Source organism: Ambystoma mexicanum, chromosome 8 (assembly GCF_040938575.1).
Source record: "Ambystoma mexicanum isolate Mex_15411 chromosome 8, UKY_AmexF1_1, whole genome shotgun sequence".
Lineage (NCBI taxonomy): Eukaryota > Metazoa > Chordata > Amphibia > Caudata > Ambystomatidae > Ambystoma > Ambystoma mexicanum.
In genome coordinates, this window is record NC_090929.1 from 1298668903 (window position 1) to 1298740991 (window position 72089).

The 72089-nt window shown below is 45.2% G+C and overlaps 1 protein-coding gene across 1 annotated transcript; it reads left to right on the forward strand.

Annotated features, from left to right (window-relative positions):
- Nucleotides 1-15547: 15547 nt before the first annotated feature.
- Nucleotides 15548-20122, forward strand: NKX6-2 (NK6 homeobox 2). Its single transcript, XM_069611411.1, has 3 exons — nt 15548-16628; nt 17737-17909; nt 19252-20122. Exons 1-3 carry the CDS (start codon nt 16193-16195, stop codon nt 19498-19500), a joined length of 858 nt encoding a protein of 285 aa, XP_069467512.1. The 5' UTR covers nt 15548-16192; the 3' UTR covers nt 19501-20122.
- Nucleotides 20123-72089: the final 51967 nt, after the last annotated feature.

Consider the following 72089-nt stretch of genomic DNA (forward strand, 5'->3'; position numbering starts at 1 on the left):
TTACCTTCACCTGTACACCCCTTCCCCTTTCCCTAATGTAACTAGCGCCTAGATACCTGAAGGTTCAGTACGGTGCTACAAGTGCAATAAATAAATAAATCATTATGATCATACGCTGCTCAACGGGGGCACATATTTAAGTTGGACTTGCTTGAAATGCAATTGCAGAATTTCAGGGATTTTGTTGTATTAAATCTTATCACTATTACTTCTCTCTTAACAACTTTTTTCTCATAGAATTTCAAAGTTTCTGTTGCTATTTATTTTTCACTTTAAATCTTATCACCTTAACTCTCTACTAAGTAAATTTTTGTTCACTGAATTTCAAGAGTTATACTATAGGTTCTTCAGGGCCCACTAGCCATTCCCTTCAGTTGTGGCCATTGAACATTTTGCACCAATAGGTTTCTTCTGGCCCACTCGCCATGGCCTTCAACCGTGGCCACTGTACATTTTGCACAAATAAGTTTCTTTGGGGCCCACTAGTCATCGACTGTGTACACTGTACACGTTACATCAATAGTTTTATTCTAATCCCACTAGCCATGGCCTTCAGCTGTGGACACTGAACATGTTGCCAAAATAGGTTTGTTCACTGCCCACTAGCCATGGCCCTTGGACAAGGCCAGTGGCCATGTTGCACAAATATTTTTCATTGAGGCCCACTGGCCATGGCCTTTGGCCTTGGCCTCTGTACATGTTACACCAATAGGTGTCTTTGGGAACCACTAGCCATGACCGTTGGCACAGAGACCCACTGCCCCCTGCCTAAATGTGATCACTGCAGGGGCAACATTACTTTTTTATTTCACTATCTACCCATTCCAGTGGGATTCCCCCGATAATGGCAATGAACTACACATACAACTGGATTGAATTTCCCATGCCTGTGGGATTCCCCCGGTATTTCCCTGATAACGCTTGAAAATTCAAAACTCTTCCCTTTCCTGAGAGGCACTCAAGAAGTCCCACCCTCCTCCTCTTTCCATGGTTTCCCCACTCTCCTCAATTGCTTTTTTCCTCCTTGTCCCTGACCCTCTCCTAGACATTGCCTCCTATCACTGTTGGTTCATGTGACGCATTTTATATTTCTAAATCTGATAACCTTAACTTTCTCTGTGAAGATGGTTTTTCACTGAATTTCAAGGGTTTTGCTGTACCTGAGTTTCCCCAGGGCCTAATAGCCATGGCCTTCTGCTGTGGCCACTGTACATGGTGTACCAGTAGTTTTCATTTGGGTCCCCTAGCCATAGCTGAACATGTTGCATAGTTTTTTGAGGTCTTACTGGCTATGCCCATTGGCCATGGCCTCTGTGCTTGTTGGACCAAAAGATTTATTTTCGGCTCACTAGCCATGGCTACTGGCCATGTCACACCTTTAATGTGGTATCAAACACCCATTGCCCCCTGCCCAATAGATGTAGGCACTGCAGATGTTACGCTTTTTGTAACTCCTTGATAATGTCATAGTAATCATTTCCAATATTAGACATTCCTGCAGAATCCAGTGATAATGGGAAATAGTGTTCAGAATTCAAAAGTCTCCCATGTCCTCACCTGTATTCAACATGTGTACGACTTCTTTTTTCTAGGTGCCCTTACTCCACTCAATTGCTTTTTCCCTCCCTAGACCTCTCCCATTATCCCTATTGCTCAACGCTCCGTGTGACACACATTTTTCTCAGGAGATTCAAGCAGTCTTCCCTTGATAAACTTACATATTTTACCCATAACTGGCTGCTCAACTGACCCCCAAATCCCTAACTTCACATGGTGTCTTCTTTCCCACTCCTGACCTCTGGCCTGATGTGATTTCTATTGTTATTGCTATTGATATTTATATAGCGCCTATGGTCAGGCCATCTAAGTGCTGTCATTCTAAACAATCAGTGACTACATACACTGAAGATTTTTGAGTCTCTTTCTGAGGTCAAGAACATTATTAGACTCTGTAGGTTTTTGGGGGAGTTCAGTCCCAAATTTGGTCCAAATCTGCCGAGCAGGTTTCACGCTATGGCTGTTAGAAAAATGCACTTTTTCTGCATGGGAAAATGAAACGGAATAGGCTGAGAACTATGTTTTTATGTTTTCTTGATAACTTTTTCATGTTTTAGTAATTGTTGTCAAAATGTTAGTTTAGTGGGTCTCTTGACAAACATTTAGTTTGGCAAATGTCATCCAAATCCATCCAGCAAGTCAAAAGTTGTTAGCCTCTCTCACCCGCTCTGCTGCAAATCACCAAGACTGATATAAATGTTTTAAGGCACAGGGGGCACACTTTTAGTTTGCACAATATCAGCCCAATCCATTGCGCAAGTCTAAAGTTATTCTTGGGTTTCCTATGGAACTTGATGCTCACCTTTAACTATAGCGTGGCCATATAGCTATGTGAATATGTATGGGTATGGCCGTAGGGAAGTGTGTGTGGGGGCAAGCGAGGCACTCCATAACAAAACAAAAACAAGGTTGAATTCATGTCAACTAAAGGATTTGACCAGACTGCAGAAATATGTTCTATGCACTCGCAAATATAATTTTCTCTTGTTAATAATGTGTTACTGGTTGGGACACATATGCCCTGTGCGATAACAAATTCTAAGACAACCTATTTTAAATATACTTGACAAAATGTCTTGTAATATTCTGGGGTTATTGTGTTGACTTCTGTTTTCTCTTTGAAAGCCCCAGCACAAGTAGGGATCTCAACTGGCTCCCAGCATTAATGCCAGAAGGACCGTTGTTTCATTACATCCACCTGCTCCTGAAATTCCTCTCAGGTAATATGGCTCTGTCTTGGGAAAGGCTTCTGCATTCATCCCCATCTGGAATACACCTTCTTAAGGAAAGTTTCCATCAGCTACATACAGCTGGAACCCTATTCCGCTTTTCACCTGTTATGCAGGCTCTCTACCTTTTCTATTTTCCCAAAATAACTCTCCTTTCTTGTATGTGCTTGGGCTTTAATACCCAGAAAACTACCAGCACGCAGCATCATTTAATGCAACAATGTTTGATTGAACAGTGCCTGCCATAGGTTTCCTTCACTTACTCACATGCATGAACAGCCTCCTCTTTGCTTTGATTGGCCAATTGAATTTTCTATTTTATAAGGGGGTATATTAGCTTTGAGGAAGCCATCCCCTTGGGAATGTAACATCAGAATTGGTCTGAAATATGTATTTCCCTTATAATTCCCAGAATAGACCAGTGCCAATAATGAGCTTGATTCAGATTCATAAGAATATTGTAAATCCAGAGACATCTGTTATACTTTTGTGACTGTTTGCATAACAGAGATATTAACATATGCACTTTTTCTAATAATTCAGCATTTCAATATATCCTTTTTATTTGTATGTTATTCTACTTTTCCCCACGAATTTGGATCTATTTTTATTTTTCAAACCTGACAAAAGGTACAAAACAAATGTATTTCCCACTTTTAACTTTCAAATTCATTTTTGGTGCACATTGTATTGTACACTACAGCTTGAATTCGGTTTCTGTTCATCCATTATTATAAGCTAAATCTATCTGCTGGGATTTTCTGTGAAACAAAGGAATCATTTGAATAGGCTGATTTAATGGTGCTGATGCATTCTGCCTGTGACCTTTTTGCTCTGCCATGGTCAGAGGTCAGTGCCCCTTCAAGGTTTCTGCTATCCACCAAACATTGAATTTGTTGGCCTTCTGAACAGCTTGAAAAAAACAGGACCTTGAAACCCTGGATTTGAATGTTTTGTTGATTTGTTTTGGTATTGTACACACAGGCCATTGTCCTGCATTCGCACAGCTGTCTCTGTAGATCACTGTGGACACTTAAATGTGCAAGGCACCACTGTAGGATGTACAATGACAGAGACAGGCGTTTTCCCAATTTTTCACCTAATCTTTACGTTGCACCCTAAGTGAATGTTTACATGATTTGGAAAATATATTTTCTAGCAACAGAATGCTATTTGTTTTATGTTAATCTAAATTTGCATCCAAACTTGCATGACAGAGTTGGCATTGTTTTAATAATAATAATCATTTATTGTGATTTAGTCCAAATATTAGAACTTTACACAAAAACATTACAATATTCCAGAGAAAGATAATAAAACAGTAAAACACATATTTCATAATTATACAGAATTACAAAAGTACAAAACTTCATGGTTCTTCACACTGTAAGAAACATAAATTACATATATAAAATTGCATATATAACAATTGAAATCTCTAATACCTCCAATACAATTACACGGGTGTACACATAGCTCAGAGCATTATCAATGCATCCCGAGTTATTCAATTTCCGACAACTGTAAAGCAAGATCCATGGCGGTGTAATCGATTCAACAAAACTAAGTTAAGTTAGTGACACTAATTTTGAGTCCACACTCTGAACAGGGCAAGTTGGGAAGATATTGTGTATGAATTGAGACCGTAGACCCAAAAGGAATTTCCAACAATACTCTCATAGCTATGGACCAGTCTTCCCAACGAATTCATATATGATGGTCCCAATTTGGGGCAAGAGGTAAGAACATGTCTGTTTCCAGGGTGCCTGGGTTCTTACAGATACAACAAGACCTATCAGTTAAAACTAAGCCCTGATGGGCACCCGTAATAGCGAGGACCTGTAGTTGGTTTGTTCGGAGCCGTAGCAAAAAATCTCTCACTGTCGGATTGGGGCATAGTAGTAGATAGGGCTGCGTTCTCCTGTATCTGTGTATTACATTAAACACAGCATCATACCCTTTCAATCTTTCAAGGTAAGAGTAGTTTTCACACCAGTCCCAGTGATTTAGTTTACAGATAAAAGATTTTTTCAAATGGATAAATGGTTGCATTTTCTTTTCTGCGTGAATCCAACCAATATCTAGGAAAAGTGATTCATTCAGTGTTTTAAAAATGATCACCCCGCAAAACCTTCTAAGCATCATAGTTGTTTCCCAATATCGCAAGCAGTTTACATTACGGTGCAGAAACAGATTTTAAGTAAAAAACTCCCCGAGCATGCAAGGCCATACCCCTCAAAGAGGTTAGACTTAGCTCAAGTCTCAGGTATTGCATAGAGCATGATGCCACAGACCTAACACTGCTCGCCAGTATTGTCCTTTTAGGATATTAAGCCAGTTTAAATCCTGTATAGCTAACGCTTCTAGGCCATAGAGTATAGCTGGGACAAAGCACTGCTGAAATAACTTTATAGTACCCGCCAAGCTAAAACCCGCATTCCCTCTAGAAAATGTGCAAGCCTGTAGTGTCAATAACCTGGCTAGTCTTTTTTGCAGGCTATTATCCTATTGTAATTAGGGGTTGTATCAAACTCCAAGCCCAAATAAGGACTTGTTTTAATGTTAAACTAGTGATTTAAAAATTGCACAAACACAATTCTCTGTTGGTTTTTCAAGTGTGGAGTTCCTGACTTTTGCCTGCAGATGGCAGTGGTTGTAAACCCCCTGCATATTCTCCTTCTTAATATAAGCATGTGTCAAAGCCAGATTCTTTCTTCTACGCACAGAATTCAATAACCGTTCTGTGACTTTTGGCTAATGGAGTTTTTATGAGACCTGGAATTTGATGGATGGATGGATGGTGGCAGGTTTCTTTAAAACTCTGTTTACCAGCTCTTCTATCTCCTTGTTCGTGCTGGCCTCAAGAACTGGTTTGGATAGACCCAAGGCCTTTATGTGGGCTCTATTTGTTTTGTATTCTGCATTCTTGAGCAAGCATTTAAGGGGGGGAATTTGTTTGTTTTCAAGTTCTCTTAGCATCCAACGGAAATATGTATTTTTGGAGTTTTAAATACACAAGGTGATTCCAAAGGAAATACATTCAATGTAGAATAAAATCGGAGTTTTGTATGATGCTTCATTTTTCTGCATGACTTTTTGCATTTTGTAATATTTTACATAATAATTCACAAGTGCATTTGTCCATTTGGAATTGCATTTCACCATTAACAAGAAAGTAGTATATCTTATATAACAGATACATTTTCTTGGCACATGGTATCTGAATTATAAGAACATGCTAAGAAATCGAATTCTATTGAAGCTTTGAATTGTGAGATGGATTGTTTTGGGAACTTGTCTGGGTTCTTATACTAATAAGATATTACAGGCGGTTGGGTCTTGTCTTGGTGTTTTTATATGAAGTAAATTCATGCTTAAATAAACTCCATTCTCAAAATGGCATCAGCATCAGTGGGGCAATAATTGAAGAAGTGTGTTGGCACTTTGATGTACTGACTTCCCATGTAATCACAGTTCTCAGAATTTCTTCAGCACTGATAAGTTAGTTTTTCAGTTAAATGCAAGAGCCTTGGAAGTGGTGACAGATTTTTACACTATTGTAGAATGTTCTAAAGTGTGTGCATGTATTCACTCTTCTCAATTTACAACAGCATTCACTTATCAGGGCAGTGAGCAAAATGCACAATCCAATAGGAAGTATACGCTTTCAGAGAGGCTTTCTGTCATCAGTTTATTTTAGGCCATCATCCTTTGCTCCAAAACTCTTCACAGCTGAGCCTGTAACAAATGTGATGAATAAGATCCTACAACACCCCAGGGTGTCCATCTCTCATAAGTGTAACTATCTTGGTAAGCTTAACTGAAGCAAAATTCACTTCTCAGTATGGGAAGAAAATATGTCTTATATTGAGATTGTATTTCAGGTTGAAATCTACTGTGTGAGATTTTCTTCCATGGGAAGGTTTACTTATATTGTGGAACATCTTCAGGGCATCTGCTGCATGTGTCTGTTCCTCTCTCATGCCATTATGTTTAACTTGTGTTCACTATGCCACTTCTTGGAATAGAAACCCCTGAAACAGAACCATAAAATGATGCTGGAAATACAAATATAAAAATTAGGTAATTCTTACAAATCATCCGCTAACCCCACATTTTCCTACAATTAAAACAGATGGAGAAAGGAAATGCTTCTTGTATGTTATGGCCCCTATTTATCATTGTAAATCGAATTATGAGCAGAGAAATAAAATCATGAACCTGTGAGGCTAGACAGCATAAAAATACATGCTACGAGTAAGGCACAGGCTGCAGAAAGGCGGGCAGCGTTTACTCATTTGCACAGCGTAGTGCAAATATGCAAGGCAGAAGTTGGCAAACACATGTGTATGCCACCTTTCGTCCTGCACATTTGCACTCTTCCATGCAAATGACAAAAATGTGGCGGCTGGGAGCCAGCTATGTTTTTGTCTAATAGTAACGGCTCCCCGCTGCCAAATAGCACACTGAGCAAAATGGGCTGCTTTGAAATTACCCCTGCTGACCGGGAAACTCCTTTTGGGAAAACTAAACTTTCAAAGGTATAAATAATTCAGTTTAACTGTAGAAACTTTTTGCAGAATGGCCAAGATCAAGGGGCCCGTCATTTCAGAAAATGTCACCATTTCCCCGTAGGCCAATCCTTCAATAGTTAGAACTAATAGACTAAGGGCCCGATTCATGATATTATTTGCATGTAAAATCGGGAAATTGTGCATCAAACTGTGTGCGAGACACTGCTCGTCAATTTATGGAACTGACTGCGTGGGACTTTTCCGGGACCTGCATGGAGTTTGCGCAGGTTTGGTGTGGCTATGCGGCGGCCGAGTGTCTTGTGCGTGACTCCATGCAGGGGGTGGGTGTGGCCTGCGTAGGGGTCAGAATGGGGGCGGAACATGCAAAATTGGGAAGAACAAGCCAGAAAGTGGTCTTTCTAAGGGACGGACCAGAGGCAGTCAATAGCATGCCCACAAATGCACACAACAAAGCGTATTCATGGATGTGACCGTGCAACCTCTCGCCTACGAAAAGCCCACACAGTGGCCTCCAAATCTCTGCCACCCGGAAGCAGGCGTGTGGACTTGTGTGGAGGAATCACAATTCTGAAGGGGAGTTTGCAAGTCGGATTTAGGAGTGTGTGCAGGCAGACGGGGTTCCGATCATACTTAGGGCTGGGTGTACGCAGAGTAGCGGCATGCAGCTACTGTTTACGGGGATTTGCATGCAGTTTGACTGGAAAAAAAATGCTTTCTGTGCAACTGTATGCATGTCCTCGGGTACTGCTTACAGTTACAGTGAACCCCTTGCAGGGCCCCCGAAATGTAGGCCTGTTTGCTAGTGACCCCACACACTGTGTGAAAGGCGCGTGTATTCGCACCTGGGGGTGCACGCAAACGTAGCTGTGATGGCTGTTTTTGCTTTGTGTGGGGGCATGCTGGGGGTGTTTTGGCCGCGACTTGCAAATACGGTTACTTTGCACAGACAGTTACATGAATACGTGGGGCGTGCATTTTTGATTCTGCACGCAGGCTTGCACAGTGTCGAACTTGGCTCAGGGCACGTGAGTGTTTTAATATGCACTTTTCCATGAACTGGGCCCTGAAGGTATTATCATGGGTAGCACAGTCACAAAGGCCAGCCAAAAGGGTAGCACACACCATGGAGTTTTAGGCTTTATTAATTAAAACTACAAATGCAACATAGGAAACTAGAAAAGCACACCACAAAGTTCACTCCAACCCACACACAGTTATCCCAAGTCCCCAAACAACCCCTCAACCCTCTGCGAGAGGTACGGGGAAATTGGAACCCTGGATCAGAACTGAGTGCTTCCTGATCACGTGCCCTGCACCTCTGGGAAGCCTCCCGGCCAGAAGCCTTCCAATATGTCCTGGTACAATCGGCTCAACCCCGGGCACCAGGGCCCACTCCCAGGGGAAGGTTCCATTCTAACAGTCCATTCTCAACTGCCAGCCAGTGCTTCTGGAACGCCCACTAAAGCTTAAATACTGGGAGGGTGGGTGGGTATAGTTCCTCCTGGCGCGGTATTCCCGGGGAATACGGGAAATCGGCCGGGTCACTCCAGAGCAGGCAGCTGACCTTCCCTTCATCAGTGGCATTTTATGCCCCCACAGCAGCCCGCCCAAATCCAGCTGAATCAAGTCCTTCCTCTGTCCCGCCCCCTCCTAATACCAACGCCCTTGCATTATCACCTGGGTGCCGAAAGTAAAGCCGACAGTTGCCGAGGGCAAGGGGGCAAAGTCTGGGGCCTTTTAAATTCTAGCAAAAGAAATGCGCGCGGGTTCTTTATCCGGCGTCTGCCGCACGTATCGGGTTGAGGAGGCTTCCCATGGCTCACCTCGCCACCAGGAGCAGATTGCGCGATACACGAACTGCGGAGGAGGGCTTGCGGCATTGTGTCCTCCATCGACGTACACCGGCCGGGGGTCCCTTCCCTACACAGCCACCTGGTTTCACATGCCAAGATAGTGGCTGCCGCGGCGGAATGCGGGCTGTGTGTGACAGGTGTCAGAGATGGCGGATATAAATCATGCCCGGCTGGGCTGAATGTGTGCGCCTGTTAATGCGGCCTGGCTGAGGCGTTCTCATGTCACTATGGGTCCCTATTTAACTTATGGTCGAATTGTAAATAGTTCCACACGAAGCACGCATAAGAAAGGGCGCAATTAGCAAAACAAGGAAGCGGCTGCGGACAATGGGCGAAGGGCCGCCATAAAACAGACCAGGGTGGTCCGCGCATTCAAGGCTCCGCAAAGGCCGTTTGGGGAATGGACGGTAGATCAAAACTGCAGTTTTGCTGAACGAAAACGAATTATATTTGCAACCGCGGGTTTATCAAATCTGCTTTGTCAAGCCGTGATGCATGATGGCAATGACGGACTATGCCGTGAGAGCTCTTTGTTGTCTTTTTACGGTGCAGCGAGCAGCGGGAGGAGCTTGAGGGAAGATTTCACTTTGGCACTTGTTGCTGATGTGACTTCGGACCCCGGCACTAGGAGAAACATTATGGCCTTTTAAAAAAAAAATCTCGGCATATATGTGTGTAGACTGATTTAGCGGCCAATGGAGGAAAACTGTAAAATGCCGGAGTCGCCTACGATTTTAAAAGACCGAATAAACCGATGGCAGAGAATGACAAAAGAATTAAAGTTCAAAATATGGCATGAGAAGATAGAGAAGGAGGAGCAAAAGAGTAACACAGAGAGAACGAGTGAATAGGAGGGGAGAGGAGAAGAGAGAGGGCGATAGAGAGCGAGAAATTAAGGGAGAACGTGCCAGGAAGAGAATAAAAGGAAGAAGGAAAGGAAGGAAGAAAGAAAGCGAGAAAGAACGCAAGAAAAAAAGAAAGAAAGAAGGGAAGAAAGAGAGAAAGAGAGAAAGAAAGAAAGAAAGAAAGAAAGAAAGAAAGAAAGAAAGAAAGAAAGAAAGAAAGAAAGAAAGAAAGAAAGAAAGAAAGAAAGAAAGTTCGAGCTCGTGATGTTCCTCGCAGCGGTCACACACAAACGAACTGAACATAAAATAAGTTTGCACAGATAGCCAGTGTTAGAAATAAGGGCTGTTTGCAGTTACTGGGGGCAGCTAGGGCCGGGCGCAACAGGCCGGCCAGGGCATCGGTAATTCACATGTAAATGCGGCTGCTAGCGCATGGGGGTGGAATGGCCGGTCACCCTTGGTAGAGTCCCATGCCCCCTTTAATATGCTTAATACAGAGCAGTCTGCGTGTGTACACAGCCATGCTAGGTGAAGGTTAACCCTGGGTTAAACATATGCAGGAGCCCATGGTCCTGCAGTGCGATATAGCAAGTGTGAAGCGGGTGATATGACGCCGCGATACTTTTTTTTAATTAATATCATTAATCGCCCTTGAATTTCACAAAGTCATCCCTGAGCATTTCCAACATACCGTACACGTGATTCGACTGCCCCTTATATAGACACACCACGTACATGCATGTGTGTGTATCACACACGCGCACATTTGCTGTTTGTGATTTAACTGGCACCCATTCCATCTCCCAATATGACGTGGCGTGACTGCTTGAATGGTCACTCTGTAAGGTGCCCTGCATGTGTTTAATGAGCCGCTTCGTGGCCCCCACTTTAACGCACAGGATTGGTGGGATGGGACGGGGCCTGGGTTACAAGGGCGTTTTACAATTGCGAATCGAATGGACACCAGGCCCCAGTGTGGAAGCATAACCTGCAACCAACAATCTGAAAAGGCGCCCAGAAAACGCCCCTTCTCGTCTGCAAGTGTCTTCTGGCGGGGGCTGGGGCGCATGTATCGTGTGGGGGCCGCTGCATCACCGTACTGCCGATAATGGAACAGGGATTGCGGGCAGAGAATGGCGGGACGTCTGCGGAGCAGTAAACGAGACTGTGACTGGAGAGCGTGCACCTCGCAGGGCCGCAGACAGCCTGCACATGCATTAAACAGGCACTAATATCGGGGAAATGCCCGCCTGCCCTGAAGGTCGCAAGTGCAGCGACCCGCATCTGTGTGGGGCGCTCGGGCATCCTTGGGGGAAATGTGGGAACGTGCCCGGGCATTGCTGCAGGTGCTTCTCCCATGATCTGGACGCCAGTGTGCTCCGAGAGGGGGGGGACGTACCCTGACCTTTATGAAATCCCCAGAAAAAGTGCAATGCATTCGAAACTGTCACTACAATGATACGGGCAACAGCCAAATGAAAACACACACATAAAAACCGGCGGCCTGATTTACAAAAGCGCATTCCAGTGGGGCAGTCCCATTGAAAAATGCGTTGCAGATGTGTATTTGCAAACAACAAAAAGTGAAAACACCATGTCAGCAAGAGGCGTCATCTCTGATCCGGCGAGTGGTGCTGGCGGGCAGTGTGTTCAGGTGGGCAGCAGTGTCCGTGCAATACATGCCCATGCCAGCGTCCAGTGAATCCTTAAATGTCACCTGTTAAGTGTGTCTGGGTCGGTAGAAGGCGCTTTCTGTGAGCGGACGGTGTAGGGCATGCTGGGGGGCGGGGGCATGGGGACAGCGTGGTTAGGGGGGTGCCCTATTCCGTATACATGAATACGCTATAGGGGCAGTGTGATTAGGGGGTGCTGGGATACATATAAGTAGACTCGTATATCCCTGGGGTTGGCACTGCGCGGCGGGCAGTGTGATTAGTAGAGTGGTAGTGTACGTATGAGTAGACTCGTATATCCCTGAGGTTGGCACTGCGCGGCGGGCAGTGTGATTAGTAGAGTGGTAGTGTACGTATGAGTAGACTCGTATATCCCTGAGGTTGGCACTGCGCGGCGGGCAGTGTGATTAGTAGAGTGGTAGTGTACGTATGAGTAGACTCGTATATCCCTGAGGCTGGCACTGCCCGGCGGTCAGTGTGATTAGGAGAGTGCTAGTGTACGTATGAGCAGACTCGTATATCCCTGAGGTTGGCACTGTGCGGCGGGCAGTGTGATAAGGAGAGTGCCCGTCTCCGTATAAGTAGAATACGCCGTTCCTAAGGCCGGCACGGTCCGGTCTGCCCAGTGGGCCGTGCATTGATGACAAAAGCTGTGTCCGAATAATTAAAAGCGATGCCCGTTAGGTGGGACGGCAGTGCCCAGTCTGCCCCAGGAGGCTCAGGAGGGCCGAGTGAATGTACTCAGAGATGCGCACATCTTCGGTCTGCGGGCGGTTTGTTCCTCGGCCTATTGCTTTCACTATGTCTAGAGAAGGATTTCTGGGGCGGGCAGTGCCCACTATTCCCCGGTAGCCAACGGGTTCGGGGTATGTGCACACGGCGATATATCTGGGGTTGGGCAGTGCCCCGCAAGCGGCCTGTTGCGGAAGTCAGTACGGGCACTACAGGATCGCCCCATGGTGTCATCGGGTCACGAGAGGGATGCCCGCGGCGCTCCCATGAGACATCGTGTGGAATAAGAGCGGGCAGGTCAGAGAGGAACACACGGCCGATCATGTGTCATCCCGGCCCCCGAGTCCCGGGAGTCGGCAGCAGTGACACGGCCACTCACACTGCAAGAGCTCCAAGCAGCGGAGCCCGCGATGCCAGCGCATAAAGGCCCGATTCAAAGTGACCTTGTCCTGCTGCAAAGTGACCTTGTCCTGCTGCAAAGTGACTTTGCACAGCCTCCACACACCCTGATTCATGGAACTGTGCGAAGTGTATTTTTGCCGTGTAAAATCCGCGGAAAGTCATTTTATACTACTGTAAAAAAAATAACTGTGCACTGGGTTTGCACGGCAAAAATACACTTTGTACAGGTGCATGAATCAGGGTTTTTGCCGGCAGTGTAAAGTCACTTTTGAGCAGTGCAAAGTCACTTTTGAGCAGGGCAGAAGTGTCAGCACTGGCTGCAAGCATCCCGCCCATGTGCCTAGCCCCTTCCTTGGGGACTTCTGGAACCTTCTGGCACAGTGTCAACCAGCCTCTTCTGTGGCATTGGTGCGCAGGCCGCGGTGTCTCCAGGAAGAGCGGCAGCCAAACATGCGCAAATGAAATCCCGCTAATTGGAGAAATGCAAGAACCGCGCATCCAAGCGCATGTGCCGCAGGAAAGCGGTCATGCCAGCCCCCAAAGCAATCCTTTTAAACATTCCCTTTTAATGTTAAACCTAAAAAGGCCGAGCCCTCTATATACTGGGAAAATGGAAGCTGGAAAATACGAATCCGCACTTCGCATACTCATGGCCTTTTGAAAGTACAAAATATGAAATAATTATTCCACGTGAAACCCTTAAAATTCAGTGTATGAATAAAGTGCGCCGAAAAAAGAAACAACTCGCGATGCTGACTATGCCTTCGGGGCGTACCTTAGAGGCGACTGCGAGAGGTCCCCCGAAGCGTCCGTCGGGGCTGCGCCTCCTGCCCTGGAGCCCGCATCTCTTGGAACGCCTCAGAGACCAGTTGCTCATCTGCACGAATGGCACCCCCACGAGCCATGCCAATGGCACCTCCATCGCTGGCCGAGAGCGGGGCTGGCACGAACAGATGCCCAGGCAGGCCCCCATTGCGGCGCACCACTCCAGTTCAGTCTTGTGTTATCTGCCGCCCAAATCCGGAGGGGACGCATTGCTTCGCTTTCCCGAGGACGGTTTCGAACCCGGGACTCGCCCAGATGATATCGCTGTTTGGCCCCCCGCCCAAACACCAACGCTAGATTCTGCCTCTAAATATTGCTGTATTGTGTTTACAGTTTATTTAAGGTATGTCATAATTTGCATTAAAAACATCTGTTCTGCACAAACCTGTGAAACATTCTACCGGGTTCTACGCGTTATATCCTAGTCGCATATCTTGTTAACGCTCAGTGTTGCTGTGACAATGATGTGCCTTCGGATTTAATAAATGCACGCTTTTCATATTTAATGTCGCGATGTTGCGATGCGATGGAAGGGAAATGGGGAAAAAACGGAATATCCCTTAATGAACGAGTGACTCTGTGTTCCAATAGAGCGGGGGCTATGTCGCCGATATCAGCCCCCACATAGCCAAGGGCGGTATAGCCCTAATATAGGTTTGGCGGTAAACAACAAACACGTGATTCGATGACTCTGCAGTGACCGGCTTCCAGATCATAAAATGCAGCCTGTCAATTTACATCACATACAACAATACGTCTCGGAAAAATCCCTAGACATGGTAACCCTAGATGGTAAGTGCGATACAGTTACCGCACTCGTCTCTCACTTCATCCCTCCCTACAGGTGTCGCCACGGCCACTTAATTTATCGGGATAGTCGCCAGAAGGCCAACGCCTCCGAAACTCCGAGGTGCCTCCTATCGCCTGGCATGCGGGTGGCAATGCTCTGCACTCAAAATACCACATTTCCTGCCCCACTATGGAATGACATGTCGTCTCTGCAATATTCCAAATTAAACTTCTATGGAAGCATTGTAGGACAGGGAACTATGAATACACGTAAATCATTCCGAAGTGCAACCCGAGTGGATTGGAAAGCCATCAAGAACTTAACGCAAGTTTTATCCTAAAACACGTATTGTGCTGGTTTTGGTTTTACATGTTTCTTTTATTATTAATGTATTAAAAGAAAAAAAAGAACAATTCTTCTCTCTAGGGCACTGCTCCCCTACTCCGTACACGAGTAAAATACCAGAATCCGTGCTCCGCACTTCAAGGCTCCATCTAGGATAGCTCATTCTGTTATTCTCCAGGAAGCAGCTACCGGATTTGGCGCTAGAATAAAAAGAAAAGGATGGGCCCTTGAGGTAAAGTTAACAGACCTGTGGAGTGCTTGCCTAAGTGCCCTGTCTGATCCAATAGACTGCACTTGTGCCTCATCAGGTCGCATTCCAAGTGCTCTTTGTGTATGCGACACTTTATCCTCTGAAAGGTGGCCCCCTGTTCTTTTAGAGAGCTCCTTATCACTCTGTCGGGATGCTCTCAAAATCTGCATTTTAGATGTGATAGCAGACCTTGCTCATATTTTGTGCTGATTTCCTTTTTAAAGCCTGGGTGTGCTCACTAAACTCCCATTGAATGGGATTTATTCGGTCGCCGGGGCAGATAAATCAGCTGCGGGATTTACAGCACCTGACTGTATAATAGGAGCTTCATTGACTGTGCAGGGGCCGCCGGTGACGCCGAAGCTGAGAAGGGACAAGGGCGCTCGATCGATCGGCCAATCAGCGCGCGCGCTGCACTGCGCGCGGCCAATGGGGAGCGGCGGCTGGCGGGCGGCGGCCCGGCTTATCAAGTGCGGCGTGTGTCAGCGCGCGGAACACACGGTCCGGAAGCGCTCAGTACAGTCAGTGCCTGGGGATTGCAGCTGGGGTGGAGGAAGGACGCCGCGGGCCGTGCTGTGCTTCCGGGCAGTTGAAGTGCATCTCCTCTTCCCCGCTCTCTAAACGTGGGTCGGTGCTGACGGGGCACAGAGTGGCGCCCACGCAGCGCGAGGACAGGTGCACAGAGCAGAGACTCCTGCCTAGCTGCCCTGCACTCTGCGCGCCGCACTTGCGCGCTCCCCGGCCGCTGCGCTCTGAAGTGCCGCTGACAGCTGCTCTCTACCGGCTTATGGTGGCTGGTCCCAGGGGCTGGGCCCGTGCGGTCTCTGCTGCGCTCTGCTGCGTTTGCCGGCGGCTTCTGGGATTTGAACCATCTCTGCTGCTGGCATTGGCTGCTGCCCGATGAGAACTTTCCGTCTGCTCCCCGAAGTGTCCCCGCTCCCTGCTCCAGCTGCCTGCGCCCAGGACAGGCCCCGTTGCCGTCGGCTGCTCCCCGAAGCTCCATTGCTGCCTGCAATCTGAAGAATCCCCGCTGCTGCTCTGAGAAGTTTCTGTTGCTCATTGACTTTCTTTCGAAGAGTGAGTGCCCTGTGCAGCTCCCCGAAGCCCACCGCTGGCGCCCCAGCTCCCCGCGGCCTTCGCCCCTCCATGCGCACAGATGTTGGCGGTGGGGCAGATGGATCCTAACCCCCAGAGGCCGCAGCAGCAGGGCTCCGCCTTCGTGCTGAGCAGCGCGCCGCTGGCAGCCCTGCACAACATGGCCGAGATGAAGAACTCCCTCTTCCCCTACACCCTGCACAGCCCGTCGGGCTTCAAGGCGCCCAGCCTCTCGCAGCTCAGCTCCCAGTTCCCGGGCCTGGGCACCCCGCATGGCATCAGCGACATCCTGGGCCGGCCCCTGGGCAGCACGGGGGGGCTGCTCTCCGGCTTGCCGCGCATCAACGGACTGACCGCCTCGGCCGGCATGTACTTTAACCCCGCCGCCATGGCGCGCTACCCCAAGCCGCTGGCCGAGCTACCGGGGAGGGCACCCATCTTCTGGCCCGGCGTCATGCAGGGTGCGCCCTGGAGGGACCCCAGGCTGTCCTGTCCCGGTGAGTACTGCAATACTCTGCTCGATAGCATCATTACTGCGGGTACCGTGTAGGGAGATTGGGGAAAGTGCTTAAGAACATTCTGCTCTGATGGTTGGCACAACTGTCAGAAATCACTGTACTGGTGGAAGGCCATATGTACCTGTACTTGCATGTCATGAGTTATAAGTATGCATGCCAAGTTCTGGCAGAGCGAGCTGGTGAGTTTTGGGGTTTGGCCCCACCACATAGACGAAAATGTGCCCTGGTTCAGCTAAAGTCACCCATCTTGCAATCAAAACACGCCTTCATTGTGTGTCGATCTTGCCAAGCATTGCATATAGTACAGCGCTAGTGTATAGATCATTGTGACAGATTGTCGCAAGTGCGGTTTTCTAGCCCAGGCCGCCTTCTTTTAAAGCTGCGGGGTTCCTAGTACCCCCGGCCCACAGCATCAGACTTGCAGGAATCGTGTTGTTTTCACGCACAGAGAAACATGTTCTCTGGTCTGGGTGGGATGCAGGTTGAAGTCTGTGGTGTGCCATACGCGTGTACATTTTGCCACTTGACATTTTATTCTGCAGCCAGTGCAACCGGTTTAAAAAAACCTTGAACCGCGACATTTTGGGGGGCCCTGTCAGAGCTTCTTGCCCCACCCCCTTTCCCTACACTGCAATGTGGCGCGTTATAAAACGTCGCCAAAGTGATTGTAACATTGATAGGTGGTTCCCTTGTGACTTCGGAACACGCGCGTGGGTCTTTACTAAATCTGGCCAGAAAGCGCTCTTGGTTAATCCATGTCGCGTGCCACAGTGGGGAACACTCGATAGATGGCCTATGGAAGGTTTGCAAATGTGCCACTTCCGATTAGAACTGTACTGTATTGAACGGATTGGCCTGGTTTACACACATGTCTTCAATGGGGCTTGCCCACGCTGAATCATGTTTGTGAATCTGACCCTACATGTTTTGAGTTTTTCTGTAGTGCATAAGAAGCGAGCAAAGCAAGCGCGGGTGGGTGTGTTCACAACCCCGCAGATTGCGCCAGTGTTGGAAGTGTTGCCGAGTGCGAGTGGCTGTCATCGTTTCCCTGTGTTCTAACAAGCTATATCGGCCTGCTTCCTTTCAGCCCAGAGCGGCATGGTACTCGACAAGGACGGCAAGAAGAAGCACTCGCGCCCAACCTTCTCGGGGCAGCAGATTTTCGCCTTGGAGAAAACCTTCGAGCAAACCAAGTACCTGGCAGGCCCCGAGAGGGCCCGGCTGGCCTACTCCCTGGGCATGACCGAAAGCCAAGTCAAGGTAAGGAGGCCTTAAATGTTGGCCATTTAGCGGTGCCAGAATGGGGGTGCCAGGCACGCCTAGAAGGCGGGTGCTTGCTAGTTAAATACCATCTGATCTGGAAAATAGGGATTCGTTCAAGGTGTAAGTGGAGGAAAATGTACATTGGGGATAAGCCTGCGGCCATTATGAACGGCAGGTACAGGCGACTTCAGGCTGTTGCAACCAAAAACTGAGGTTTAAGGCCTGGATCTGCAGCAGGCACTCATTAACCAGAGGCAGAGTAAGACACACTTTCAAAAACAGCGACGGGGGTATCTTGGTTTAAAAAAAAACCTATTACGGTTGGCTTCATTTAATTATTCATGATACACCCCCCCCTCCCACACCGCACCCCCCCCCAGTCCACATATCATTCATATAAAACGCTTCTTCTTGAGGTGCTGTTATCATTCAGCGGGCCCGATTTGAACATCTGTTGTTATATTTGTGCCGAACTTTATTGAACTTGTGAAACTTTGGAACATTGTTAGATTTTTGGTGCGACTTCGCACATAAACAGTGCCCCTTTCCCCCCCAAACTCTTTCCCGTTGGATCCCTTTTAATTGTCCCTCTCCTGGAGCCTGAACTCATACTTGTGGGTTCCTAATGGTTGCGGTGCCCTCCCACGCACAGGGCTTCCGTGAACCCCCCAGAGGTTCACCCGAGAGATGAGCGGGCACGAGACCCCCGCAGCGCGCGCCTTCCCTGTGTGGTATCGCCCTGTCCTCACAAGAGCGCCGCCACGGCAACCTTAAGCCAGACCTGCGGCTAAACTATCTGCTATGAGCCCCCCCCGGCCCCCACCCCCGAGAGTGGCACCCTTCCTACACTATTCACGTGTGCACAGCGCAGCCCTGGCCAAATATCCCGACGCTCCACCCATTGTAGACACCAGCACCTGTCCGGCAGAATGTTTTATGACAGCAACTACTAATTTATTTATTTGTTTGTTCACACTTCGAATGAATGTCGAATTTTAAAAGTAACCCATTTTTAAAATAAAACATGAGGTTGCCCCGTAATTAATATGCATGGCTTCCTGTAAATTGTTGTCAATCTATTTTAAAAGGAAAAACCACCTGCTCACTTCGCTAGTTAATAACTTAATGAATTGTGTATTCTTGATTGCTATTGCTTTGCGCTGTGTGGGAATTACCATCGCATACACATCTTATTAATCGGATGGGAATAGGGGAAGGTGCAGTGTGTGTGAGCGGGTATCCGGTGATGGGGTGGGCGCTGGGACCGCATCTTCACGACCCGCGCGCTCTGCTGCGTCATCCTCTGACGGCCTCTCCCCCCTCTCGCTCTTCCCAACAGGTGTGGTTCCAGAACCGGCGGACCAAGTGGCGGAAGCGGCACGCCGCCGAGATGGCCACCGCCAAGAAGAAGCACGACTCGGAGACGGAGAAGCTGAAGGAGAGCTCGGACAACGACGACGACGACGAGTACAACAAGCCCCTGGACCCCAACTCGGACGACGAGAAAATCTGCCGGCTCTTAAAAAAGCACAAATCCACAAACTTAACGCTCCTCAGCCCGTGCAGCAACGCCTCGGACACTTTGTGATAGCACCCCGCGGGGAGAGACTTTAAGCGCCCCGAACTCTTGCCTCCCACCCCCAAGCGCTTTCAAAAAGCCGAATTAACCAGGGTATACAAATTATAAGGACGACGTGTAAGTGAATGTTTTAAACAAAGTGATGTGTTGTACAGCTTAAATTGTATCTTCAGATGTATATATTTTTTACAAAATAAGTTATGAAATTATCTGACTGTTCCTCGATGAAGAGGGCCGGTTTTCTCTTTCTTCTGTGTTTCTCTCGCCCCCCCCCTCCACCTCTCCTTCTCTTCTCCCAGTTGCCCCCTGAACCTCCTCTCGATTTGTTGCTGGCTACGGATCTCCTCCGCCCGTGGATCACATTTTGTTACTGTTTTGATAGACCTGTGATCCCGGCCCGGTTACTTTGCACGTGGAACTGCAAACGGTGTGATGTGTTGCTCCACTTTAAAGGCGCCCCCTTTTAATTCGGTGTTTTAGCCGTTTCTTTATGTCCGCGGGTTTTATGCTCAGCAGCGCCCGACCTTTCTAGGAGAGGGAACTGGCAACTGATTTTCAATTGAATTAAGAAGATTATTGTCTAGACAGCGGTTCAAAAGACTTTGTATAATCAATAAATTATTTAACAAGCCTCTTTAGACATGCATATTTTTTCAAATTAATTGTTTGTGAACTGCTGGTGCCACTGAAAAGCGACACTTTTTTTTACACTGTAATTGCGGCACCACAAAAAAGGAGGGGGTGGGGCACGATCCTTGTATGGGTATTTAGTTGGTTTGGCTGCAGCTCTTCAAGCCTAAAACAGCATTTTCAGATCTAGTTGGACCCTTTGCTTCGCACTTTACCCGTCGCTATGCCGCCTGCCCAATCAAAAAGGGTGGCAAGAGGTTGCCGGACATTTCCCCAGTAAACAGAAGGTGTGTGCCCCAAAGAAGCCGCACAAGGACATGTGTTGGCGGGAAGGAGTAGAGGCCACGCCGCCGGGCAGCAGGCCCGCTGTGGTGGGGAGATGTGGAGACGGCCAGAGCTCACTGTTATACTCCAGCTTTCCGCGCACACGCTTCTCTTTCACACGTGTGTCCACCACGCGCGCCACTCGCCCGGGAACGGCCCGCTCCACTGCCAGCTATTTAGCTCCTGCGCGATAGCGCATTATTCCAATCCCACCTTTTGCCATTTGGAAGAATCAACGTAGCGCCGAGCCGGGCTTCTAACCGCACACAACGAACGGAGCTTTGACGAAAGGAGGCCTGTGCAGTTAACACTTACGTTTCTGCAAAGCTCACGGGCCCGATTTACAAAAGCATTTTACAATGGCGCAATCCCATTGGAAACCGCGGTTGTAAATTAGGCCCCACCTGTTCTACTGAGTTTTTCACATGGGTAAAAAAAAGAAAAGAAAGGTATTTGAAGCTTGACTACAATTGAAAGCCCTTGTGGAGTTCCCGCTGCAAATGAGCAAAATTGATTACTTCTGTTTTTAATAACCAAACCAAACTATAGCACCGAGGACAATTCCATACCCCATACAACTCATATATATATATATATATATATATATACATACACGTGTATTTATATACATACACAGGGGAATAACGAGTAACGTTACTGCATGATTTGATAGGTTATTTTTAACGCGCTAATACCTAGTGGTTTCTAAGCACGGACCCGGGGATCGAACCTGTGTTGCTCAGTGTCGTCTTGCTTCCAAGGCAAGCACGCTGCTCCTGAGTTATCCTCCCGAACCTGCAAACAGGTTTTATTCTATTGAAGATGGCATTGAGCAAATGCAACACGATAATCCTAACGCCAATGCATTGATATGATAAATTCAATAACAGAGAGTGCCATCATGTCACGTGCATATGCCCCGTCCCAGCAATACTAATGTACACCGATAGGTATAATAAGTACACGCACACATACCACCGAGCAGCTCTAATACTTGATAATACAGGATGCCACTGACTGGCACCGATGCGCACACGTACCGACTCGGCGGTATAAAGCAGGCAAGCATTCACGATCGGACTAATAAAGCACGCGCTGTAGGCGGACATGTCGTTCCAGCACAGGGCGCCATTATTCCTAAGTGCGGATATGACTGGAAACGACTAGAAACTCATATCAACTCTTAAACACGCGGACGCTTTAGGATGAGGCTGCCGAGCCAGCATGCAGCCAACACACCATATTTAGGGTATTTACATATCATGCCCGTATTATCTATCACAGGGGTGCACTCGTACACACACATGACCTGTTTTGCAAACTCGTTTTCAACGGCGAATCCCATTGCAAGCCGTTTGTACACCAGCTGCATAGCACGCATTTCTGTATTTCCGACTTCTGTGTGTTTGTGATGGACGAAGTATCGCCGCCAGCCGCCTGTGCTGGCCCCAGAGAGCTCTTCACCCTGAGAGACCCGCTAATGAAATAACCCCCCGCGCATTGCCGTGAACTCTCGCTCACCTTTTCACTTGGAAGCCAGGAATTAAAAGGTTGCCGCTCTCGAACGGAGAGAGACCAGCCCCTGCCGCTGTGTGCACAATGTGTGCGTTTTTGCAAACCTCGCTAAAAGCATCCAGGCCGGAGAGCTGCGATGGTGTGTACATGTTTAGGAAGGGTGGAAGAAGTTGCTGAACCCGAGTGAACCAATTCACGCGGCCATTTGCAATCCATTGTACGCCTGTTGCATTGTCAGTGTGTTGAAATTAATCAGACAGTCCCCCCGTTTCCAGGCCATTGTATTCCAGGGAGTTAACACATGAATTGCCATTCTGACCGCATGCCATTAGAACACTGCCCTTGTCTCCCGGCCCTCCTCCCTCTGTCCTTCCGAACAAGCAGCCGCAGCATCTGCGGGGAGAAACTCAGCCCCGGGGGGCCTCCCCACCTCCCCCCTCGCCAAGGCAGCAACTGCCAGTTGCCCTGTTTGTGGACAATGTTTGCCCACGAACAATTAGCGCCCTTGTCTTTCGCCGGCCAGCGGCCACCATGCACTGCGCACTTCTGCAGGCGTCGGCTTTTATATTTATAAATCGCCTGAGACTCAAAACCTATCGGGTCTGATGATTCGCAAAATGTCCTTCAATCGGATGCTCCCATCGAAAAACGTTCTGTGAACGAGGCCCATCAAACTTCAATACGAGAACGTGCCAAAGACCCAAAGACCTAGGCCGTCGAATTCCTTTTTTTTTAGAAAGCACAAACCGTTTGGAAACACCAAAACTGAGGCAGACACAACCTTACACTGCTGACACAAATAGCTGACTCTTTGCCGCGCACGCGCTGTTGTACTTTGTGTCGTTGTGCAGAGGTAAAAGCGCGAAGTGTAACACACTTTAAAGCCACAACGCTGCACTGAGATCAGTAGTTCATTCTGGGAGCATTTCCTGAAAGCACGTGAAAACGGCGGTGTAACCTCTTCCCCAGGACGAAACGGTGTTTCTGTCAAACTATCTGCCCCGTGTGCTTGTCGCGCAGGTTGCCGTGAGAGCGCTCTAAGGGATTTCAGCTGGCCTGGTCACAAAGTCGCATCAGTAAGGTATACACGTGTCCTGCCAGTCTCGGGAAGTAGAGCTGCGGGAGGAGGTGGTGGGCCTTAGGGAGCAGGGGATGGAGGTGTGGGGGGGAGGGAGCAGGGCCGGACATAGGATTTGCAGGGCCCTGGGTGATAGAACATGTGGGCCCATCATTTGCATAAATAGTGACATTAGTGATATCACCGAATGAGTCTTTAGTGCGCAAAGGTATCATGGGAATTTACATTATGTTGCCATTTGTAAGGTGTAGACACGTCCACATATGAATTGTCAATATTAACATTTGCCAATGTGGCATCAGGAGTGGGGCATTTCTTTGAAGTAACAGACAGCAGAATACTTTCTACAGCCTTCTAATTTTGGCAGGTAAGGCATAGTGTGATACAAGTTGCGGGAGCACGCACTCTGGTTAAGTGCCGAAGGCCGGATTTGAGAGCAGTCTGCAATTCAGGAACTTGCGCACATCCCTTCCCACGTGTGATTGATACAAATACTGTTTGCAAAAGGTCTTTTGAAACTTTGGTTTAAAAACACTACCTGTGGAAGGCATTGCAAACATATGGTGAGTGTGTCTTGCTAACTGAAACCCATTGCTCTTTTTGCAGAAGTTTCACAATTCTTTTTATTTTTATTGTGTGCATATTTAGGCATAATGTGCAAATTAGCAATATGCTTCTATTTCAGAAACTACAGATAAGGATTAATCTGACTGTCAAAAAAAATAAAAGCAATAACTACATCTATCAAGGGCTGCGCACTACAAAATGAGAAAGTAGCCTCATTAATGTACCCCTGAATCTTGATTGGAGGAGGTGAGCAGACCAGAAAGGTTCGCCGGGTGTAGAATAGCAGGAGATCCTATAGCAGAACGTTGAAAAGGCAAAAGAGCAGGTTGGGCGACTGTTGCTGAGACGTTATAAGTGTAAATCATATGTCTAATTTCCTATTCCTGCGGCAGCAGCCCCTAGATGCCCAAGGGATTTGCGCGCTTTCTACCAATGTAAAAATAAATAAATAAACATGCTGTGAAATGTGGTGTTCCGACACGGGGATCTGCGCTTCACTCGGTGTGGAAACCTTTGTCCCCCTAGCGAAAATCAAAAGCTGGCACCCAAAAATATACGCGCAGTAAGTGAGCACATCTTAAAGTGAAAGATGCACATTTAGTTCACTTGACTGTTGCCCTTAGAAGAAAGTGCACCAGACAAAAGAGCACTGACCTTTCAAAAACAGTAATCACCCACAGAAAAATAACCCGAGAGAAGACATTTTTCATTAAATACGCTGGGCAAATACGCTGGTGCTCACCTTTACCAGAAATATCTAGTGAAATATTTTCTAGAAAACAGAATCCCAATACAAGCATGTGCTTTGATGATCATTTTATGAGTTTGTGTGGGCAAGTGTCTGCACTAAAAACATGACAATCTGGGGGAAATCCTGGTAGCCAAATGTTTGAGCAAGCTTGCCGACCTCAAAAACACCAAAGGGGGTTGCTTCCACTCTGTGAAAAAAAAGTTACGCTGTCCACCCACATGCATCCTTTACTTGTGCCCTGACAAGCAGTATAGGGTCACAATCAGGTAAAAAAATAACTGCACCAGTATCCAGAACTGCAACCTCTCTTGCCACATCCTGGGCAAATATTCAGGACCCGCTTGCCCTCTCATCATATCTGGCTTTCAACAATACTCTGCTTTATAAAATAAGTTGAAAAGTACACATAGCATAGTAAGTTACCCACTCAAATATATATAAATCATTACAGACATATGTTAAGCAAAATGTGTACAAATGTGGCATTATTCCCCCATCTTGACTGGTAGACTACAGCTACCAGAATGCAATTCAGCAAAATGCAAAAAATGGCCTTTGGGTTTTGAAAATGTAATGTGTGAAAAAGTGACCTCATTGTGTTTTAATGTTTGACAAATGAAGAGTTCATATACAATGCAATGAAAATATCACATTCTACCAAAAATAAACATTTTTTTTGTGTGCGTTAAATATGAACATCTGAAAATAATGCAGATAATTTATTTAAAACTGTTTTATTTCATATATTGTAATTGACCCAGAGGAGAGCGTAGATTTAGGCATCTAACTGGTGCTTTGTGTGTGCTTTTACAATGAAAATGTTGATTTGCATTTCTTAACACAGAAACGTTACAAACATCTCCAAAACAATGGTCTCTTAAATGGGCCATCATTTGTGAAGAAAGCAAGTGATTAGTCATTAAAGGGCCTGCAGCTTCTGATGGCCCACTGGGACCTGGTGTCTCTTTAGAGCAGGGGTGCACAACTGATTTTGACAGAGGGCCGAAAGTTCCTTACATGAGGGCTATAGTGGGCCGAAAAGTAAATGTGGGCGGGGCGTTAGGCGGGGCGTGGCAGGAGGCTTTTTAAACCCCCAATTTGTACTAAACACATGGAAAAAGAATGTTTTTGAGGGGTAACGATTTTTATTTGCATTTCAAACTTACATTTTGTACTACACATTTTCCATTGTTATAATTTATTTCTATTTAGTTATTGTATCTCACCTGTTTCATTAACTTATATATATTTTATTGACCCTAGATACATTATGCCCCATGGCCCTCACCCCCAACCAAACACTATGCCCCATGGCCCCCTCACCTCCAACCAAACACTATGCCCCATGTCCCTCACCCCCAACCAAACACTATGCCCCATGGCCCCCTCACCCCCAACCAAACACTATGCCCCATGTCCCTCACCCCCAACCAAACACTATGCCCCATGGCCCCCTCACCCCCAACCAAACACTATGCCCCATGTCCCTCACCCCCAACCAAACACTATGCCCCATGGCCCCCTCACCCCCAACCGGACACTATGCCCCATGTCCCCCTCACCCCCAACCAAACACTATGCCCCATGGCCTCCTCACCCCCAACCAAACACTATGCCCCATGGCCTCCTCACCCCCAACCAAACACTATGCCCCATGGCCCCCTCACCCCCAACCAAACACTATGCCCCATGTCCCCCTCACCCCCAACCAAACACTATGCCCCATGGCCCCCTCAGCCCCAACCAAACACTATGCCCCAATACAGACCCGAACCCCCACCCCCCAACTCAGCACACACACAAACATGCACCAATACAGACCCGAACCCGCACCCCCAACTCAGCACACACACAAATATGCACCCATACAGACCCGAACCCCCCACCCCAGCACACAAACATGCACCCATACAGACCCGAACCCCCCACCCCCCAACACAGCACACACACAAACATGCACCCATACAGACCCGAACCCCCACCCCCCAACTCAGCACACAAAAAACATTTAAATCAAAACATTCATACACATCCGACAACCCCCCACCCCCGCATCTCAACATACACACAAAATACATTCAAACACAAACATTCATACACATCCGACACACCCCCCCACCCCCGCATCTCAACATACACACAAAATACATTCAAACACAAACATTCATACACATCCGACACACCCCCCCACCCCCGCATCTCAACATACACACAAAATACATGCAAACACAAACATTCATACACATCCGACACCCCCCCACCCCCGCATCTCAACATACACACAAAATACATTCAAACACAAACATTCATACACATCCGACACCCCCCCACCCCCGCATCTCAACATACACACAAAATACAAACACAAGCATTCATACACATCCGACACACCCCCCACCCCTGCATCTCAACATACACACAAAATACATTCAAACACAAACATTCATACACATCCGACACACCCCCCACCCCCGCATCTCAACATACACACAAAATACATTCAAACACAAACATTCATACACATCCGAGACACCCCCCCCCACCCCCGCATCTCAACATACACATAAAATACATGCAAACACAAACATTCATACACATCCGACACACCCCCCCACCCCCGCATCTCAACATACACACAAAATACATTCAAACACAAACATTCATACACATCCGACACACACCCCCACCCCCGCATCTCAACATACACACAAAATACATTCAAACACAAACATTCATACACATCCGACACACCCCCCCACCCCCGCATCTCAACATACACACAAAATACATTCAAACACAAACATTCATACACATCCGACACACCCCCCCACCCCCGCATCTCAACATACACACAAAATACATGCAAACACAAACATTCATACACATCCGACACACCCCCCCACCCCCGCATCTCAACATACACACAAAATACATTCAAACACAAACATTCATACACATCCGACACACCCCCCCACCCCCGCATCTCAACATACACACAAAATACATTCAAACACAAACATTCATACACATCCGACACCCCCCCACCAACATACACACACAAACATTAGCCAAAACAAACCCGACACACAAACACAAACAGAGCACTTACTGGAGACGTGCTGGAAGGCAGGTAAGCTGGAACGCTGGAATCGCACTACGGCTGGCGTGGTCCAAAGCTGAAATGGACATTCCGGCATCAAGCCTTATGGACCACGCCAGCCGTAGTGCTGGCCCTCCATTGGTGCAGCACACACGCATTACGTGGCTCGTAGGAGCGACGTGATGCGTGTGTTTGCTGAGCCAATGAGCGCCAGTGTTTTCACCGGCCCGGAAGACAACAAAGACTTTCCTAATGGAGGGCGGCCGCCGGCCGCCCTCCATTAGGAAAGTCTTTGTGCCTCGCGGGCTGGTCAAAAGGGCATGGCGGGCCGCAACTGGCCCGCGGGCCGTATGTTGTGCACCCATGCTTTAGAGGTACAGGAGATTGGGAGGCACACTGTTGCCTTACGCAAGGTTTATACATGGAAGCTGCACAGCAGATGAGGCAGACACTGGTGTCTTGTCCGGCCCCTCTTACAGCAGGGCCCTGTGCCACTGCACACAGTACCCATGCCTCAGTCCGGCTCTAGGAGTAAGTACAATTTACACCGACCTACGTGTGAACATTCTACGGAACCGTTAGAACATTAGGCTGTGGGGAAACACGCAATACACGTTATTTCACCCTTTTTTCTTTGCCAAAAAATACAATACATTTTAGAACGTTATTATGACATTTTAACATGTTTTTGGGGACGGTGCATTCGCTGAACACACCAAGAAGAAACGTGCATCCTCCTGAAGCGGTTCGATTGAGTGCTATCGAATTGGGCATTCATCTCAACTATGTGCAGCCTTTATGGTATGCTGTTATTGGCTCAGCCAAACAGAAGTGCTGTAATGACGTTACTAAGGGCCGAGTTGTGGTGTGTGAAGATTGGGTGGGTTTTGAATTTTTTTGTATGTCAAATGTATTTCTACAGGCTACAACCAGTTGCGTTCTCTAATCTGTAGAAATCTTATTCTATTTTTTATGTAGGCCAGCAGTGGTCAGAAAATAAGATGACCAAAGCCCATGGTCCAAGAATACTGATGAACTGTGATAATCTCACCATTCGTGCCACACCTCACCAAAGCTCAATAAATGATTCCAGTCAAATGTATAGACCAAAAATTCGGAAATATGATCGCTTTACTGGACAGCCTTCACATGTTTCGACCCTTGAATAGGTCTTCCTCAGGGCACTTCCTCTTATTGATGTCAAAAACCACACAAATAAGTGGTCAATCGCCTATCTCATTGATTACTTCAAACTCTTGTACTTTGTACTTAAATTCAATTTATCTTCAATTCGCACGGCCCATAAATATGTGATGGTGGATACTTTCATATGGTTCAGTCTCAGCTAATTCATCCAGTAAAACCAAGCTTGTCAGGCCCAGCAACACTTTCGGTAGAAACCACAGCGCTCCGCGTGGCAATTGCCTATGGATGCAAAATCCCCCACTCTCCTTGAAAAAAAAAGGTTTTGGGGCTTGCAGGGGTGTACCCTGCATGTTCAATGTAGACTTTTTTGACAGGCGACATTTTTGCAGGGACATTATTACATGGAACCCTTTGGGGGGCTATGAGAAGAATGCCCTGGCTTTTAATTACATTTTTGGAAGTGCGCAAAAGCTTTCACATAACACACACTGATTACGTAGGGCACATTTACTTAGACCATAATCCCTTCAGTGGGGGGCTGTACCACATGGTAACAGACTGCTGCCCGAGTTAAGAGGCATACATGTTGCATGGTAGTGCCCACCACTGAAGCACATTTTGCCATTATCAATAACATGCAGGGCGCTGAAGGCGGATTTTGACAGAAAAGATAACTTGTGTGGAAAGTGCTGCAGCCATGATGGCCACTGTAGAAGCAGTCAAGGGAGCTCAGAGCAGCCCTTTCTTCATTTCATGCAGGTTGGTCGGGATCTGCGAGGGAGCGCACATGCAGAGATGGTGACCGACCCGGGTTTGAATTTTGACGGCGGGGGAAGCCAAGTGCATCAAGCGTCCTACATACAAGTATGGCTCATTATGTAAGTATTATTAACTGCCATGTTATTGCAATGCTTACAGTGCACACCACACATTTTCATGGTCTGCCAGTCCTCTGGTGGACCCCTAAAGGAAAGAGGCCTCTTGAGGGTTAGATAGTGGGCTGTAGAGGGGGAAGCAAGAAAGCTTTGTTGTGCTGCTGGTAGCTTCAGTTTGGAAAAAACGGTCACTGTATCCTCGGTTTGCTTTTAGTTGTTAAAGGTTTGCCAGTGTTTTGGTGCATGAGTGTATATGGGGTCTTTTCTTTTTCTGTAATGTGTTGGGTGTTGCAGAGTTTGTGCATTTTGTGGTGGTTTCACGTCCCTGCTCTGTTAGAAGTGTGTGTGTGTTTTGTTTGGTGGTTGAGGGTGAGTATGTAGGATACTGCAGAGTTTAGGATTAGTGATGAAATTTCTCTGTACACATCTCTGAGAGAGTTGTGTTGGTTTAGCTGGGTTCATATCTTTGTAACTTCCAGGACATTGAATTCATTTGAATAATGGATGATGATGGAGGCAGATGTTCTTGTGTGTAATTTGTCCCTTTGGGAAACTTGATTGTAGAATGAATATATGCCTTTTACAAACTGGGACATAACATATTGTAGTCCCTGTTCCTGGTTATCCAAGGATAGCACACATTCTACTATGTGGTGTCTACTAGTAGAGGCAGTGGCGGAGATGACAGCTGAAGGAGGGGGAAGGTAAATGGGTGTGGCTGAAGAGGAGATTGAGTTTAGATGGGGCGTCACAGAGGTCGTGGCTTGTAATCTGTATACAGTGTCAAGCTGGCGGCTGGCCAGGTCGGCAGAGGTTGCATTGGAAGGTAGAGAGGTTGAGTAGGTGTGAATTAGTATGACTGTCAGGAAAAGGCGTGAGAGTATGTGGGTGGGTATGGGATGTCTGGGCACAAGAAAGGGTTCTAGAGCAGAATGCCTCTGCCCAGTGTTGCCAGCGATACAGGGATTCTTGCGGAGGCCCTGCCCCACAGACAACTATAAGCATTGGGCTTGATGCCCCATGGTAGTTGACCTGGAGCATCAGGGGATGAGTGGAGAGGAGGAGGGAGAGTGGGACTGAGCCCAGGAAAGATGGGAATGGAGGGTCCAGCAGTGTATTGGGAAGAGAGTGACTGGATGTATTGGAACAGGGGGACAAGAAAGAGCATTTGGGAGATCATGGAGGAGGAAAGAGAGAATGTGTGGGTAGTGAACATGTTGAAGAAGAGGAAGTATGAACTTGGTGGCTGAGCATGAGTAGTAGGAATAACAACAGGAACATGGCAAAAGGCAGAGGGTTTGACTCGGCAATGGGCATATGCTGTTTTATCACACAGCAGGAACCTAGTGAGGACAGATAGGAGTGATTGAAGCAGGAGCAGGGACAAGGTTTACGATGGAAAGATTGACACAAATGTCAAGAGTTGAGAGTGTGCAGTTTGGGCCCCAGCCTGGGAAGGAACAACAGGGATGGCAGAAGAAAGTTTGGAATGCTGGCACGGAATTGGAAGTGGCAGCAAGGGCTGGGGAGTGGTAAGTTCTGGAGGTGCAGGGGACATTAAAGGGGAGAAAAAGAAGAAAGTAGTTATGAGGTGGTAAAGGGAGGGTCAGGATGCCTATGGTGGAAGTGGGTGTGAATACAGAGAAGCTGAGATATGTGGTGGGAAACAGTGGGGTGCGTGATTTGGGAAGAAAGCAGTGGAGAATGTAGGGGGAGTTATATTCTAAAAGGGGACATGGGGTAGCAGGCCAAAGGGTGAGCACCAGGGGAAGGTACGGAGGAAAAGTTATAATACATGTGCATTGCAAAATCACTGGGAGCTATTCTGATGCTATGTACAAAGGAGAACATATGGAAGGGTGAATTTGTGGATGTCTTTAAAATGCTGAATAGAGAAGTGAGGGCAAAGGAGGGATTTAAGGAAGACGTTGGGGGGCTGGCAAGAAGACCAATGAGCCCAGTGCCTATTGAGAATTGCAAATTAGCTTTCAATATCTATTCTGGTATTTTCCACAAGAAGTATCCAGAATGTTTTGTGGCACTTTTCAAATACATGAACTTCATATGTAATGTGTTTGTGAACTAGAGACGCATGGCATGGGTCAGGTATGATGAGGAGTTTAGGGACAGTCTGGAGTGGGTGATGGCATAGTATGGGGCGAGATAGACATGGACCTGTTGCTGCAATAGATGGTACTGATATGGCCAGCACCAGTGAGACACATGGCAATTTGTATGCCCTTTTGTGATCAGTCTTTTCTTGGATTCCACACCCAGGGAGATGTCAGGGTAGCAGGCAATGGGGTTGTTGGCCTATAACAAGAATTCTGTTTTAGGGTGGTGTTCAAGTTCAAGCATGAATGACACAGGTGTGCAGGATGGCATTAACGTCAGTCGGTGTTTTTCGATGGGGTGAAGGCGTCTCTACCTACGCATCCAGAGGATGACACATGGTGTTAGAGAAAATGGAGAATGACTGAATTTGAAGTGAGAAATATCTGAAGGGTGGCTTGCTACTTTCTAACTGTATTTTCCTTCCATTAAAGCAAAGGGTGCACCTGTGGAATGCAGGCAGACCTGCTGACCCATGGGACAGCAACCAACATATGACACAGATTCTGCCACACAGCAGAAAAGAATACAAGAAAAACTATTTTCTAAATAAAGTGAGAAATAAGACCATGGCTAATTAGCCGTCAGTTTGGGCCGCACAATCTTATACCCACTTCGGGTTAATTGTATTCTTCCAATCCTTGTGGTCAATATAGGACATTAATGTCATTCATTTCTTCATTAGTTTGAAAATATAGTATTTTAATATTGCAGAAATTCCCCCAAAAAAATGAGTCCAGCACACTGCCACTATTTGGTCAATGTGCTTTCGACTGTGCATCCTTCATCAGGGCCTAGTCTGATACCATTAGTCATCCACACATTATTATCATTCATCCAACAAACACATAATATTTTAGATAATAAATGTAAATCTATTCAGAGCATCTGGTTAATGCAATGCCCCCATTCACTTGGTTCCACCTCAAGAGAAATAATAATAATAATAATAATAATAAGAGAACAATACATTTGAACACATTAAAGTTGGTCCTCAATCACAATCATCTCAAGAGATATGACCTAAATTATTCACATGCGTGGAGCTTGGTATTTTCAGACCCATCATCAGAAGGGATATTATAGCAATATTATTGCACTTAAGATCTGAACCTGGCCTCCAATAAAATCTAGCACCTGCCAAGCCATGACAGCCTTTGCAAACAAAGGAGGCTTGTCATTCAACCCTATTAATCACTGACAGAAGGTTTTACAATGTGGCCTCTGAGAACTGCTAATATTACATTGTGCTGACAAACAGAAATGTAACAGGACGTTTGAAGTATCATTATTCATGTATTAAAGAAAACTGTGTTGGCCCTCCCTCCACAACAATATGACACAGAATTAAACAAAAGGTGTTTTGCAACCTTGAGATTCTTCTCTACAAAATGTGTTTAAACACAATAGCTGTTGATTTATTAACAAATGATAACCTTATAAATATGAATAACAAAGTCATATTTCATCACATCCATTCATGCTACAAGTCCATGTGTTCACAAGGGTCATGAGAAATCAGAAATCCATATTTCATTGATGTGTCATGTTGCGATGATGAGATATGGAAGACATTATTATGAGTCCAAAAGTGTACATTCCACACTCTGTAACATGTTCAGAAATATGATCAACCTATTCAAATTACGGGGTGTGTTCTCCTGGAGTGTCTGTCTGTTAACCAAGCCATTGATAAAACAAAGCCAATCAAACAGACCAATGTCACAATGACAGTGTAGGAATATCACACATCATATAAACAGAAGCACACAGGGAGTGAGAACGCTCTGGGGTTGGGAAGGCTGCAGTAAATGGAACACTTCTACAAATTGAGAAATGCTGAGCTTGGATATTATTCACAGGTTATTAGGCCTTATCCAGGAGGAAGTATGTACCTGAGGCAGATATGCTTTCCTACAAGAGGGAGCAAGGGATCAGAAGAAGCCTAGCTGACTGGACACTTATTAAAAAACTCTGAAGATCTATGCCTGCTCTGTACTTTAAATAATTATTCAAAAGTGATTATGAAAACACCCCAATTTAAGTAGATACAGGCTAACTAGAACAATTTCTCTGGTAAGTCCCAAGAGTGGGCGGACTGTGAAGGTAACTGTCACTGCAGGGGCGGTGTGATTATTCCAAATAGAATGCTTTAATATTTTAGTTGAAAATGCAACACTGATTTCCCGATATATTTAGCGTACTGTAGAACATATAGCATGTTTTGTGCACAGCACATAGTGACTGATAAATTATCGCCAACACAATTTCAACAGGCTAGTGTAACTTGTTAGTGTGAATTATATCCTGAGTGAGAAAGATCTTGTCAGATTTATTACAAAATTCTCAGCACATAAGAGAGAATTGTATAATATTTTAGAAGACATTGGAATGTCCTCAGACTTGACCTTACATAGAGTATTGCCTGAAGGATTAGCCTGATCTGGTACTAACTCAGGCTAAAACCATAGGGATTAAAGTGAGCCCAATCAACATGGAGTCATTGCCCAGAGAAGGTTCAGGCACATGGTTACCAAAACCTTAGGGTTTTTTCAATTGTGGGTCATATAAAATGTTTGAGTATGCTTTGAACAAAACCTCTGTAATTAAAATGTATACTAACAGAACCATCAATGTACTAGGGTTCATCACTTGTAAATCTAAGTTTGTAATATATCTTATTATTTGCATGTGCAAAAGATTCTACATAGGCAGTACCAAGAGAAAACTCAGACTGAGAATCTGCGAGCACTTATATGCAATAAGAACACAGAGCATTCACTATCCTCTCACACAAGTGGCTCAAGGATAAAAGGAATGACAATCTGAAGGACACCCATTCTGTGGGAATAAGAACACCTGAAAGAGACCTAAGATGTGACAATAGAGAGAGAGATGAGAAAAGAAGAAGCACGCCTCATCTTTGAACTGAAAGCAATCACAAATAGTCTCAATAAGTGCAATGAATTGAATATTGTTCTAACTTAATCTGTTGAGGATCACCAACTGAAACAATTGGATTTTTTTTAATAAACTCTATATCTGCAGTTTATAACATTTGCATCAGCTCAAATACTACATGAGTATATCCAATGTCTGCTTAATTCATGGTCTCACATTTAGGCGTTTTCTCCCACTGCTCAAGTGTCCCAAGTTTAGGTATTTCTCCATGTACTGTTTAAGCTCACATTTAGATGCTTCTCCATCTACTGTTGAGTCTAAAATGTAAGCATTTCCTCCCACTTCTCAGGTTTTTCAAATTTATGTGTTTCTCCATGTACCTTGAGTATCAAATTTAGGCGTTTTCTTCCACTGCTCAAGTGTCCCAAGTTTAGGTGTTTATACAGGTACTGTTGAATCTCTGCTTGAATCTGAACAGGCACCCTGTCAACAAAGTGCCACCAATGGTGGCAAGGTACATATAATACACCCATACTTTGCTGCAGGCATGGCTATCCACACACATCAGTATACAGCAAGGACTACGACAAAAATGTGGTTGTGCAGTTCTCCTAAACTCTATGCCTCAACACCTCTGACAGCAGACTGCAGTGGGGACCTATGACAAATTCCGGCACAATGAACACGTGGTGAATCTCTAGTACTGACACCACCGCCACTCCTCTCAGCACCCACACACAGGCGGCCTGTCCGCATAGGTAGCTTCTCTACCAGAGCCTGGCCAGCCCAGCCAAGCCTTTTTAGGCCAAATGCACACACGCACCATAATCATGCTCCATGGCCTCTAGCACTCTGGACTTCAGTCGTCGGAGGGCGTTCCCACTAACAGCACATTGATACTATAATAATGGAAAATAATTGGCACCATACAAATGACAGGTACAATACAATACAACATGTTAATGTTATCAAAGAGGTATTAGATATGTATTACTTTGGAACCCAGGCTGGGATCGAGCGGATGGTAGGATGGGTCGGTTGCATGCACTAGCGATCACATCCATTATAGTACAATGTTTCAACTACGAATATTGTGTTTTTATTGATTGGAAGGCAAGGAATCCTCTGAAAAACAGGTCCAAGATATACTTTGCTATGTGAGACAACATTGACTACCTTAACAAAGATGATGAAGATCAAGTCCATCTGCAGTTTTAACAAATATTTAATGGATCACGTTTAAATTCAGACTCCATAAATAATTATTTTTTGTGGTCATAGCAAGATCACACATTTTGTAGATAGTGCTCACACTAACCACATTAAATACATAGGTAAGGATAGCACACTTGTATAAACATGGTTTTTGGCGTCCAAAATTAGAAACTGCTTCCATCATAGCACAATGGCCTAACCACAAGCACCACATATTTGAATCATAAGAGGGCAAGGAATCCTCTCTAGGAATCTGCATATATGAGGTCATAACATCATAATAGATCCCTCAAATTAAGATCAACACAGAAGTCATTACTAACATATGTGGAACATGATTTTAGTCACATTAAGATGGTGCATGTATTTCACTACCAAATTAACGGCGTTGTCCTCTCAGTCCCCTCTCTCTGTCAATAGATCAGAACGCTGCCCTCTGTGTACATTTTGTTTTCAGTTGCCCGCAGAACTTTAGGGATAATAGCCAGCGGCGAGTTCTGGCTTCTCTGCTATTACGGTAAAGTTTTATAGGGAGAAGGAGTCTGGATCTTTTAAACGGAATGACTATTGCATAAATCATTAATTGGCAACTCTGACTTCATTTACTAACACAGTTTAAAAAGGAACAGATTCAATCAAACAAGGTATTTTCTAACTTTATCATTACCCACACATTAATCATTGTAGAGTGAGCCATAGTGCACTCCTCACTAAATCTGGTAGGAAGAAGTTTAAAAAGGACATCCTGGACTCCAACCCAGGCCTCCCTATCGCTGACACCTATACCAGTGCCTCCTCCAAGGAAACTTTCACCGACATCCTCTTTGTCGTTCCCCCGCCAGAACTATGGACCCTGCATATAGTCTCGGTGCTCTCTCCTCTCTCTTCCGCTCCCATTAATGGCAGCACCCGGTGGGATGCCCTCCTGGCCTCCTTCCACTCCTCTAAGGTCATCATTAATGTTTATTCAAATAGGACCGTTCTGGTCCAAGGCCCCCAGGCCAACCTTTACCTCTTTGATAGACGCTTCCTGCGCCTCATCAATTTCCTTTCTTCTCCTGCTGTCCCCTCTCCCTCTTCGATGGCCTCCTCACCTCCCACCCGCTGCCTCCTCCTTGTCTACCTTTCCCTCTCATTCACTCTCTACACCCCCCTCGGCCTCCTTCGATGCCTCAGCAGGGCGTACCTCTGATCTGTACCCCTCCCTGGAAGTCTTTCAAGGATGGCAACCTTCTCCACATTGCCACTCTTAACTCTCGCTCAGCTGTCAAACACTCCCCTGACATCTGCCGCCTTCTGGAAGAACTTGACCTCGATGCCCTCGGTCTCACCGAGACATGGTTCACATGCAGCTCTGTCATTAGCTTTGACGCGCTCCTCCCTGACGGCTACAAGTTCCTCTCCGCACCCTGGTCCAACCGCTCCGGTGGGGGTGTAACCCTGATCTTCCCTGAGTGGATTCGTGCCTCTGTCATTCCTATGCAGGCCTACTCCTCTTTTGAATGCCTCGTCTGCAGGCTCTCTCTCTCTCCCCGAGCCATACCCTCACTGCGGCTACTATCTATCAGCCACCTGGTCAGATTTCCTCCTTCCTCTCTGAGTGGACGGGCCTCTCCTCCTCACTGCTGGCCTCGACCACGCAACTCCTCCTTCCTGGAGACTTCAACCTCCACCTAAATGCCTCCTGTCCTCCCTCTGGACTCTTTCGCAACCTCTGTGACTCTCTCTCTCTCACTATTCTCCCTTCTGGCCTGACCAACTCTGCAGGGCACACTCTGGATTTTCTGATCTCCTCAGACCTTCTCCTTTCTGTCCCTCTCACCACTCCTCTCTCCAGGAGTGATCACTTTCTCCTTTCCTCCCATCCCACACTCTCTACCCCACAGGCCAAGCCACTTCCATCACTGCCACCCACCTTCTCGGTCATCCGACCCATGAAGCGCACATCAGTTGAGGCATTTGCCACAACTTTCTCACTCCCTCCTCCCCTTTGGCTGACTCTCACCCTGACACAGCCCTCTCCACGCTCCACTCTGCTATATCTTATACTCATTGCATCCATGCCCCTGTCATGAGGATCCGCCTGAAGCCCAAAGCAAAGTGCAACTCCTGGTACGACTCAGACCTCTCACCCTTAAACGCAAGTGCAGGATGGGCGAGAGGAAACGGCGTGCTTCCGGTACATCCTCTGACAAACTGGCCTGCCGCCTGCTCCAAAGGCAATACCGCCTCTCTGTCCTCACCAAGAAGAGAGCTCATATCCAAGCCTGCATCTCGGTGGCATCTAACAACTCGGCTGAACTCTTTGAAAATCTGCAAAGAACTGGTCAATCCTAATGCAGTCTCTTACTCTCCTGTCCCATGGCACTGGCTTCTCACTTTATCTCTAAAATTGAGGACATCCTGTCCTCACTCTCCTCCTCTCCCCTCCCTCCCATTACTCCCTGCTCTTCCTCTGGCCCTTCTACAGCCACCTCTCCTCCCTCCTTCTCTGCCTTTCCCCTGTTCTCCTCAGACGAGGTTTCTAGACAAGTCCGATCTATGAAAGTATTGTCAAAACAGGTTCACCCATGTTCCTCTAAAACCATCAAGTACCGCATCAACACCCTGGCTCCTGCCCTGGCTGATTTCTGCAACCACTCCTTCGCCGCTGGAGACTTCCCATCCCCTGAAACATTCCTTGTTCATCCTCTTCTTAAGAAACCCTCTGCCAATCCCTCCTGCCTGGCTAACTATCACCCAATCTCCATTACTCCCTTCATGGGAAAGCTCCTGGAGAAACTGGCCATCTCCCAGCTTAAGCTCCGGAAAGAATCTGTTGGTTGTCTTCACGACCATCAGTCTGGCTTCAGAGCTGCCACAAGCATGGAAACTGCTCTCCTGAACATCCATGAAGACCTGGTCTCCAACCTCGACTCTAACACCCCCTGTGTCCTCATCTTGCTTGATCTCTCTTCTGCCTTTCACACTGTCAACCATTCCATCCTGCTAAATTGTCTCCATGATAACCTGGGTATCACCGGTCAGGCCCTGGCGTGGCTGACTTCCTTCCTCTCTGACCGACCCTCCCAGGTCCAACTTGGGTCCTTCCTCTCTGATATCTTTTTCTCTACCTGTGGTGTACCCCAGGGGTCTAACATCCCTCCTTGGCTGTTCAACCAATACCTGGCTCTCCTTGCCCACTGCATTGCCGCTCTCTGCCCCAACTTTCAGTGCTTTGCAGACGACAATCAGCTCATTTTCAGGCTTCCCTCGGCCACCTCTTCTCCGTCCCTCATCTCTGACTGCCTTTCTGCTATCCAGGAGTGGTGTGCCGCCACCGACCTCTGCCTTAATGCCAGTAATACTGAGATTCTCCTCATCGACACTCCCACTCTTCTTTCATGTAACTCTCTGGCCGGCCTCTCTTGGCCCTCTTCCCACCTGCAAGGCCAAAAACCTTGGCGTCATCTTCGACTCCACATTCTCTTTCTCTCCTCACATCTCTGATGTCTCTAAGAAGTCACACTACCAGCTGCAGCTCCTCAGAGGTATTCTTCCTTTCCTATCCTTTCCCCAGAAGCTCACTCTCTCCAGAACTCTGGTTCCCTCTAGACTGGACTATTGCAACAGCCTCTTTCTAAATCCGCCTGCTTCTACCCTCTGCCCTCTGCAACTCATCCAGAACAGGACTGCGAGACCTGTCCTTGGCCTCAAGCCCAGGGATCCTATCTCTCCAGGACTGAAGTCTCTGCACTGGCTCCCAGTGGCTGCGAGGATTAAGTTCAAAACACTCTGCATTGTCATCAATACCTTCAACTCTCTCTTCCTAAATATCTTCCTTCTCAAGCTCTTCGCTCTTCCGCCTCCAACTCCCTCAGGGTCAGTGGCTTCTCCAAGCAACGAGTTGGTGGTAGATCTCTCTTTTCGGCTGGGGCTTCCCTCTGGAACAGCCTCCCTGAAACTTGAGGAGCACCACCTTCAGTTCCAGAAGCACCTTAAAACCTTCCTCTTTGCTTCTGCTTTCGCTCCCCCTCTCCCCTGTTGAATACCTGGCTGATTCTGAGATTGCACTGGTTACTTGGCCCCTTCTCATCTCGAGCTCTAGCTCCCCAGTTGCATGCCTGCACTGCTTCACTGGCAACCCCTGCACCTGGGGACTGTTTTCTGTATCCCTACAGTCCCCCCACCAGCACTTACTTCAGCACTCACCCTGCACTTGCCACCTGCTGGCCGCTCTTTTAGTTATCTGGTTTATTTATTATCCCATGTACTGCACTTTCCGTTCTTTTATTTATCTTGTTTATTATTATCCCATGTACTGCACTTTCCCCTCCCCCCTGCACTTTTCTTCCCCCTCCCCTGCACTTGCGCGATCTGAATGACACCTGGCCTAGTAAGATCGTTGTCTGTCTTCCCTCTGTTCCCCCCTTGCATTGTCATGCCTTGAAAAATGTGTATAGGCACGTTATAAATGCCATATAATATCATATCATAGGGGAATCGTACCATTACTGCAACTATACAATGTCGCCTTATTTGAAAAGTGCACTTTTGGCCACTTCAAAAATCATGACCCCCATTTCTGCCCCCAAACAGAGCAGGGGTTGTGGGGGTGTCCCCCGCCCCACACACATTAGTCACAGTAACGGGAGCTGAGGGTTGTGGGGGTGTCCCACGCTTAACAATTACCATAGGGGGGGGCATGAAAAATAAAAAAAATAAAAGGACCCACCGGCGTCAGCACCGCCCCACATAATGGGAGGTACTGACACGCAGTGGCACAAGGGAGTCAGCAACAAACACATAAGTGTGCCGCAGTAAAGGTAAGTGGGGTGAGGGTTGGAAGATTGCGGGCAAAGGTGACCTATATGATCACTGCACTGTGCCTTAATTGGCATCAACATTTTCATTGGCACAGTTATGGGCGGCCCAGTGAACACATAGATTCACCATAGGATATAGAAATGCCTTTCACCTTATTTCTTAAATGTGAAACTTAGAGAACATGAACACATATTTCCGCGGTTGTATACATCAACCTTTGAAAGGAATTCAATATTAGAATATTCACTATCACGTTGTTGCTTAACTGTAATTGGAGCGCCACTTGCACAATTGTAGCATAGTGTGATAGCAATTAGGAAGGACATTGCATGCCAATCCCCAGTGCGGACACATCAATAAATGCCATGCCATAGATTTACTCGGTCCCAGCACAAACTCAGTATTGTTCCTAGCTCTGGGTAGGAGTTGGTGAAATAGAGTATCTCACAGAAATGAAAGAAGACTGTCACATAATCAAGAGTCAAATGAGATGCCTAGATGAGGAGGATGTTTACATTAATATATTAACTAATTATTCTTTCCTTATCTCTTTTCTTTTATGTTTGTCTTTCATGTTATATTATATAATATGTACTTTTTCTATTGCCATACACTTAACCTTGGGACTAGGTTTGATTTATGATCATTTGTTGTTTAATTACCATTTGGTTTTATTTTAACTTGACTGTTTCAATATATGTTTCTTTAAAACTAAAAATGCTCATTGTATTTAGCACTATTCTTTACTAACAGCACAAAGTTACAATTCTGATTGCATTTCAATTTGCGAGCTCTGAGGAAGAGCCCTTTGGCTCAAAACACGTGTTGGCTAAAGCATGATTATTATTTGGAATTTAGGCTCAAGCACGATTTCCATCTGTAATTCATTTGTGACTGAAGAATAACATGTTTTTGAATTATATATAAAACAAAAACCAAACAAAACTGTGTGTGTTGATACTTGTGTACTCTAAACCAAGCACTTATTTTTCCAATTGGGGAGTGTGCTTAAGGAACCTAGGATTTCTTTTTTAATGTTTTGATTGCTGATTTGGGACCTTAGGGAAGCATCCCTTAAACTAGGTACCCCTGCAACAACTATGTTCTAAATAACTAGCAACTAGTCTGCAGGATTGATCAACTCCAGGCCTTGAGGGTCGGATCCATGTCAGGATTTCAGGATGGCCCTCAATATTCATGAGATACATTTGCCTACAATGATTCTAAATGTATGCACATTTGTCCTCATGGATATGAATGAGGGATATTCTGAATACCCATCAGGATTCCGGGCTTCTGGCCCTCAAATCCAAAATTGTACAACTTCCATAGATTCTACATCCCACATTCACTGTATTTATAGCTGAATGAAATCCCATTTCAATAAGATCAAATAGCATTGTATCTTTCTCTGTGTTGTGTTTGTACTGTAAACAAAAAAGCATTTCCAAGTGCTGAGAGTACAGTATTTTGTAAATTGTAGTCAAATAAAACAAATCCTTTGTCAACAAATAAGGCTATGCATCAATGCACACACTTCATTGCCTGAAAGAGAATGTGCACAACAAAATCTTTGAAAGCCATTGATATTTTAAAAGACAGGTTGGGAAGAAATGGACTTTAGCATTTCCATGGCCATAGAAAAGATGTCCTTCCAAATGAACAGTACCAGTTCCCCAATGTAGTTGTGCTGAAGTGAGAGAACCCCAAATTAAATACACCCACATTATCCATGGGGATTATGGGGCATAGTTAATGTCCTTTCAGAAAATCATTTTTGGGTTGCTACACAGTGTAAATAATTCCATATTCTTTGAATTTGAAATTGATTGCCCTATTTCCCAAAACTCAAGCTTGTAGATTTTGGTAAAAGCCATCATAGCTTGTATTTTATTTACAGGTTAGAAACTCACAATACCACATCTACGCATAGGGGGAATTAATTTCAAATGAGTTTCACATTAATGCTGTTTTTTTAACACAACTTTCCCCTGATACCAATACTTATTATTGATAGTGGTGAAAATAAAGTCTTTTTAAAATATGTCAATCTTAAAAAAATTAAGCTTTAAGTATATGCTGTGCTGATCGATAGTCGGCGATGTAAGTAAGCACTTATATTGTGTTGTTTAAAAATGATATGTTCCTATTAGAGTTAGATTTAGGAATATAATTAGTTGATTTGTCATGTGACTGAATTGGTGCCCCATACCTTAGTGATATTTGCACAGGCAGGCCAATTCTTAATTCTGTAAATCAGCTACCATTTTATATTATTTCACTTTGGCAATTTCCTCATTATAAAACCTGGGGATCACCTATGGTTCTCTTCTCTTTAAATACATATATTTGAGTCATAATTCCAAAATTAGCCTGTTTCTTGTCCCAGAATTGCTTTGTGGGAACGTATACCAGGGGGTGTTAAATTAGAGGATGAACGTTAGCGATATCTGTGATTGAATCCACAAAAGATACGACACAATGGAGGCTTGCCTGCGGAGCTAAGTACATGATCACTGATGTCAACACACACATGCGTTGAGTAACACAAATTGTGCCCAAGATCACAGATGTGTTTGAAGTTGCATTAGTGTGTTGAATGCTTGGCCTCTGTTGTAGGATCCCATTAGAGTAACCAGGTTGCTGTATTGTGGAACACCACAGAGATAATTGAATAATATAAGTGCTCTTGCAGTTGCAAAGTCCTGTATTGAGAAATAGTGGATTTCTTTAGTGAGATAAATTGTTCAAGTAGATTGTTTGATATAAAATTATTGATTATTGTACAGTTTGATCTAACATTTTGATCAAAAATACACTCTAGACATGTCGTCACAGGACACCACGGTTGAGATAGAGGTGGCTCTTGCCCATGCATTCACTACATATTTCCTGCGTGGGCAATGGGTGATACAGGATCTTGAGTCATGGAAAGAGAACATGAAAGAAATTATACAAAATGTATGTATAGATATTTTGGAACCAGAAGTCCTGCCTGCTAAATGAAGTATTGCAAAAATTAAACAAGTCCTCCACGGCGAGGCAGGAAAAACGGATGCCTTTGAATCTTTTTGACCATTTCTTCTTCCACCTTACGCTGGCGGGGGACAGATTGGCTGAAAACATTCAGCAGAATTAACACTCATGCAACAAGCTTGTGATCAGCGTGACCAAGAAATAAAACAGTAGAATGAAACTCTGGGCGACAAGCAAATGTTACCACAAAAACAACACAGTTTTGTAGAAGCCGTACGTGATTAATTGAAAGTTTGCATTAATGTCAAACAAAGCATTGAGAGACCATTTTAACACTAATGACATGCAAAGACAGCGTCTACAGACACCTAATAAGTTCAAAGCTAAAATACCCGATCAAGCCACTCATACCAATGCATTATTAGATGACATGATGAATATAAAAATGCAAATGAAAGTGAGTAAAGAAACACAGAGAATCTGAATTAAGAGAAATACAACAAAGAATGTGAAAGAAAAGAACACGATTAGCAAAGAAACCCCTAGTCACAAGAACCAAGAAGAACACAACAAATACTTCATCAGAGATACTAGAACCAAAAGATTTTCCTCCATATCCAAGTTATTTAGGGGTTGCATTCTGAACAGAATCAGTGACCTAGAACCCACAGAATGGGTGCTGAAGCTCCCTGTACCAAGTATTATCAGCATGTTTATTTTAATTCCTACAAACTCCTTGGATCGACCCACATGAAACTGATCCTGAGCAGAATGACTATGTGAAGACCTCCCACTGTCAAACTCATGAAATCCCAAACATCAACAAAATGAAGTCACAATTACCCACTAGCTCACACTTTCTTCACAAGTTGGATTTGAAAGATGATACGTTTTTCATGTCTATCCTAGTTCAATAACAGTGTGACTAATAGGTTGTCATAGAAACAGGGTATCAGGCGACCTTGATATCTCGAGAAGTACTTGACAATCTGAACCAAGGAAGAGAGGAAGAGTACAGTATTACCCTCAAATTCCTCCTTGTGGTACTACCTCATTTTGATGATGGAAAAGAGATCCTAGTTGATAGGGTTACTAACGCTGAAATCAAAATAGGGTGACACAAACTCACTCATCCTGTGATAGTTGTGGCTCCTCAGCGCTCACCTGTTTTATTGGGAAACAATTTACTGCAGAGGGTTTCACCTTTGATAGATTGTTTCTGTTGTCCCAAAATTACTTCCTGGTCAAATCAAAATGGAGTGCTAACTATTTCGAACCTGTCACTTGATTGGAAAACATCTACACTTAGTGAAGATTTATTTACAGAACACTCAAGTACCTGAGATAATATCAAATCTGTAGAAGAATACATGCTAGTGAAGGAACTCTCGTAGAACCTTTGAGATTATATCTTCCTCCAAATAATGAGTGGTTCTCCATTTCTGTGCAAAATACACTGACATTATATCCAGGGCAGACCACAAGTGAGGTCAAGGTCAATTCTGGAGATACAATCTGTAGTTTAGTTACTATATAAAGGCAAGAAGAACTCATATTACTCACTATTGCACTCAACCAAGGCAAGTAAACAGTTCTCCTCACAGTCTGCTTAACTCAAGAAAGAAGCTTAATCAGTGAAAAGATTGTCTAGTCTATCACAGAAGGATCAGATTATTCACACATGTACTATGATAGACAAATGAAAATCTAGACTGTATGCAATGAATTCAAAACGCCTGGTTACTAGAAGGTGCATGATAGAGATCAGAATTGGAAACAAAAAGATAATTGATAACTGCTGGTTAGAGATGTTAGTTCTGATTTTTATATAATCAATAATAAATTACATTGATTCAAAATTAGTTTGGATTTTAATAAGAAAAAACTCTGGTCCCGAATCGGCGACAACCATATGGACTTGAATGATCTTGAAAGGCATTTTGGTCTGCTTAATTGCTGCCTTATGCTTCTGAAGTCCAAATCAAAGAAGACATCAATATGTTTGGAGATACCTGATATTACACTTTGCCAATAAAGATCAGTAAATAACCAACTATGTTTAATGAAGAAACTTTTAATAATTTAAATCATATTATTCATCAACAAGACCTGTCTCTACACCCAACTGCATTAATAGACCTAAAAGATGATACTCTCTGAATCTTGGTTGACAATAATGATCCACATAGCATTATTTTATCCAAGATACCACCATTGGAATGGCTGTTGATTTTAGACACTTTCCATTGGATTAACCCAACTATATCTTTGGCACCATACCAGAAGATTGTTAGAACACTACTGATGGGATCAGGCCAGAAACTCTCTATACCCAAAAAGGGGGACGGGGGAATTTTATGGTGTAATTCCTTAATTCCTGTGCCCTTTTGGGGTGGAGGATGTTAGCTACGATATGCTAGAAGTGAGTACCTCATTGCTGGCGAATCAACCATCCAGTCAATTAGAAGATACCTCAGAAATATGTCCAGGCCCGCACAACAACACCAGCACCACCACTGATCTGAGTCACAGCACCAGCGACCTTTAGAAGATAAGAGTAAGGCACATAAGGAAGAGACACTGTGGAAAGTAAGCCGCAGAGCTACGAAGAAGGAAAAAGAGAATTTGATGTCCACCAGGTACTGGCACTGTTAACCCTGAACACAGAAGGTAATAAGAGGAACCGGAATACCGGAAGGGCAAGAGGGATTCAATGTAAAGCAAACAAAACTGGTCTCATTATTGGTGTGAAGAGAATTAGAAATGAAATAACAAACCAAAACTTTGTTAATAAAATAGAAAGAAATACAAATACTACAAAGTGGGAGGAAAGAACAGTTAGAAACTTCTCACATTGGGAAAAGAGGAAATACAACCAATATCCTGACAGTAAAAATAAGTACATAAGAGGAAAAGACAATTGTGGAATACATTCTTCTGATGGCAAGAAGATAAACCTCATACATGGGATAGCATTCTGTGAAAGGGTGAATTGGAGTTGGAATTTGAGTATTCTAAGTATACACGAGGAGAACTAGGTACAAGGGGACAGGGAACCCTACAAGAGAGAGAACAAACTTCAATCGAACCAAGATAAGTAAAGAGAAAGAGGAAAAGGAAACTACAGGGGGCTACAGAAGTTAACTAAAAAGATAATAAAAGACTATTTGCATTTGGTCTACTGAGTGGAACAGAAGAATCAAAACTGATTCCCTGTGAAAAACGCAGTAACTAGGAGAAGGGAGTCATTCTCCCGGTCTTAGTTATATTTGTGTAGGGTCAGATAGGTTAGATTTGGACAGTGGGCAGACTTGTGCTGGACATTTATACTGACTGATGAGCACCGTAGTTACTAAAATAGGTAGAGAACACCCCATAGACATAGGGAAAGATAAGCTTTATTTTACTTTAAGTAAACCTCACAGTAAAAATGTCTTTACCATGTCTGCACCCTTCTTTTGATCCGCCACTACAACCAAACATATAGGCTTTAATATGGCACTAATATTTGTAAGACAATACCACTTACCTCTAGCATCCATGGAATCCCTCACAGAGATGATCAAACATATGGAATACCTCGAGACTTTTCGACCACTAGGAATTGTGAAACCAATGGAAAATAGAGACCCTCTGTGGATCTAAGGGACTTGAATAGGAGGGTGCACATGTCATGGCGGCTTCCCACTTATATCCGTCAGGGGCTTGCACAAATCTATGGTTCTAAAGTATATTCTCGATTTGACTAATACATATTGGTCTACCTCAGTATTCCATGAACCCCAATATAAAATTGTCTTTACATTTGGGGTTTGGGGGTGCAGCAGAATCCATGGACCTGTACTCCTGCTGGGTATATTATTAGGGGGGATGAATGCATCATATTTCTACATAATGTCATACATGATCTTGTAGAAAGAGGGAATCTTGTCTATGTAGATGACCTGTTAATCAAAAGTAACACTGTGGAAAAACACCTGGTGGATATCCGCTACATGTTGACCAAACAAAGAAACTCAGGTGCAAAACTATCACTTCAAAAAACACAATGGCGCAGAACTAAAGTAAACTTTCTAGAATATGAAATCAAAACTGAAGGTCTTAATCCATAGAAAAAGAATGGCCATTTATATATTGTTTTCTATGTTTAATGATTGTGCAAACTAGTATGAAAACATTAGCGAGCCAACACGAGGCAGGTTGCATTTTCCCTCTGTAGACAACTTGCTTTTATTCATTTGTGTTACTGTCGGTGACTTCCCCACCATTGTATTTTAGGAGACCACCTTTAATTCCTTGATTTATCAGTTAAACAAATTACGTAGAATAAAACAGCATTCGTCTTGTCCCATTTTTTGGGGTGGGATTGTGGCAGCGGTGGTTTGAGATCAGTGCAATTCCTCCATCATATATTAAGCCATTAAACAGAACAATATACCTACCATAGATATGTTTAATTAGGACATGTAGCTGTTTAGCTTTTTAGTTCTGACAGGAAAAAGTAATTCTGACCCTCACTAATGGCGATAAGGTGTGGTGGCTGCTAGCTTCTGTATGACTAAACTGTATTGAGGCAAATACTGTAAAACTGGCCAGGTTTTATAAAGAGACATATCTCTTGAGATGAATACATTATCAGCTAGGATTATGTGGTTTTGACCCAAATAATCAATCCAAGGAAACAATAATGAGAGGCGTGGGTTACAGGGAAAACAGTTTGAATGCATGCAATAACATGGCCCGAATAGTAAGTAAGTTCATTGGAAATGTAAAACTGAAATCTCGACATGCCACAATGGGTTAGAGAATTTGAAGGCAAAAACCACAAGATTAACATACAATACAAAATATGAGGTGTATTATAATTCCTTCATCCCCATTGGCCCCCATATATATAAGTACCTACACACAACATACAATATTACAAGTTTAGTGGTTTGTGAAATCATAGTGACTTGGTGAGTGTACCCCCCTGCAGATGCCCCAATTGCATAATCAGCAGAAAACCTGAAACCAACCCCCTGTGGCAACAAACTTAAAAAGCCAGCCTCTCTTCCCATGGAAACTGTCCTCTTGAACCACCTCGTTCCCAGGCCTTGCAGCCCCTCAAACTGTAACATACGTTTTGCAACTATCTTAGTGTAAAATGTTGTCACCTCCGCAACAGTCATCTAGTCAAGAGCACATATCTCTTGGGAAGCAGGCGGTCTCTTGAGAAGTGCAACTACAGCACCGCTCTTGGAGAACTAATTCTTCATATTTATGTGTGTTTCTCATCTACCCTTCAATGTACCCAGCATTCCTAGACTTGATAGAGGGCAATCGGTCCACTGGCCTGATTTATTGTCATGGCATCATCTCTACACAAGGGGCCTCATTACGACCCTGGCGCTAATGGGTTAACGGCGCCGTAAAAGGCTACAGCGCCGCTAACCCATTAGCGCCTTACTGCGAGGTCCCTTTGCGGGCCCGACCTTAACGGCTGGTCTACACCAGCCGTTAAAGTAGGGACCCGCAAAGGGACCTTGGTGCTAAGTACGGTACCGCAATTTGCGGTACCGTACTTAGCGCCTTCCCCAGTCCCATTGAGCCCTATGGGGCGAAAATGGGAATGGGGAAGGGCCATGGGTCAATGGGGAATTACCGCCCCACCAACCTTGGAATGGGGTGGTAATTCCCCATTGAACCATGGCGGACCCGTTACAACACCGGCACCAACTATGGTGCTAATAGCCCCATGGTTTAGCGCTGGTGTTGTAATGATGGCCAAGGTCTTCATTCATATTGAAAACATGCCCTTTAGTAACTCTTGTGTTTGTTGGCTCTGCAACAAGGACATACATGATTACTTTGTGGAATGCTCAAATGTCCTGGGAACAGCTTCATGAGAAGGAGCAATCAGGGTCTAATTCTTGAAACAATAGTTAGTGTGTGTCCTGCCCCTCCGTCATGGGCTTTGGCATCATGTTTTCCTCTGAAGGGAAGCAGGACTGCAGTTTGATTTTAGTGAATGCCAGAAGATTCAGAAATGGGCCTAGTGTTGTGAATGGCAAAACCTATCATCCTAATATCAAAAATGACCTCTAAAGCAGCAGAGAGCAGACATTGTCATCTTAGTGTTAATCATTAGTCCTAATGTGACAGAATGATTTTCTTGGTGGTGTTAAAATGATAGTGAAATGTATGAAGGGCCTGGTTCAGTAAAATGGACTAACTTTGGTTAGCTTGTCAGAGCTCCTCATGTGGGTAGAATTCTAGGAGCCTATACGTCCTGTTACGTTTGGTGTGTTGATAGTGCATTTCCATTTCTACATTCCCCCTTTAGTTGATTTATCAACTACTCTAAACTTATCTCATATCTTATCAAAAGGATTGACTGGCATCCACACCTTTCTAACACTTCTGGGATCCCCTTCATACTCCACTGTGTTTAATGGCAAGAAAAAACATTCAAATTAACAAGGGGGGTCCTGGGAGTCCCTCTGACAGACATTAGTCCTGGTTACGAAAGAATTACCCAGAGTCTTTAGCTCACTATCTTTCACAGAGAAGAAATATCCCAAACATATCAGTCTTTGTCCTGCCCTGGGGCAGTCCAGCACCGAAATGCTAGGCAATTCTCCTCTGAACAAGAGTACCAACAGAAACCCCAGACACGTTTTTCGGTCTGGTTGGACCTCATCAGTAGGGTGGATCTGGGTAAGTCCCTCGTAACCAGGGCTAATGTCTGGCAGAGGGACTCCCAGGACCCCCCTTGTCAATTTGCATAATTAAGTAACTTTGGGTCTCACCCTAAATCACTAGGGGAATCCAGACGTGGACCCCTTGCTCACTATTCTTAGAGAGGCACAGGAGCTGTGTATTGATGAGGTCCAACCAGACCGAAACACGTGTCTGGGGATGCTGTTGGTACTCTTGTTCAGTGGAGAATTGCCTAGCATTTCGGTGCTGGACTGCCCCAGGGCAGGACAAAGACTGATATGTGTGGGATAATTATTCTCTGTGAAAGATAGTGAGCTAAAGACTCTGGGTAAATCCCTCATAACCAGGACTAATGTCTGGTAGAGGGACTCCCAGGACCCCCCCTTGTCAATTTGCATAATTAAGTAACTTTGGGTCTCACCCTAAGTTACTAGGGGAATCCAGATATGGACCCATTGCTCACTATTCTTAGAGAGGCACAGCTCCTCCCTACTGATGAGGTCCAACCAGACTGAAACACGTGTCTGGGGATGTTGTTGGTACTCTTGTTCAGAGGAGAATTGCCTAGCATTTCGGTGCTGAACTGCCCCAGGGCAGGACAAAGACTGAAATGTTTGGGATATTTCTTCTCTGTGAAAGATAGTGGGCTAAAGACTCTGGGTAAATCCCTCGTAACCAGGACTAATGTCTGGGAGAGGGACTCCCAGGACCGCCCTTGTCAATTTGCATAATTAAGTAACTTTGGGTCTCACCCTAAGTTACTAGGGGAATCCAGATGTGGACCCCTTGCTCACTATTCTTAGAGAGGCACAGCTCCTCCCTACTGATGAGGTCCAACCAGACCGAAACACGTGTCTGGGGATGCTGTTGGTACTCTTGTTCACAGGAGAATTGCCTAGCATTTTGGTGCTGGACTGCCCCAGGGCAGGACAAAGACTGATATGTTTCGGATATTTCTTCTCTGTGAAAGATAGTGAGCTAAAGACTCTGGGTAAGTCTCTCACAACCAGGACTAATGTCTGGCAGAGGGACTCTCAGGACCCCCCTTGTCAATTTGCAAGAAAAAACATTCCCCATCCCCCACAAATTCTACATGTCTCTATGTCATTCTCAATATCGTGTGGATGTTCAAAAAGTGTGCCTGTGGTCCAATTGGGAGTTCTACTCTAACCATACAACGCTTGTCAGGCCAGAACTCACCAGTACTCCCTGCTTGTGTTTCAAAATCTTTCAAGAGAGGTGTGTCTTTGATAGGTTGGAGTATAATTGGCATCATTGGCATCCACTTACCAGCCGTTTTCTTACAGCATCCTGCGATCAGCTGACAGCTGCAAAGAGCACAAGTAGCAGAACCAGCACCAGTATCATTATTTTAAAAACTGTTTTCATCCAGGAAGGTACACAAGAAAGAATTGATGACAGACAGTCATTTGTGGTGGCCCGACCCTCTCTTTCATTGGTGGTGCTTAAATTGTGTAATGCATCGATTGGTTGGGTAAGTGACTCGTTGCCTGCATCATTTGGAGCTATCAAGGTTCAACAGGATGTCCCTACCTTGGCACAGACACCTCCTCCCAAGGCAGTGAGGAGGTGCAGGACATATTCTGAAGAGTCACTATTGTAACTGCTCTGAGCACCTCCTTAATGGTTTTTAGGTCCTTTTCAGTTTTGTTAGCTGTCTTTATCAGCTCCCACCTGGTGATCTAAAGCAATTTTGCATTGGCTGCTGTTTTGTATTGCTGGTACAAAGGTTGAAGCAAAGAAAGTGTGTGCATTGCTGAATAGTCAGTACTCAGCTGGTATCTCTTCACATTGTTTGCTGGATTCTTCTGATAGGTAGTTGCCTCGGTGGTGACGCTGCAGGCCCAAGGATCGATAGTCCGGCTGATGCATCTTGTGAACCGCATTTGTCATAGGGTGCTCGCAGATAGCTGTAAGATTGACATCTGGGACCACCAGCATCAGGGATTGCAGGGTTGCCAATGATCATGCATCTCCCCAAGAAGTAACTGCACATGGGCCAGTCCCCCGCAGATACAATAGATGTCCATTAGGGCTGCAGTGCCAGTTTGGAGGTCAGGGTGGTAACGGTCTTGCCACAGTTATTATTATTCCCCAAAAATATATTGTCACTGCCCCTGAAACACATGGAGAATCAGAAAATTCCAGTACTTTAGTGGGTTTGTACTGGTCAAGCCATGTGCAACTTTTAACATTCTTATTCCAAATAAAAGGACATGTTCCATTAATGCCTGATACTATCTCTTTAGGCAGCCCTGTCATCCCTCCTGCTTTGCACCCAATCAGACTTCAACCCACTTATCTTTAAAGAAAAATGTACCTTCCATCTGTAACCTAGGTCTGTCACACTGTAGCTGGCCCCTCCCTATACTATTAGAACAATGGAAAGTGGGTGCTGCTATGAAAACGGCCTAGGTCTTCCTAGCTCCTTTCACCCCAAAGTCAGCTCCCCCCTTCCTTGAAGCTTTAGTATCATTTTGTTCTTAATAACTTCCTCAGTCAACCCCTTTATCTTCACAAACGTGTCCTCATATTTAGAAGTATCAGCTCACACACACTCTATATATTGAGTGTTTCTGGACCATACCTCGCACCCTGCATACAGCCAGGTGCACTAAACATTGTGCTTTCATTGGTGTTATTTATTGGGGTATAACAGTCTGGGCATGGATCAATGAGCAAACAAAACAGGGCTCATTTAATGTTTCCCTTCCAACCACTCTAATATGTCTATGCCACAAATTGTCATCTGCATGTCGATGCACATCACTAGATCTATCTGGTAAAATATTTGGGTTAGTGATATCCCTTGTCAGTATAGTCATAGAGAAACTGATATTTGCTGATGCCCCCACAATGTTATTGCCACTATACCCTCCCTCCAAAAGAGAGACCATATAACCTCAACCATGAAAAAAGAGAGAGAGAAGACAAAATAACAAATCAACACAGACATCTTTTCATTACATCTTGGTTTTCTCTTTTCATTACATCTTGGTCTTCTTGCTCCTGAGTTGAAGTCTTAGCCTTGTGCCGAAATGGCTGTATTCTGTTCATGAAAGTAAAAACACTAATACTCCCCTTCTATCCATTCCCCCTTAGGCCGGCTTCTGCTGATGTGGGGGGCACATAGGGGTTGCACAGGGAGCTGGTTCTTTCTGGATGTCAGTCAGGTGGCCAGCTACCTTGACAGTCATCAGTGTGGCATAGATCACTTTGTGGGTCCAATGAAGCATGTTTCTTTCCATTTCCAGATGAACTTGCATACGAACACTCAAACGCCTGGAAAAAGCTGCTGTTCCTGCTGTGATGAGTCATTCTGGGATGGAGCGCTGATAGATTTAATTAGGTCCCTAACGTACCCCCGAAACCCATCCCCCAGAACCTGCGCAGCTGTGTGGGTATGACAGGTGAATGCATCCTTCCGCCAGGAACTATCTCCTGGGGCGTTAAAAGATGGTTAGAGCCCATTTCATTTCTTAAAGAAAAGACAGCCAAGGGTAGACAATGCAGCCAACTCCTTTTCAGTTTATCACACAATGTGGCAAGTCTTTGCTTTAGTAAACCATTGATGTGTCCTACCACCCCATTTCCCTTAGGTGGTAAATGTTACACACCCTGTGCTTTATCCCTAGTAATGATACCACTTCTTTAAAAAGATTGTTGATAAAGTGGCTTCCATTATCGGATCTTATGATGTCACATATTCTTGGAAAAACTTCCAGCACCAGGAACATTTCAGCAATCTTTCAATCAGGGTGGACACATGGTCCAGCCTCTATCGATCGAGAGAATAGACAAACAACAAGAATGAGGTAACAATAATGATTGCATCTATTAACCATGTTGACATAATCTAGATTTTGGTGTTTGAAGGGTCCTTCAGGTTCCCTTAAGTATTTTGAGTATGTGGCCAGGGTTGTACGTCTTCCATGTAATGTAACTGTTGACATATACACCAATGAGTTCCTGCACGTTTGGAATAAACCAACTGGGAAGCTCTGTCTTCCCCAAGGAGCTTTGTAGAGTTCCTATGGGATTTAGACATTCTGAGAGTCAAATTAGGCTTAGGGCCTGGTAAACATGCGCAAAGATTTGATGAGGAAACAAATAAGTGAAAAGAAGGTTTAAGAAAAGTGATAAGAGAAATAAAACAGCACGGTTATGATGATAAGACTTTTAATTGCGAGAAAAGTAAACTGCAAAATGCATAGAGAAACTGGTCTCATAATCACAGATTCAAATGGAGTCTGCAAGATGGACAGATGATGTTAGAAGCTGCTAGACAAGGAAATGCAAAAAACCTTTGGTCTGTGGTGAACCAACAGGACTCAACACAGGGTTCACTACAGTCGAAATGTGGTTGAAGAGGATGCCTGGGTAAAATACTCATGTGAGGGCTTCGTAGAGCTGACTCAAAATCACCTTGAAGTTACCGGAAGGGACACGTTGGAAACTTGATTTTGATAAGGATTCCATAGAAGGATTAATAACTCGAGCCTCAAGGTCATGAGCTGCAGGCCCAAATGGTCTTATGAACATGTTCCTAAAAAAAGATATAGATCTCTGGGCAAAAATTCTTTATGGATTATTTAAAAACATTGTAAAAACACAGAGATGCCCAGCTTCTTGGAGCAAAGCGATAATTGTCCCCATCTATAAAAAGGGCGATAGGACCAATCCAGTAAATTATCGACCTAATGCTCTTTTGGATGTGAACAGTAAAATATTTGCTGGAACTGTATTAAGACAAATGGAGGAGTGGACAGAATCAAATAACATACTATTGAAACAACAAATAGGCTTCCAAAAAGGATTATCTACCACACTAAGTGGTGTCTTAATGAGTATAGTGACGGATAAAATGGGGAAGAGATAATCTAGACCCATTTATGCAGCTTGGATTGACCTATCCAAAGCGTTTGACACCATTGATAGAGGGTGGTTGTGGCAACAATTAGAAAGATGGGGAATACCAAAAAACTTGTTGGCAATAGTTATACACTTATATGAAAACACAAGTATACAGGTTAGCCTTGATATGCAGGGTGATCTGTCTTCAGAGATCCCTATTCATGGGGCTGTGAGGCAGGGGTGCATATTAGCACCTTGCCTCTTTATTCTATACCTTGCAGATCTTGCAGAATCCCTAGCACCTCTAGTTCTTGCCAGTCCTAGAATAGGATTGTGTAGGATCAATTGGATGGCCTACGTGGATGATATAGTCTTATAAGACTATACTACCATAGGCATGCAAATAATGATCACAGCCTTTGAAAAATATGCAGAGATAAATCCCATAGTAAACCCAGAATAAAAATTATTATGATCTTCCATAGCCCATTAAAGAAGATCCCAAAATGTATTTGGAAGCCGGGTAGTCTATCCCTCCCTGTGTCTAAAGAGGTCAAATATTTGGGCTTTCTTCTTATATCATCTCCCTCATTAGAAAGGCTAGAAGATCTGGAGAGTTAGATATTTCAATTGACTGGCCAAACGAAAAAAATCATGAACAAATACTGCAGATTCTCATTACTACCATTAAGTAAATTCTATAAGGGCAAGGCAATTCTGACAATCCCATATGAAATGGAGTCCAATCCTATTGCACGCAGAATAAAATGGTTACGTTTGGGGTGGCTTCTGTGGAAGAAGGTTTTGAGCCTGCCAAGGTCCCTTCCAAAAGCCCAGTTACGCTACGAGTTGAGAGTACAAACATTGCGTGTGTATTTAGACTGGGAGTTGCTTTATAGACAGGTGGTGTTATAGTAGGCGCCCTCCCTGTCTTTAGATGTGCAAAAAGAATAAATGAGAAACACCCTGAACGGGAATAAGGCTAAGAGAACCGGTTGCAAAGTTCAAAAATATCTTTATCTAAATGGCATCCAAACAGACAAATATCACAATTACATCACATTATAAAGGAGGGAATCGTCATAGATGATGCAATTAACATAGGGTATTAAGTTGGTGCAGGATTAGACAGTCCATATAGTACTGTATGGCAGTGGCATCACTGTTCCATCCGGATTGGTCGCTCCTTTGCCTGGAGGTTGGACTTCATGTGATCCCGTTGTCAGTGTCCAGGAGAGGTGAAGGTCAGGTTGCTGTGAAGCAGGGTGGCCACTAACTAAGCTAACATAATACAACTTTGTGAAGCATGCACTAAATAATGATCATTGCAACTCTTTTGAACAAATCATTGTAAACCTATAAAACTCATACATGTATTTACATTGTTAATAACAGTGGCTTATAAGGAGCAGCAGGGTAAGGTTCTTGACCATCATGATAACATTGATTGAAGCGAGGGTCTGGCTCATAAAAAACGGAGGCACGTTGGCATTTGTTAGAAGTGGGAGACAATATACTGCAACAGAGGTCTAATGTTAGTTGGGTATCGACTTGGTATGCATCATGGTGAGGTCGCATATCTGGTACATTAAGAGAATGCCTTGCATGGGCACAGGGTTACACTGGCAGTAATCTTCCAATGGTGAGGGAAAGGGGGCAAGGACAGATTTGTGGAGCTGGATGAGCTACAGCGCTTGGCTCAAGCTGGTTCACACGCAGGGCAGTAATCTCAGAGGAAGAGTGAGATGTTACATTTGTTCTTTCTTGCAATTACCTCCGGCTTCAGCGTGAGAATGGAGCTGCAGAGTTTTCCAGACATGGTGAGAGAAAAGGTGGGGCCCATGTGTGCTGTGCGCGCGGTAATGCAAAGGGGAGAGGAGCCTTTTCGTATTATCGCTGTGAGGACTAGTTTTCAAGATGGAGTCAAGGGGGTACAAAATGTATGCCCTGTGTCCTGCGCAATGGCCCCATCTACGCGAGTGCCAACCGATGCTGACATTACATAAGGGCAACGGGGGCACTCCGCACCATTGGAGGCACATGGTCCAAGTTTGTACTAGGGAAAGGAGGGACGAGGGGCCTACTTGCCTCTCTCTCCCACACATTCCCCCCTTTTGTTACATCTAAAGTAACAAACTATCAGTTCTTTTGTTCTCCATTCGATAATACTCAGCTTCAGATATGGCTTCATCCCAGGCTGGTGTACCTTTTATGGGCATCCATGCCCTACATACGCTCTTCAGGCTGTGCCCTTTCCTCGCATATTAATCAGGGGTACATGTCATATATATCCCTCCATCCCCATCCAGGTCAACCCACACTTCATTGTACCATTGCAGCTCTCTCAGTTCTTTTATGGTGGTATGATATAGATTGTCAACCCTGTCCTCATTCTGGCAGTATACTGCTGTCATGCGATATTTTGGTGGGTTAGGTTCCCCAATTTGCATCTGCGCATCTATTATGGTTGTTACTGTTGCCTGTCGGCCCATTGTTACCATAATCATAGCTGAATTAGGCATAGATTTTGCATAACATCGGATACCTAATTGGCACACACAGAAAAATAGCATTATACAGACGATGATAGGAACAAAAATTTTCATCATTGTGTTGAAACAGGACGGTATGCAGCGAACATATTGTCAAACCAGGTGGTTGGTTCTACTCCCCCTTCTTTCGACATCCTTTCCCCCAAGCTTTGTACTGCTGATATTACATGGGAAAGTGTTCCATTATCTGCATCTTCAGATGGCACAAATGTGCAACGTGCACTCCCGATTTCTCGGCAAACACTGCCGTCCATCGCCGTGAGGAGATCTAGGACGTACCGGTTTTGCATTGTCATTAAGGGCAAGGCACGAAGCTCCACTTTTATCACGTTGAATCCTTCTTCAGTGTCGTTGGTGAGTTGGATCAGCTCCCAGCGCACTATCTGCAACCACTTGGCGTTAGTTCAAGTCTGGAGTCCTGGTGCTAGGAGCAAAGCAAAGAATGTCTCTGCGGAGTAGAAGAGTTTATACTTTGGTGGGATGGCGGCAAGAAGAGCAGATGATTCAGAGTAGATGTAATTGGATGATCTCCTTTTGCGAAAGAGTTTGTTACTTCTGGTTGGGGCGCTGCCGATGCATCAGCCGATTGCCCTGCTGCCGATATGCCAGCCGATTCTCCTTTTCCACCTTGGATGTGACTTTCTGGGATTACCATCAGAGACGAATGTGGGGTGGCTAGGGCGCAAGTGCCCTTCCATGACACCGAGAGATGCAGGTATGCTTGTTTGCCACAGATCCAGTACATATCCATGAGGGCCGCCGTGCCCTTCTTCATGTTTGGAATTATGATTGTCTTATTGTATTGCTTGTTGGCACCCATGGGCACTTTCCCTTCTCTGTGAAAGCATAGTTCATGTGGTACTTCTTTTTTCATTTTGATTGGCTTTTCTAGTGCTGTGACCCACGTGAGTTTGGCAATGTGCTGGGACCAGACGGGGGTGCATGTTTCTTTTACCCATTGAAAGTTCTCTTCAGTCAGTCCTCTGAGTGCCTCAGCTTTGCAATTAATCGTTTCGTCATGCATTTATTTTCTGTGAATCTTGTTCCTTTTATGACGAAGAAGGGTTCTTTGATGCATATTACTCCTTGGCATCTGCGTGTGCATGTTCTCTCGTTCTGCAGCATCTCTATTGTAACTGTGTGTGCCTGGAAGGTGCTCCGAATCCTACACATACAAGATGAATTAAACAATGGGTGTCTGACAAGGGCACCTCTTGTGGCACCAGTATTTTGGCCGTCCCTGATGCATGCGGTATGAGAGAGCAAACATAGCAGCTCTCATTCGTGGCTTGCTTTGCTGTGGTGCTCATGTCTGAGTACCATTTGTTTGACTGGTCGGGGTGGTGGGAGTCTTCTACTTCATCTAATCCCAGGGCATGGTAGATGTCATATCTTTTTCCATCCGCCCCCCTTTTTCCTCTCCCCTTGCGATAGCTTTTAACTTTTCGATAATGTATTTTGAACACCCCAGACCATGCTGTGTCATTAACATTATTTACTGTGTGTCCAGCTAGCCGGGCTGGTGGTTCATGAGGAGCAGCAACATAAAATGAGGTAGGGCCTCTGGTTGTCTGTGCATTGATATTCGTTTTGGTTAATTCATTTGAACAAAAGTAGTCACCATCATAATCGTTTGTTTCATTGTTATTATACAGGCTTATTGCAGCAATTGGTAGGAGAGGGGCAGTTGTTGTGTCATTAAAGTGCATCATAGTGTAGGTTACATTAGCATCATTATCATTGGCAGAATAATTTTCTTTCCACATTGTTTTTACCCCTGTCCATATTAGTACCGACCCTTCTCGTATAAGTCGTGCCCTGCTCCCCCCTTTGTTCATATCATGGACAAGACATAGGAGCATATATTACCATGCCATGCAGAATAGCATCACAGACAACAAGACCACAGAATACTTTAAAACACACTCAACATTACTATACTTATTGGCTCTATTGGCAATCCTATCGCTAACTAACATTGAGCCATTGTCTGTGAGCGTGCTCCTTTCGGCCATTGTGTTACCTGAAGGGGCGATATAATATGGTTAAGTGACGAGCATATATTCATTAGGTATATTACATATTTCAATACTGTTTGTGATATTCTTCTTATTAATCACTTACATATTACTATAAATCTTTTACAATAACGTTTTTTCTACTGATTGTGCACTTTACTTGCATTGAGCTACTAACATCATTTCCGTATGTACAAACTTTATGTTTCTTTTCATTTACTTTGATAGAGAGTACGGGACATGCGAGCGAGAGATAGAAAGAAAAGATGAGAGAAAGAGAGAGAGAGAGAGAGAGAGACAGACAGAGAGACAGAGAGACAGAGAGAGAGTCATGCAAGCACATTTGTGAGCACTGTTCCTTTTGCCCTTTTTGTACTTGCGTTTCACTTGTATTCACTAATTCAGTGGCGCTTGCTTGCTCACCCTGAGGGAGTGCTATATTGTGTGCCTTCCTCACATCTGAGAGATACACCCAATAATTCAGTCCCTTCACTTTAACTGCTGTGGGTGTGCAATAGATGACCTCATAGGGTCCATGAAACCTCGGCGAGTTCGACCGCCGAACAAAACTCTTTACGTATACATCATCTCCTGGCATTAATAGGCCACTTGGGCTGTCTGGGGCTGGCGTTACCATGTCTGTCGCAGCATTCTCAATGAAGGGTGGTGCAATTTGTTGCGCTATGCTACGCACTACACGCGTCAACTGGGTAAGATATTCCTTAAATTCTTCCCCCAGCACTGTGGCAGCCCGGTGAGCATCCAATGCTTTTGTTATCAGGGAGAGTGGCGTATGGATACGCCTGCCAGTTACAATTTCATGGGGGATTAAATGGTGGTCCTTGCTTGGTTGCGTTCTGAGTTGGAAAAGTGCTAGGGGAAGGCAATACACCCAATTTGTCTTGAGTGTGTTGCCCAACTTTGACAATTTACTTTTGAGCAGGCCGTTGATCTTTTCCACCACTCCGTCAGCCATTGGATGGTAAATAGAACACAGTTTGTGCTTTACCCCTAGAAGCGACGTCACTTCCTTGAAGAGGTCATTCACAAACTGTGTGCCATTGTCTGATCTTATTACATCACAAATACTGCACCTTGAGAACACCTCCAGCACCAAAAACTTGGCAGCACACTTCGCGTCTGGGTGGGGGCATGGGCCTGCCTCCACCCACCTTGAGAAGGGGCATACCACCACAATCAAGTATCTTGCCCCATTACATCTCTCCCCCATGTCCGCATAATCAATGTGGAGCTCTCTGAAGGGCCCCACGGGACGCGGTAGAGTTCCTCGCAATGTTCTGAGGGTCATTCTGAATTGTATGTCTGGCATGTGGTGTATTCTATGTTGAATTTTGACAAATGCTCCTGCAGATTGGGAACAAACCAGTGCTCCTGTATGTCTGCTGCAATATGTTGTTTTGCTACATGGGCCAGGAAGTGCAGCTGTTGGAATGATACCTCTTATAATTCAACTGGCATCACTACCTTCCCAGTCACCTCCTGTCTCCAGATCAAATCTGTTTATGATTGCTTGCACCCTCGTTTGGCCCATAACTCTTGCTCTTCTATTGGGGCTCTCCTCTGTAACTCTATTATTTGTGTTATTGGTGTATTGCTATACCGTCTTCTAATGGTTATGCGGTGAGTGTTTTGACAATGCATTCAATCATTGGGGGTACTTTGAAATACGAGGCATCTTTCGCTGCTGCGTCTGCTGCCACGTTTCCCAATGAGATCTCATCTGTGTTATTAGTATGGGCTTGGCATTTCACCACTGCCACTACTGATGGCTCTGCTAATGCTTCTATTAATTCATTTAGTAATGTTGCATGTTGAACTGGCGACCCATCTGCCCATTGGAACCTTCTTTGTCGCCGTTGCGATAGTCCTGAATGTATGGTTGTTGTGGCATATGCTGCATCAGAATATATGGTCACTGCACATCCTTTTGCTGTATGCAGTGCTTCAATTAATGCCACCAGTTCAGCCGCTTGTGCGGAATAATGAGAAGGGAGGTGTTTTTGGACAATCGTTTCATAGTTGTCTTCTTCCAATCTTACCCATGCCATCCCCACATGTTTTTCCCCTGTTTCAGTATCTATGGATGCTGACCCGTCTATGAAGTATATTTCTCCTTCCTGTAATGCGTTCTCACTTGCTTTGGGGAAATTATCTTCCTCTCCCTCGTATGTTGCACAGTCATGCTCCTGCATGTCTTCTACTGTACATGGTTCTGTAATGAACATGGCTGGATTTACTGTTTTACATCTCACCACATGCACATTTGGGCTGGAAATTATTATCTCATAAGCTATTGCCCTCTGGGTTGTCAACGTTGATTTGGATCGCTCTTAAATTGCAAAGAGTGAATGCTCCGTGTACAAGGTTACTGAGCAGCCCATTACAATTGTGGCACTCTTTTCAATGGAGAAGGCTGCTGCAGCGAGAGCTTGTTCACATGCGAAGTGACCAAGCATTACTGCGTTGCGCTGCAGTAGGCCAATAGCTTGTGGTCTAGGGACATTTTCTGTGTTTACACTGCAGTCATCAGTTTGCCATTGCAGTGTGAGAATAGGTAAAATTCCCTGGGTGCGCGAAAACTGGGGCATGTGCGATCAGGTCTTGTAGCTTGAAATACTGTGTCAACATTTCATTTGTCCATTTTATTGGGACATTATTCTATTGGGACTCTTTCAGTGCCTGTAGCAATGGGTGCGTGTAGGCTGCGTAATCGAGTATCCAGGCGCAGCAGTAATTACAGATGCCGAGAAATTTCTGCATGTCTTTTACAGTCTTTGGTATTATCATGTGGCGTATAGCCACTGCCCTGTCGGGAAGTATTCTTTTGCCATCCTTAGATATTAGTTGTCCTACGTACAGGACCTCAGCTAGGCAGTATTGCCATTTTCCTTTATTTACCTTATATCCTTTCGTAGCTAGTAAATTCAACAGTGCTATAGAGTCTTCTCTGCACTTTTCTTCAGTTTTTCTGCAGATGAGCAGATCATCTACATATTGTATTATCATGCTCTCTACATCAATGTTTCCAAGATCTTCGTGTAAGATCTTTTTGAAAATTTTTGGGCTTTCACAATACCCCTATGGTAATCTGCAATGTTCGTACCTGTTCCCTCCTAGCGTGAACGCTGTGAGGTGCTGAGAGCTTGGATCGAGTGGTATAGAAAAGAAAGCATTTTTCAAATCTACCACCGTAAAATATGTGGCTTCTTTGGGTATGCTGCATAGTATTGATGCCTGGTTAGGGACTAATTGGAACTCTTTCTGAATGACGTCATTGAGTGGGCGGAGATCTTGTATCATTCTCCATGCCCCTCCTTTTGCTTTTTTGATCGGAAAAATTGCTGTATTACATGGGAAGTTGGATGGGACTATTATTCCTTGTTTTAACAGAGCACTTATTGTTTCTCTTCCTCTGCTTCTTTTGATAGTGGATACTGCTTAACGTTTGTGGGTATGGCACCTGGCTTCAATTTTATCTTAATGGGTGTTACTTCATGCAATATCCCTACATCATGGGGACCTGTGGTCCAGATCTCAGGCAGTACTCTCTCCATATCTTCCTCAAAAATTGTAGGTGGCACATTAACACTGGCCATGAGTGGATTGTGTATTTCCCTGTATTGAATCATGATGTTGCATGGTATACTTATTTCCATTATTATCTCCCCATCACTCTCATTGTCAGTGAAAAGCTCTTCATCAGTTAAATCGCACAACATTATGTTTGGGTCTATGCACAGTACGGTTCTCCCTTCGCACCCATGTGTGTCCAGTCCTATCACTGTGATACGTTTGCTTGAGACCTGAACCCCCTCTAGATCAATAGACAAGGTGGTTCCTGGCACTACGTCTGTATTCACAATTGGGCGGAAGATAAAATCTGCAGGCACCCTCCATTCCTTTCTTGTCATCTCTGGCACCACCCGGGCCAACACTCTGATGCCGCAATTGAACATGTTCATGTCAATGGGCACCCCTCTTACTGCAACTTCATTCGTCATAATACTGATCATTAGCATTGCTCGTACGGGGCATACTCCTGGAGTTGAACACACTATTCCCCGCTCGGTGAAGGAGATAGTCATATTTAATTTACTCAACAAATCTCTTCCCAGCAAATTGATTGGCGCGTCTTCATGATACATTAAGGGTGCACGCACTGTCCCCCCCCACTGTTATGCCAAGATATTTTGTGTAAGGAACTTTTAAACTAGCCTCAGAGAACGCCTGCATTTCCAAAGTTTTGCCGAGAGCGGAAACCGCCCTTCCATGAGACATGATTTTTCTGCTCCTGAGACTACCATAAAGATAAACTGCTTATTTCCTATCTCTGCTCCCACTAGTGGTTCCTCTTCTGAACGTAGGGTAGTGGATAGGACTGGACATGCAAGTGCTCTCTGTGGGCTGTCCTAATCTGCATAAGTCTCAGTTCCTGTCACTGAGAAAACATTATCTCCTACTACTGCTGTGCTGCGAAAAGGTGCAGGTGCACCATTAGCAGATGTGGCAAAAATGTTATTGTTTGCGTTCCCTACTGTATTTTGTCTGGCCACAGGCTGTTGTGTCCCCTCTGTTGTGACATCTGTTGCAAGGGTTGCTGTCTTGGCTGCATTTGGGCTCATTATAATATTGATCACCTTGCCCGCCCCGCAACCATAGGTAACTGGTAGGGGCTTCCTGGGTGTGGATGTCTGTATTGCTGTTCATTTCCCATAGGGGGCTGTCATTGAAAGTAACCCACAGGTCGCATTCTACAATCTCTTGAATAGTGCCCCATCTTCCACAATTCCAACATGACCCTTGTGGTCCTCCTCTCATCCCAGGCCCACCGAAACCTCTGTTTCCTATTCCTCCAAATCCCCCTCGTGGGGCCCTGTCATCCCCTTCGCTGCTTCTATCAGTTGATGTGGTTGTGTTCAGTGCTGCGACCTTCACTAACTTATTCTGTACTAATTTGCTTCATCTGCCAATCTTTTCTGCGCTATCTCTTTTTCTCTCTCTTTGATCCTCCAACAGTGGTGTACAATTATGCTTTGGATCTCAGGCCCCCTTGGCTTCTATCCTAGCTATTTTATCCAAGGCATTCTGTACCTCCTTCGAGAGCCCTTTTTTGATTATGAAATAGAACAAGGCAGTGGATTGATCCCACGCCATACCCGTTTCACTTCTCCACATGTCTTGCACCCGGAGGATGAATTGCATAGGCTCCTCCTCCTCTTCCATTGTGCACTGCATCACTAAGTGTAAGTCTGGAATGTCTGGAAACGTGCGCCGTAATGCATCCCATACTTGTGCTCTAATGTTATTAAATGGTGATCCATCATGGCGGTCGCAGCTCATTGAACCCTGCCTTCACCCACACTCTGTCTGCTTGATCACCAACAGCGGGCACCAACAAACTTTTCATGACCCCTATTGCTAATGGGACTCCTGCTGTGTTCTTCTCGAACACGTGTATCCATTTCCCCACCCCTCCCGATAGTGGGGGGAGAAGTTTCAGAAAATTGTTTTTGTCTATTTCGGCTCATGGAATGTAGTACGGCCTTCCTACCCCTTTGTGTATCAGTGGCATTTGTAATTTGTGCTTTCTCCCTATCTTACTTACCGTCCCCTCCTTTGTCTTGCTCACCAGCATGTTTCTTACCCGTTGTCTTAACCGGCCCTGCCATCTTGGTGGCGACCTTTCATCTAAGTCATCGAAATGGAATGGCAGTGGGGATCCCACCGCCGCTACCCCTTCTTCATATTCATCGAGATCACTCCACACATCTTCTACTTCTTCTTCTTGCTCCCTTTCTTCTTCTTGTCTTTCTCCGTGCTGGCTATCTGGGGTTGTTGGGCATATTCTTTTTACTGGCTTACCATTTAAATGGAACAGGAACTCTCCTGACTGCCACTCTTGCTCTTGCCCTCTTGGTATGGGTGCCGATTGTGATGGCGCTGATTGCGATGGTACTGGTGTCGCTGGCACTGATTCTCCTGCGGCACTTGATGGGGGCGTGAGCTCTGCCGCTGCCAATGGTGGCACTTCCCCTTCCCCTGGTAGCATTTGGCCCCTATCCCATAATGCGCTTAATCGTGTTATTTCCATCTGCGCGTGTGCGAGCTGTCTGTCTAAATCCCCAGTTAACCGTGCTAGATTTACTGGTGGGGCACTAGTTGGGCTGTACAGCCCCCCTCTGTCATACGGGGGTGGTGAAGTGGCTGCTGCTCTTGCTGGGGAAGTCGGGGTAGGGCATGTGGGAACATATTGGGGCTCGCTGTATCCTACTGCGGACCTTGTCATCAACAAGCATATTTTAGTAGTATCACTCTCAGTTGTGGTTGTCGTACATTCTCCTCTCGCTGTCCCACCTACTTCTTCTGGCGTTTTCTCTTTCTCTGTCTCTTTGTCTGTACTTACCTCACCCGCTGGCATTACTTCCTCGAACATCTGCCACAAATTTAACACTTCCCTTCTGTTCTGTAGCTGTTTTCCCTTATATCTCACCAACAAATGTGTGGATACTAGATCCAGCACCCTTTTATCGAAAGAACCTCCCTCTGGCCATATGGGTGTTACACTATCTCCCTTTATCTCCGCCACCCACTGGTCATGGTACTTCTGTATTTTCTCACTATACAATGGGAGATGCTGGCAGATGTGCACTAATGGTGTTGTTCCCCCCATGGTTATACAATTTCCCGCGACACACAGGGACTTGGTTGTCACCCTTCTCGCCTCGATTTTGTATGCAACCTTCTCCTTACCTTTTTGTAGCAGCACCTTTTGGATAACCCCCTTTTTTTACTTAAACCGCAAATTATTTATTTCAATTGTGAACATCTGTCCTTTTACCATTACTTAAAACATTTTCATATACATTGCATTTTCAATTTTCTTGATCGACCTTAATTATCTTATTCAATTTGTATGCACATAAACAGTTACTAACAGATCAACATATAACACCTTGACACACGGGAAAACAAAGAACATAAAACATATAACATTTAACATATACTGCCTGTGTGCTGTTACTCCCCTTTCCCCTTACTTTAGTTTGTTTTACCCCCTGTTCTATTTTTCTCATACACTCCCCACATCTTACTCCCCTCTCACTACCTCACCAAGAATCCTACTCATACGGAAAACGAATATTCTAAATTAGTACTCCAAGTCTACTACATATACGAGACTCCTACTATTTTCTCTTTATCTTCACTTATTTAACTGCACTGGATGAGACAATGCTACGCGGTGCCGCCTTCTACCCCGTTCGGGCTAGGTTTCCTCACTCTTCTCTTACTTCTTTATCTCCACAAAACCTAATGGCCATATAAAGGATAGATCAGAAAAGTCTCAGTATCATTCACACAGACCCCAACTTTCTTTTAGTCCCCTACCACCTGTTCCCCTTTTTCCTTAACCCTTCCCTTACCTCTTGGGAACTTTCACAACTGGTACTCACGTGTTCAGTCGGATGGTCCGAGAGTTACCGTTCACTGTCTATCCATAATCTAGTCGGCACCCCAACCAAGCCATGGCCTGCCTCGGTGAGCAGCTTTTCCACTTGGGTATTCGTTAACTGGGAACCCTTGACCCCTTCTCGTTGTGCGCACAGGCTGGTCGATCGCGGAGGTGATGGTTTTGCTGGGGGGCGTCCCGTATCTCGCTGCACTGCACGGGCCTCGAGGCACCTGTCCCAAATCACGTCACGGGGGCCACCAAAGGTAGGCACCCTCCCCGTCTTTAGATGTGCAAAAAGAGTAAATGAGACACCCCCTGATGGCGAATAAGGCTAAGAGAACCGGTGGCAAAGTTCAAAAATATCTTTATCTAAATGGCATCCAAAGAACTCTGCTGCCCAAGAGTGCTCTGACAAATATCACAATTACATCACATTATAAAGGAGAGAATCGTCATAGATGACGCATTTAACATAGGGTATTAAGTTGGTGCAGGATTGGACAGTCAGTATAGTACTGTATGGTGGTGGCATCACTGTTCCATCCGGATTGGTCGCTCCTTTGCCTGGAGGGTGGACTTCACGTGATCCCGTTGTCAGTATCCAGGAGGGGTGAAGGTCAGGTTGCTGTGAAGCGGGGTGGCCACTAACTAATCTACATCTATGTGAAGCATGCACTAAATAATGATCATTGCAACTCTTTTGAACAAATCATTGTAAACCTATAAACCTCATATATGTAGTTACATTGTTAATAACAGTGGCTTATATGGAACATCAGGTTAAGGGTCTTGACCATCATGATAAAATTGATTGAAGCGAGGGTCTGGACTCGTAAAAAATCTGAGGCACGTTAGCATTTGTTAGTAGTCGGAGACAATATACTGCAACAGAGGTCTAATGTTAGTTGGGGGTCTACTTGGTGGGCATCATGGTGAGGTTGCATATCTGGTACATCAAGAGAATACCTTGCAGGGACACAGGGTTACACTGGCAGTAATTTTCCAATGGCGATGGCACAGGGGCAAGGACAGATTTGTGGAGCTGGATGAGCTACAGCGCTTGGCTCAAGCCGGTTCACAAGCAGGGAAGTGATCTCAGAGGAAGCGTGAGATGCTACATTTGTTCTTTGTTTCAATTACCTCCGGCTTCAGTGTGAGAATGGAGCTGCTGTGAGAGAAAAGATGGGGGCCATGTGTGCTGTGCGCGTGGGGCTGCAAAGGGGTGAAGAGCCTTTTCGTATTATCGCAGTGAGGTCTAGTTACCAAGATGGAGTCAAGGGGGTACAAAATGGATGCACTGTGTCCTGCGCAACGGCCCCATCTACGTGAGTGACAACCGATGCTGACATCACATAAGGGCAACAGGGGCACTCCCCACCATTGGAGGCACATGGTCCAAGTTTGTACTAAAGAAAGGAGGGACGGGGGGCCTATTAACCCCTCACTCCCACACTTTATCAGGAAGGAAATCACTGTATAAGGACACAAGAGATCTTCTGATTCAGGCTAACTGGGACTATCGGGTGAACTTTAACCCTGATGCATGTGGGATGTTGCAGAAATAGAGACTGTCACTGTGTAAAACCCAGATAAAGTGAAACATGCCTTGTTGCAAATTGACTGGATTTTGACAAGGGCAAGCTTTATAGAAATTAAGTTGTGCAAGTCTTTTTCGATATATGACAAACCCAGAGGTCATGTCCTGCCATATATACAAAGATATTCACACCCCAGATGGAGACCATAACTCCTGAGACACCATTTAAATCTTACTGTGACTACGGAAACTATGAGGATATGGTGGAATATGGAGTCGCGGGAGGGTTTCTGTGATCTCTGTGAGGAAGGAATACCTCAAGACCTAAAACATCTACTTATATCCTGTAGTTCTACTACAGCACTCAGGCAAAAATATCTAATGCTCTTTGCAAATCAGCAAGAATGGCTCAATACAGAAGAGTTCTGGACGAGATTAACATCAGGGAAGGAAACCTTTCTATCACTAGAACTCCTGAGATTATAGAATGAACTGAAATTGGTGAAACTAAAGGAATAATAAGGTTTTACATAATTGTTTGGAGAGAAAGCTGTTTACATGTTTTTATTCCTTTGATATGTAAATTTACTTGTTGTGAAAAAGTCTGTTTGTTTACTATATTCAAATAATTTATTTTTTAAAGTACACAAATAAACCAATCTTCTCGCAGGTCAGCAGCAATACTGAATTTGGAGGTGTGTGCTGGATGATGTAACTGATTAAGGACAGCAGTAAGCAATGCTTTGGGCATGACAGGCTTTCCTGAGATATTCTGTCTCCAGATGAGGTCATTTGGGCACATGGAGCATCCCCTCTCAACCCACAACTCTTTTTTATTGCTAAATGCGTTATTTGTGGGAAAGTGCATCGCAGGGTGCTGTTATGTCTGCAGGTTGTTAAAACAGCAAATGTGATGCTGTGTCATATGGAATGTCTAATTATGCTGCCTTTTCCGCTGCCAAATCTGCTGTGCGGCTTCCCTCCACTATCGGGTTCATGTTCACTGTGTGCACAGTGCATTTCACCACTTCTACTGCTGTGAGGAGGCACAACTCATCTATTATGTTGGAGAGTAATTATGCATGCTGAACCCACGTGCCATCTGATTTTCTGAACCCCCTCTGCTCCATTTATACAGGCTTGAATGTACTGTGGATGTGATACATGCTGAATCAGAATAGATCATAATGTGGCACCCCTCTGATAGCTGCAAAGCTTTTGTCAGTGCCACTAATTCTGCTGCTTGCACTGAGTAGTGTGGCTGCAGTGGTACATTTGCTTCCACATGGTATTCCCCCCACAAGGCTTATTACCACTGCTCCAATGTGCCTCACTCCTGAGTGCTGATCTATTATTGATGACCTAACTGTGAAGCGGTCCTTCCCTTCCTTGAGTGGGTCCTCACTTGTATGTTGCATGTCGTACATGGTGTCCTCGTATGTGGCACAGTAAAGTTCTATCTCATTCTCTTGTACTGGTTCTGTGATGAATTTAGCTGGATTGACAGTGTGACACCTCACTCCTTGTATGAAGGGGTTCATCAAAATCACTTCATATCCTGATGCTTGTTGGGTCGTCAGTGTGGATTTTTATTTTTCTAGTATTACGAAAACAGCATGCTCTACCTAATTAAATGTCTTGATTGTGGATGAAGTGAGTATGGTGTCTAACTTGATGCTAGCTTTCGTTCACTTGCGAATGTAAAAGGTCTTGAGGACTGACTATGATGCTTTGTTTGGAGGCAAAAATGTTCTTGTTTTTGGAGTTTTGTTACAATTAACTCCTGTGAAAGGTCAACTAGTCTTCAAGATTCTTCATTCAAAGGATAGTCAAAAAGGTATAGATGGCACTGGTAATCTGAACCTTTGGAAATATTTGGAATATAAGGAGCTTACCATTAATGTGAGGCAGTCTGCAGATTTAGATTATGCAGACATGTTAAATAACATGTGTATATGTTGTATATAAAATGGGCACCGCCGTGCCCTGCCTGCCTGCCCTCACTGAACTTCATGCAGAGACACCCAGCTGTTTTCTGCTACACGATTGGCTATTGGCTCCATCCAATCCAGGAGCTCATCAGAGCTGGGAGGTGATGCCGGGCACAGACCCAAGGCTCCTGTCTTTCCTGCACTGCTCATTGATGAGCAGGATGTGCCTCCAAACATCAATTCACCAACTTGTGTAATTCCATCTGCATTTAGAATCAGTGGTTTAAAAACCACTTTGAAGATGGCCGCCGCCGCACCCTGCCTGCCTGTCCTCACCAAACTTCCTGGAGAGACACCTGGCTGCATTCTGCAACATGATTGGGTATTGGCTCCAGCAAATCCAGGGGTTCAGCAGTGCCGGGAGGCGATGCCAGGCCCAGACCTGTTGCCTGAATATAAGGCCTCTGTCTTTCCCCGTCTACCCATGGCTTCCCATCGCATCACATCAGCGAATATATGCAATGCGGAGCCCCCACCAATTCATAACGCTCCCCGGACCTGCTGGGCTCCAACTACACGTAAGAGGCACCCCAGCACCTCGTTAACCCTTACCTTGCTACATTGCTGCATGCTTGTTGAGCCCGGATCTTCATGGACCAGCTGCCAGCACCAATCCATTATAGTTCCAGCTATTGTAGCCCTTATGGAGCCTACGGCTTGCACAGAGCTCCAGTCTGATCCACAGCCACCTCCTACCTGCTTTTTGCCCACTCTGCATTGGAGCAATGCATTGACGCTCACTCAGGCAGCCATCAGCGAAACAGTACCATTCACGGCACTTTGCCATAATTCTCCTACCTTGGTGCATTTTCACCACCAACCGGGTGCGGATGCCCGTTACACGCTGTTTGTTCCCATGATGCCACTGTCCGTTGATACCTTTCCACACTCTAATCTTCCTTCAAGTAACACTACCCATTCTAGAGCAGCAGCTCATTTTAACATTAAACACATTGCTGCTATTGTTTCTAACTCATCAACCGCACCTCCCCTGGCCTGAATTCACCCCTATACAGTTCGCCTGAAACAAGCGTATTGTTCCAGGACTGCCACACACAAAATATGACTCTTATTGTTCCCAGCCTGTTTTTGCCTAACCTGAAATCACTTCGCACTTCGGTTGTTGTGCCCTGCTCAGCGATATCATACTTTGCTTACTACTGTTTACCAAGTGTTATACCGGTCGCTTTTATTCGTATGCTGACCAATCCACAAAATGCTTCTGTTTTATTTACGTCCTGCAAGACTCCTCATGCGCTTGCTTATCTTGATCCTTAGATCTCTGAGCCTTGCAGTTATCCAGCCAGCACTTTGACGGGTGTGTCATGCTACGTTAAGCAAATACCTGGCTGTAAAAATGTTTACTGAGCCCCATTACCAGATGCTGAAATGCATGTCTAATGTAGCCCATAGCCCCCCATACCATGAGGTGAGGCTTTGCCAGGCTGTATTCAAT

What these genes read in the sequence shown, in the direction of transcription:
- NKX6-2 (XM_069611411.1), top strand. Translation starts at nt 16,193, where the DNA reads ATGTTGGCGGTGGGGCAGATGGATCCTAACCCCCAGAGGCCGCAGCAG. An exon ending in CCCCAGGCTGTCCTGTCCCG is followed by an intron (nt 16,629 to 17,736) that starts GTGAGTACTGCA and finishes GCTTCCTTTCAG; the next exon opens with CCCAGAGCGGCATGGTACTC. An exon ending in TGACCGAAAGCCAAGTCAAG is followed by an intron (nt 17,910 to 19,251) that starts GTAAGGAGGCCT and finishes TCTTCCCAACAG; the next exon opens with GTGTGGTTCCAGAACCGGCG.